At 35.0% G+C, this 72,089-nt stretch overlaps 1 long non-coding RNA gene across 1 annotated transcript; it reads left to right on the top strand.

The window, feature by feature from the left end:
- The first annotated feature begins 26,069 nt into the window (after positions 1-26,069).
- Positions 26,070-29,281, top strand: LOC149535369 (uncharacterized). The gene is made up of 2 exons (XR_016357625.1): positions 26,070-26,658; positions 26,984-29,281. It is a non-coding gene; the product is annotated as an uncharacterized LOC149535369 (long non-coding RNA).
- The last annotated feature ends 42,808 nt before the right edge of the window (positions 29,282-72,089 follow it).

Below are 72,089 nucleotides of genomic sequence, written 5' to 3' on the forward strand. Positions count from 1 at the left end.
ATGTACATTGTGATGTTGCTTTTGTTCTCTGTGATGTTTATACTCAGTGTGTTCTTTGCTGCTGTAGTTTAGATGGTTTGATGTTCTTCTTTCTGTGTTGTTCTTGCACTCGAGTGTTCATTCCTTGATTCGCGTGGATCCAGTACTCCCTGGTGTGGAGGTTCTTTGCTCCTTTTTGGTCCTTTTTGCTTCTAGGAGTATTTTTGTGTTTCTATGGGCGACATTTGTTCAGCATGGTGCGACACTTTAAAAAGTATCGCACGCCCATGCAAACTATGTCGTACGACACTGTAAAGTATCGCAGAGCTTCTTGAGAAATGTCGTACGACACTGGAAGAGTGTTGCACGCCTTCTTGAGAAATGTCGTACGATGCTAAAAAGTGTCACATTCCTTCTTGAGAAATGTCGTACGACACTAGAAGAGTGTTGCACGCCTTAAGGAGAAGTATCGCCCTCCCTTAGTAAAAAGTGTCGCACGATTTTTGTTAAAAACCTACGTGTGCCATCAGCGGGCACTTTTCTTTGTGATCCGATCTTTTCGAGAGTGGTTTTGGATACCCTTTTGGGCGATCTTCGACCCTATGTTGTTGCATTTTGAATTATGTCGGTTTCTCTTGAAATCGAGTTTTCGTGTTTCTGTTTTTGTCTCTTGGGGTTTAAAATATATCGTTAAAGTATAAGTTGATGTATATTTAATTTCTTATACTTAATATATATTTTAATATATGTGACAAATCGTTTGAGATAGGTTTCAGACCTCTCGGAGATAAGTTATGGATTCTAGGAAATTTCAGGGCTTCAGAAATCCAGACTTAGCCAATTTTCAGGGCTTCAGGATTTCAGGCTTAGCCAAATTTTGGGATTCTGCATTTTACCCCAGCTTGGTGTTTTGTTGATGAGTGGTCATTTCGTGTGCCCTCATCTTGTTGTGGTGGTTGTTGGCTTTTGTTTGGGTGTGTCAGTTGGGTAGTGACATTCGGAGATTCGTTGGTTGCTGGGATTGTGTTGAAGTCTTCCGTTGCGATCTTTGTGATCCCTGTATGATGTTGTCTTATGCATTCATACTTGTAAAAAAATATATATATCTTGGCTTGATTTGAATCCTTGTTTCCAAGGATCTCTGGCCGGGGCATTACAACCTAAATGCCCCAATTTCAAATTCTCATATAGAATCGGTAGCTAAAAATATTCTAGATGACTCTCCTATACAGTTGGAACCACAAAATGTGGAAACACATGAAAATGAGCTTGTCAATAAGACACCACAAGAGAATCGGGAAATGTGTAAATAAAACCCCATTTTTGTTCTAGAAAAAGCCCCTAAAAATGATCAACCTACCATGCTACCAGTCCTTGAATATTCTAATGGTTCTCTCATACCTTATAAATCCTCCTAGTACACCCAAGATTTCTAGCAAGTTTCCAAAGAACAAAAGACAAAATCTATGTCTCATGAATTTCCTTCATCTAAAATTCAATCGATATTGTTTGGTTTGTACAATCATTTCAATTTTCAAAAGGCCTTGTGGAGGCAAGAAAGAGACCAAATAAAAAAGACAATATTTGACGGAGATGAGGAAATCGAATCATTAAAAGAGCAACTTGAGAAACAAAAACAATAGATGAATAAAGCTTTAAAGCTAGCTAACTAGGTAATGGCCTATATACCACCACCAAGGGTGTATGCCATTTGTTTGAAGGAGTAGTTTCTATTATTTCAATTGGTATGAAAATTAGAGATATTGATTGTGAATTTGAAAATGCTCAAGATTTTTATAATGTGTATCAGACTTTTTCTTTATGGCAAAAGAATTTTTTGTGTGAACTCTTTTTGCATAATTTCATAATTCCACATGAGACAAAATGGAACCCTCTAATTTACATAGGAGATGTTCATCTTAGAGCTTTAATGTCCTGGATGTACAATGAGAAAAATTATGATAGGTAATTGGATACCTAGAGAGATCTTGAAAAATTGAAACCATTACCACTACGGGCTAAATCAGATAACCCTGGTGATCTTCTAAGAGACTAGTTCAAATTAACCTATGGAAGATTGAAACCAGATATTAGAGAGGTGTTTGCAAATAGGGAAAAGGTTTAAGGAGAATACTAGACACTTCCAAACTTTACACAACAAAGAGCAATTGCAGGGCTTAGAAATCGATGGAATCGACTGCCAGAAGCCTTCAAAAAGGTTGAACCACATAGCCCTCTCAACTATGAGGCAATAGTTAATAGGGTGGCTAAATATATGCAACTAGGAAGATGGATTAGAAAAGAGTTATGGATGTCATTAACTTTTTAGTCTCCTACCCTTCTTTGGCCTCTGTATGAAAATGATGCTACTAGACTAGATCCATTGGTTGAAGAACACTAGGGTGAACATTGGAGATGCACCAAAGGATTTTTCTACACTTTTAGAAGTGGGAAGTAGGGGAAGACTATAGTGGGAGATTTTAGAGCCATGGCAAAGAAGTACAATGCTTGAGGACAAGCATTTTCATAGTGGGGGTAGATGATGAGACATATTAATGTCTCAAATATGGTATAGTTTTTATAGTTTGAACTTACTCTTTGAGCCTCGTGAAAAAAATTTCTAAAACATTTATTTTAAATATCTTGTTAACTTATGTTGGATACAGCTAGAACTTATTAAACCTATGGATAATGGGTATGACATACTTTGCTTAATATTATACATAGAATGTAGTATTTCATATAAATATTTTAAGCTATGTTCTAATATTTGAATAAGAGTAGGAATGTTAGCGTGCATATGTGTTTTGGATGTTTCTAACTTTTAAGAAATGGAGAAGTGATGCAAAGAGTTGTGATTACCATTTTAAAGGAAGAAGATGATGAAGACCAATCATGGCAAAGGAAGCACAGATCAATTCCTATGGATAAGCCACGCTTGCAGAGGAGTTATTGTTCTAGAAAAACTAGGAAGACTCGACTTGCTATATTTCCTATGAGTTGTTATTTTGTTGCTTAATTGATGTTTTATGTCATGGTTGACATTCTGCCTTCTTTTCTGGTGATGTTTGTTCACAACTTTTATGTCATGTTTTTAATAAGTATCCAATCATCTATATAATAGATTTGGGATCATCTTAGTAAAAAGGTAATGAAAGATAGAAAATGCTAGTTTAAGATTCTTAAGCTACTCTTTTCCATTCTTCATGAATTATTCAGTGATGTAATCAAAGAAGGATTTTAATGAGATAGTGATTTAGGAATACCTGTTGTGTTCTTAGTTAGTTGAAGCCAACCAAGGGGACCCACTTGGGAGGTGGAATAAATTTAGGTAGAGTAGATTCATTCCTTGCAATTTCATGTTTTAAGATAGATTTACTGTATTAGTTATGCAACATTGTTATTGTGAAAGTTCCTACAACACTTGTGGAAAATGATCATAGTGGATGTTTGGAGTTGTTAACTAGTTTAGATTCATTTTTCAAAGTTTTCCTCAGTTATTTGTTGTTATTCAAGTGTGTTTACTATTTTGTATCAGTAGTATAGATTCCTTTCATGCATTTTATCTTCCTACAGCATAGGTGTTAAGACTTAAAGGAAACTAGTGCATATACTATGCTAACCCATTTCAAGTCCTACATCCCTAGGTTGAAAATTCAAATGTATTTCATGATGGAATAGGTAGTCATCAAAATAGATATGGTATCCTTGAGAAAGACAATGGTGTGATTATCTTCATTTATTTTGAAACCCATACACCTCATTTAGTGGCTTCAAACTAGCAACTACACCACCAACTCCTTGATCAATATACTACCGAAGATGTGGAGGAGTCTTTGATGTCAATAGCTAAAAATGATACAACATGAAAATCAGATGCAGTTATGAAGAATACATATTTTACTATAGTGCATCATCAACTTATAAAATCTATGAATGTAACATTACATCCTTCATTGTGTGGTGACAATGCCCAAGGTGAAACATCTACTTATTGCACATGTATGTAAATATATTATACATCACATTCATGTGAAAAATTATGTACTATAGACATACCAATTGAAATGCATTAGTACATGTATATACCTCTAGAGAAAATGAAGTCATCTAAAAGCCAAGTGACCCCAAATCAACATCACCATGACCACTCTAACTCTGCATATGATCATGTAATAAGCCAAATCAGTTAATTATTCATTAATTTCTTGAATAAAAATATTCAATTGAATCAAATCAAAATGAAAACAAATATACCTCTACATGAGTGGTATCACATCCATGCTTAGAGTCTAATGTGAAAGTCGATGGTCCACCTTAGAACTGATCAACATGGATAAAAGTTTTGAGTCAACCTTTCATACAATTGCAATATAAATAAATATATTAATTTAAATGAATACATTGATACATACCCGTGGAGTCATCAAAATGGCATAAAATGAGGTTGGGGGATTAGTACTAGTCTCAGCAACACTCTAACCCTAAATTTTGAAGCATGTCAAGACATACTAATTTATTAGTCATTCATGTATCTGAAATGTGATCAAAATAGTTTGAAATATAATTATTAATATTTACCTATGTATCAATGCTAAATGTGGCATTGAGGAAGTCATATATCATCATCATCTTAGTCAGAAATTCAAAATGTGCACACAAATCCAAATGATGTGCATATGTGGCCTCCAATAGACTGATGAGGCTCATCTGCAAGAAAAAGAGTGACATATTGAACCAGGCTATGATTCAAAGCACTGCTAGTGCCTAGTGTGTCGACCTTTACATGTTCCTTCACAATAGAAGGAAAAATGACATGCTCCACTTGTGTCTTACCAATAGGTTCCCTAACTATATTAGGGTCATGAAGTTCCCTCAACTTCTCAAATGATGCCCCCCACCTTTACCCTAAGAATCTAGCATATCAAAATAATTGGGGATCTCTCCAAGGATAAGCTTTGAAATGTCCCTTTTCTGATTTTTTATGATATTTACAACCTCTAATCATATTTTCAAGATCAAACAACTAATATCACAAAGATCCACCAAATTTCTCAAGAAACCCCAAATCGGGTATGCCAAAAATTGTGCCAAAAGCTTCACAGCTTCACCTATTATTAATAAATCTGAAAGTGGACATTTTTACAAAATTTTCAGCAGCATAAAAGCCTACAAAATGAAATTTCTAGATCCGTATAGCCTTTACACAACAGTTCACAAATGTAGGACAAAAACTATGCTCATCGGGCTCCCAAAATTAACACAAAAATGCTCGAAAACACCACAAAAACACTAATAATCTATCTCAAAAGTTTAATCACGTCTCAATACATATATTCAGCTCTATTTTAACACCTTAAAGTCTGAAATACAGAAGCAACCCAAACTGATATGAAATACTCAACTGAAAACACCAAACTCATACCAAAAACACACCCGAAAACCCACAAATTTGCACTGTTCAGCACATAGGCAAACTCTGTATGAGCATGCACATGTAATGGCTTCAAACTCCCATTCTTAGCCTTCCTAGAAACCTGAAAACTCCCATTCTTGGGTCTCCCTAGAAACCTACAAACTCCTGTTCTTGGGTCTCCTTCTCCACAGGTTTGGCAGCCTCTGAAGAATAACAAAGAAATGAGCAAAAATCAAGTTCTGGAATCAGCCCAAAATGCCTCCAAAACCCTTAAAAGAGGGCATAACCATAACTCACATCCAAGAGAGGTTAATGAAACATATTTTAATAATAATTTTCATTTATTAGTCCAACGGTTTCCAAAGATTAACCCCCTTTTTCTGAAACTTCACTTTCTTGGGCCTGCATGCCTTAGCAAAGATTATTATTTTTTAATTATTTGAAAAGGGGACATGACAAGTCCTCCCCTCCCAAAAATTGCTTGTCCTCAAGCAATGGCTGAACAATAAACCAATCAATCCACCTAGATCCCAAATGTAGTCATGAACTATACTACGACCAATTAACACAGGCTCCTGCAATATCCTCTGCACTATGACCAAGAGGAATCCATAATCAAATTGACAATTATAGCTCAACCAAACTCCAAAATCACCACTACCACAGTCAAAAAACCATGAGACACAAACTCTTAGAACATCAGAACCCAAGTAAAGTGGACAAATTAAACTACCAACATAGTAAATACCATCAACGCATCCCATTGGCCTATATGGAATGTACAATCCAACTCTACAACAATGGTGAATGCTCTCGAATGAAACTGTACCAAGTATGGAGAATCCACACACTGTACAACTCTTGCAGTCAACACAACTCTGCAAATCACCGGCCACTATCTCATAACCATAGCTCCCATGCACCCCTGATGGTAAAAAACCATCACAAGATAAACAGCAAGAAATGGAACCCAAACCAAATTTTCCTACCATCAACTCCTCAACACAAGGATCAAATGCTAACTGATGTACATACCCTGCAATATAATGTTGATAAAAAAACCAACCTTAGTCAAAAACTCACCATGAACAAGTGATACAACCCATTGTGATTGATCACCAGCTAAGTCAGGAGATGTCATAGCCAAAGGAATAGAATCAATAACAACACCTATTGAAGCATCACTCCAAAACTCCTTCTCTAAGTCATGTATTATCAAGCTATCAACTGCAGAACCTATTGCCATGTTGTGCCCATCACAACTCTCATCCCGAGGTATCAAACTATCCCATAACTGATGATAAGCACTAGGAACCAAAGTACATCGCTGTATCATCATCTCATCAACATGGTCATCAAAGGTAAATTGATGAGCATACCTCACAATGTAATGTTGATAGAATGCGTCAATCTCAGTTAGTGGCTCAGACTACAATCTAGATGTAACTAACTGCAATCAATCACTAACCAAGTTGGAACTGACTATTAACTCTAAAGACATCACCAAGGGAGTAGTATTACTAGCAGGAACCATGCCAACTATCGGCTCACCAACATCACACATGGTCTTTGATACAACATCGCTAGTCTTCATGCCATTAGTGCTAGAGGTCACCACCATGTCAGGCATACCACAAAAATCTACTACAGAACCCAACTCAACTGAACCTGACTCTAGTGGGAATGAACCTGATATGCCAATGTTAGTATCAAGGATGGATGCATCCCCATCTCCATTGTCTTTGACAATCTCGGCCATGGACATCCTCGGATCACCAAACACCACAGCTTGTGACTGTATAGAATCAGGTAAAGACTGTAGTTGCTCTAACTCCATGGTCACCTTAGCCAAATGAAACTATGACTCCTTGAAAGCCAATTGTGTACTCTCAAGAATCTCAGAAGTCACCTCAAGCTGCTCAGTAAGCTCACTCACCTCATCTTCCTTGGCCAACAATGCATCATATGCTGTACTACCCCACTCCATAAGATAATCTATGTCAACTACCAACTGCATATAATCCTGTCTCAGAATCTGGATAGCCTCCCATAAAGAGTGGAACTCTGTCAAGGAAAGATAACTGCCTCCTTGCTCATCACTAATAGGAGAACCCCATCCATAAACTGCTAACAACTGACGAGCAGCATCAAAATGCTGGCAAGTGATAGCAATGTCTCAGTCACTAACTCTCAACTGATTAGACACATGATGGCACTGGTTTGACTATCTCCTACAAACCTCCTCTGATGCACTGTCTAAAGGAGTATCCTCAAAGTTACTAGTCTCTAGAGTATTACCATCCATATCCTGTGAATCAAATCTAAAGCTCATATCAACATACGGAGTATCAAAAACATTAGCATTGCTGTCCAACTCCTCTATACCCAAGGAAACTAAGTCTTCAAAACTACCCACTGCATCCTCCTAGATGTCATCAATGCCAATATAATCCTGGGACTCATCTATACACACTGCCAAATATGAAATATCATCAACACATTCTAGCAAGTATGGTCAACTGGATATATGAACAAAGCCCAACATCGGTGTATAAAAACTAATACCAACATTAGACAAGATACTGGCACAAGAAAAGACAATACCGTGTAATCTACTAATCAAATCCATGATAGCACCCAAACAAACACTGCTACCAAAAAGTGTTAAAGATCTCCAATCAACTGAATCCCAAACGCCAATATAACAATCTCGAGTCCATATCCGTAAACTAGAATCAACTGGTAACTCAAGCAAACTCCTCACCTGAGTAATATGACAAATACCAACTAACTCCACATACCTGTCATGATGAGATAATGAAGTCACAATACTATCTTTGTTCATCTTCAGCTGGCTGGACAAATCATGTGAAGTACTACCAGCCTCAACCTCATGTGATGAAGCACCTAACTGTGTCTGGTACTCTTTCTCAAAAAAGTCATGAATGCTCAATGTCTACTCATCTCTACCAGGTATCTCACCATCCTGCACAACAACATCCTCATAATCATCATCTGAACCCACTACACTATAGTCACTGCCTGTTGTAACTATACCATCCTGAATACCTGTGGCATCACCCTTTGACGACCTGTAAATAATTGTCTCAATTTGAGTATCAAGTTGACCGTTGCTATCAATTTGCGTAATATCATTTCCCACCACCTCCTGTGGCAGAGTAGAATCTGAGACCTCTACCTAGCTATCAGCTAGTTTCTCAAACTCCTCATGCAAGTTCTTGGGAATTGTGTCATCTGTCCTGTGAGAAAATCTGCCAAATAGAAATCTAGTCAACTTATCCACCTTAGCTGGGTTGGACAACATGTCATTCATTATACAGTGGTGCTCAACCAACTGTTTAGACATGTCATGGCTTATTTTCCTAAGTTTATCTCGAATGTCTAAATAACCATCCTTTCTACTGTTTTGACTCTAGATATCAATTGTCCAAGATCTTGTCCTCTGAGACTTTGTACTATACCTGTCCATTCTGGATAAAGTAGAGTGTAACCCCAATAGGATATAACTTCTTCAAACACCAAGAACTAACATGCAAATGATTAGAAGTAGCATGCAACCATAGATTTTGACATGCAACTGATTAGAAGCAACATGCAACTACCAAATTCACCAAGAACTAACATGCAAATGATTAGAAGTAGCATGCAACCATAAATTTTGACATGTAGCTGATTAGAAGCAACATGCAATCATAAATTATGACATGCAAGATCTGGGTAGTTGTCAAAACTAACATGCAAGATTTGGGTAGTTGTCAAAACTGACATGCAAGATCTGGGTAGTTGTCAAAACTGACATGCAAACTTCTACAACCACCAAATTCACCAAGAACTAACATGAAAATGATTAGAATTAGCATGCAACCATAAATTTTGACATGCAGCTGATTAGAAGCAACATGCAACCATAAATTATGACATGCAAGATTTGGGTAGTTCTCAAAACTGACATGCAAACTTCTACAAACCCTCAGGCTGGCAAGATCATAGCTTTGATACCACTGAAATGTCCCTTTTCTGATTTTGTATGATATTTCCAACCTCTAATTATATTTTCAAGATCAAACAACTAATATCACAAAGATCCACCAAATTTCTCAAGAAACCCCAAATCGGGTATGCCAGAAATTGTGCCAAAAGCTTCACAGCTTCACCTATTATTAATAAATCTGAAAGTGGACATTTTTAAAAAAATTTCAGCAGCATAACAGCCTACAAAATGACATTTCCAGATCCTTATAGCCTTTACACAACAGTTCACAAATGTAGGACAAAAACTATGCTCATCGGGCTCCCGAAATTAACACAAAAATGCCCGGAAACACCACAAAAACACTAATAATCTATCTCAGAAATTTAATCACATCTCAATACATATATTCAGCTCTATTTTAACACCTTAAAGTATAAAATACAGCAGCAACCCAAACTGATATGAAATACTCAACTGAAAACACCAAACTCATACCAAAAACACACCCAAAAACCCACAAATCTGCACTGTTCAACACATAGGCAAACTTTGTATGAGCATGCACATGGAATGGCTTCAAACTCCTATCCTTAGACTTCCTAGAAACCTACAAACTCCCGTTCTTGGGTCTCCCTGGAAACCTGCAAACTCCCGTTCTTGGGTCTCCTTCTCCACAGGTTTGGCAGCCTCTGAAGAATAACAAAGAAATGAGCAAAAATCAAGTTTTGGAATCAGCCCAAAATGCCTCCAAACCCCTTAAAAGAGGGCATAACCATAACTCACGTCCAAGAGAGGTTAATGAAATATATTTTAATAATAATTTTCATTTATTAGTCCAACGGTTTCCAAAGATTAACCCCCTTCTTTCGAAACTTCACTTTCTTGGGCCTGCCTGCCTTAGCAAAGATTATTAATTTTTAATTATTTGAAAAGGGGACATGACAAGCTCACAATATAATTTGTTTGAGAAATACTTTGGAACCTCATGCTATTTACAAGGAGGATCCTCAAACACCATCCACCATCTATCCCAAAAGTTATTTTTAATATCTTCATTAATGCAGTAATGGATCAGAAACTCTTAGTTGTAGTTCTCAAGGTGTGTTGTTCTCCAAGCTTTCTAAATAATGCACATATGTCATATTTTTTAATATTCTTCTTTTTAACATCTTCATATGATAATTTATCAAAAACATCATTTTTGTTCTTCTTCCTTATTATGCCATAGATTTTACTTTTCATTAATAGATACTACCTCACTCACAATGGTCTCAAGGGATTGTACCAATTGTGTACTACTAGGATTATTTTGAAATGAATTCTTAAGTCTACTAATAATTATTTGTAATTTGGTTTCCTCTCTTTCAATTTCATTTAACAAATTTTCTTGGGTCCTTGGAGGAGGTCTTTCAATTGGTGGAGGTTGTGGAAGTGGTTGTTCTTTGTTTTGAGGGTTTTGATGTTGATTCTATGGAGGGCTTGGTGGTGGATTTTTTGGATAGGTGGATTTTGTGGTGGATTGCTACAGGAGGATTAGGTGGTGAATTTTCTACATTACCTGAAAATTAAATAATCCTATTTTTAAAAACAACATAAACCTAAATTAAAATTGATAAAATTTAAAAAAAATTAAAAATGCAAAATTAAGCAAAAGCAAGAGTTAAAAACTCTACTAGTTTGTGATTTCCAACAACGTGGAGCCATTTTTGGTGCAATTTGGTGTTGAAAATCATTTGCAATAGCACGTTCATGCTCATTAGCTAATAAGAAAGATTCCAAATACACAAGAAACAAAGAGAAATGAGGGGAAACCCTCAGGTTTTTTGATTTGTTAGTTTTTTCAATAGCATGATTGCATTATAGCATGGTCGCATTATAGCGCAATTGTACTGTGTTGTGCGATTGTAGTATTGTATGACTAGGCTACTTTTTGAATTTTACAAGCCTAAGACTTTCCCCACACAAACCATAGTGCGATCACACTATATTGTGATCGCGTTGTCTTAGTTAAGAATAAAAATTGTGGCACCTTTTTGGTACCACAACTTTGTGCATACACCCATTTAATTGGTCAATTTAATTGAAAATGTGAGTTGAATGAATGCAGTACTATCCTACCTCTACAAATAAATAATAAAATGTTTCATTGTACAATATTGCCACAAAACTCTTAGAATTCGACAATGTAATAAATCAAAACAAGTGACAAGCATGTTAACTTTTATATGGAAATTTTGAGTTGCAAATATTTTAATCATACTACCTAGATCATTAGTACAAATATTCAAACATTCATATTATCCAAGATTATGAAAGAGCTCATATATTTGACAGTTCACTGGGAATACTTAGAATTCACAGTGCATTCACAATTCACTAGGAATACTTAGAATTCACGATGTATTGAGAGTTCATTGGGAATACTTAGACTACATAAAACTAGATATCATCAAATCTTAACATCCAATCAAGTAATCCAAGAACACAAGCATCAAAACCAATGTGATAACAAAAACTCAAAGCTGTTTCTATAAGGTAAAAGCTTAACATGATTGAGAACAAGGTATTTTTTGGAGGCTAATATTCGTCAATTGGCTAATTTTAGAAATTTTTGGCTAGTAATTTGGCTAACAATTTAAGATTTAATGAAACCTAAATCACCATATTTTTATAAATTTTAGCTTTTAAATATTTAAAATTGCTCAATAATTTATTTTATTAAAAAAATTATGTTGAAAGATTCGCCATAATATTTGATATATGATTATATTTTATTCACCTAAATATTATATATTATAAGAGAAATTAAAATTAATTCACCAATAATTATCATAATTATTAGTTACTTAAGGGATATCTCACCAATTTTATTTTTTCACTATTGATTTAAAATATAATGTAACGATCATCATAATAATTCATAAGTTAAAAAATATTCAATTTTCATTTGTAATATTATATGGTGATTAATGAAATTTCTATTAATATTGAGATTCACCAATATTTTCTATACAAAAATTATGATTCCAAAATAATCACCAATATAAATAATATTTAAAATAAAAAATTTGAAAGATTCGTGAATAGAATTCTTTTTTCAAAATAATGAAAGATTCACCAATATTTTATATCTTTTTTTGGAGGGGAGTTTCTTAAAGATTACCCTAATTGAGAACAACATCCAAGGCACGTGCCAATACATCCAACCATCCATATCTTTAAGGTCAATAATATTAGTAAATGCATACCAAAGATATCCAATAATCTCTAAAATATGATACATCGATAATCTGAAATATCAACTATATGTCTAATATTGTCATACATGAAATATATGTTAAAATATATGTCATACATCAAATATAATATACAAAAAAGAGATCAAATATATATCAAGTTAAATGTATGTCTAATATATGTCAAAAATTACATACATCAAAAACAATATACAAAATATATGTCCAATAATGTTGTATAGGCATAAAATGTGCATCCCTAGATATCTACTCCTTCCCTCTAGGGGAAGAAAACAAATCCCTTGATGTCTTTGATTGTCATGTAGAGGGAGATGTTGTGGATGAGGGGGTCTTCCTAACATGCTCGCTAGTCCATCAGTCTAGACTATTCTATAACTCGACCTATTTCAATCAAAAGTATATGTGAATCAATAACTATTATACATCAAAAATGAAATATATATAAAATAAAACTAAAATATTTCCTTACCACTAGCTAATAATCCCTCTCTACATCCACCTCAAGGGCACATAGATGATCAGGAGTAATAAGACCCTACAAAAATTATGAAAATTATCACTCAATCGTACTTATGAATAGCATATCTAATTTCAATACTAACTAAATTATAAATAACAAATAAAATTATGCAAACTCTTTCATACCTTAGTCAATGGCTTGGAACTAGAAACTATAGCACCAACTCCTTGATCAATAGACTAACAATGTGGAGGAGTCTCTGAAGTCAATATCTCAATATGATATAATACGACAATCAGATGTAATTATAAAGAATGGATATTTTATTATATCACATCATCAATTAAAAAAATTGGGTACCTCTATAAATATAGCGCTATGTCCTTCATTGTGCAGTGTTGATGTTGATGGTACAACATTTACCTATTGTGCATGTATGTAAATCCATTATACATCACATTCATGTGAAAAATAATTTACCATGAATATACCAATTCAAATGCATTAGTACATGTATATGCCTCTGGGGAAAGTGAAGTCGTCTAAAAGCCAAGTGACGTCAAATCAACACCATGACCACTTTGACTCTGCATATGATCATGTAATAAGAAAAATTGGTTAATTATCCATTCATTTCTTAAATAAACATATTAAATTGACTCAAATTAACATGCAAAAAAGAAACCTCTACATGAGTGGTATCACACCCATGCTCAGAGTCTAATGTAAAAGTTTATTTTCCACCTCAGAACTAATGCACATGGATAAAAGTTTTGAGTCAACCACTCATTTTATTGCATAATAAATATATGTATTAATTTAAATAAATACATTGATACATAGTCGTGGCGTCATCAACATGGCATAAAATGAGGTTGGGGGATCAATACTAGTGCCAGCAACACTCTGAACCTGAATTTTGAACAATGTCAAGACATACCAATTTATTAGTCATTCATGTACATATGAAATGTGATAAAGAATAGCTTAAGAATCTAGCATATCAAAATTATTGGTGATCTTCCAAAGGATAAACCCACAATATAATTTGTTTGAGAAATACTTTGGAACCTCATGATTGTTACAAGGAGGGGCATCAAACACCATCCACCATCTGTCCCCAAAGTTATTTTTAATATCTTCATTAATGCACCAATGGATGAGGAACCTCTTAGTTGTATTTATTAGGGTGTGTCGTTCTCTAGGCTTTCTAAACAAAGTACATATGTCATCTTTTGTAATTTTCTTCTTTTTAACATCTTCATAGGGAAATTTATCAGCATAATATTTTTTTTGTTCTTCTTTCTTATTATTCCACAGATTTAATTCCCCACTAACAAATGCTACCTAACTCACAATGGTCTTGAGGGATTGTGTCAATTATCTCCTACTAGCATTATTTGATGTGAATTCTTAAGCCTCCTAATAATTGTTTATGACTCGGTTTTCCCTCTTTAAATTTCATTCAATAAATTTTCCTTCATCCTTGGAGGTCTTTTAATTGATGGATATCATGGAAGTGGTTGTTCTTTGTTTTGAGGTTTTGGTGGTGGATTTTGTGATAGATTTTGTGGTGGATTATTTACAAGAGGATTAGGTGGTGAATTTTTTACATTACTTGATAATTAAAGAATACTATTTAAAAAATAAAGAAACCTAAATCAAAATAGATAAATAACATAGAAAACACAAAATATAGAAAAAACAATAGTTCAATTTTATACCATTTCTATCAATTTTTTATTTCCAAAGATGTAGAGCCATTTTTGGTTTAATTTGATGTTGAAAATCACTTGCAATAGCACATTCACACTCCTTAGCTAAGAATGAAGATGCAGAAAAAAAAAAGAAATAAAGAGAAATGAGGGGAAACCCATGGGTTTTTTTTATTTGTAAGTTTTTTCAACAATGTGATTGTTGTACACTAAGAAAGTGCACTCCTCTAAACCCTTATATCCAAGGTATTCCATCGGCTAGAAAAAAATTGTACACTAAGAAAGTGCACTCTTCTAAATCCTTCCATCCAAGCTATTCCATGGGTTGGAAAGCTTGAATTGTGGTTTAGAGCTCCCCAGTCATGGAGTGAAAAGGCATACAAACAAGCATAAAGATAACTCTTAGTTGAGCCTTATAAATGTAGCCCTTGCTAGTAAACCATGAAATGAGAGATAAATTAGATAAGAGAAATAGTGCTAGTGCCAAAGAATTCTCAAAGAATGCAATGAAAATTCTACTACACTAGAATGAGGTGCAATAATGCAACTAAGTTAAGGATATAAGAGTGTTACAACCATGCTAATTAAGCTAAGTGGACTATGCTATTGCAAGAAGGAAAACTGAGGTAATTTAAATGAACTAAACTAGTATGAGTATGCATAGAATATGAAGATAGAAGATAGAAGTTCTCCACAAAATGCTCCAAGTAAGTCTATGAGAAAACTTGCAACATAACAATAGCTCACAAATTGGATCCTTAAAGAGGGAGAGAGCTCTCCCTTTTAAAGATGTATGCATGGTTGAGATCAAGATAAAGAGATGAATGATAAATGGTTGGGGTTGACTTTTAGCATGATCCATGTATCATTTCCACCAATGAAAAAGAGTTGACTTTCGCATCTCCATGTGAGACAAAAAGACATTTTCTTTTATTTTCAAATCAGGGAAAATTCTTTATGTGTACAACTTAAGATAAGGGGGTGAAAGGGGTCTTTTATTTAATTAAAGGGGGCATGTTCCTTTTAATTAAATAAGAACTTAGGATATAGTGGTCAAACCATAGGTTATTTTTGAATAAATTATTTTTTGATGATTTGATATAGGAAAATGATTAAATAATTTAGCCAAAATGTTGAGAAGGGGGCTAATAGTCGAAGTGACCATTTTTAGGTGATTACAATCACACTATATACTATGAATACACTACTTTTTAAATTTCATAATCCTAAGGCTTGCCTCACCCAAACCATAGTGCAGTCACACTATATTGTGATCACGCTATGTCTTAGATAAGAAAAAAAATTGTGGCAACTTTTTGGTACCACAACTTTGTGCATACACCCATCTAATTGGTCAACTTAATTGAAAACATGAGTTGAATGAATGCAATTGTATCCTACCTCTGTCACAAACTAATAAAAATTTGCAGTGTACAATATTGCCACTAAACTCTTAGAATCTAAAAATGTAATAAATCAAAACAAGTGACAAGCCCATTAACTTTTATATGGAAATTTTGAGTTGCAAAGCTTTTAATCATACTACCTAGATCATTAGTACAAACATTCAAACATTAATATTATCCAAGATTATGAAAGAGCTCATATATTTGACAATTCACTGGGAATACTTAGAACTCATGACGCATTAACAGTTCACTAGGAATACTTAGAATTCATGATGCATTAACAGTTCACTGGGGATACTTAGAGTACTTAGAATTCAAAATCATAAAATCTTAGCATCCAATAAAGTAATCCAAGAACACAAGCATTAAATCCAACATGATAACAAAAACTCAATTTTTTTTCTATTGGCAATATGGATAGGTAGATGTATGAGTGTTGTCATTTATGGCAACATATGTTTTTGATATCTCCTAATGTTATCAGAGTTATAAAATTATCTAAGGGTTAGACAATTTGTAGTAGTACAGAGACAGATACAGTATGTACTGATGACATACTTCAAGTTAGTTCATGCACAATTGAGGATTGATAGTTGATAGGGTCGTGATGACATATGTTAGTGTGCAGACCTATAAAGATAGTACAATGCAAGTTACAATTAAATTACCAATTCAGGTAATCAATAGATCAGAATAGAGCATGATAGTTGATTGAAGTGTATGACTTAAGGAATTATTTTGGTAACAAAATAATTATTTAATCATGTTGTTCTAATATTCTAGATGTTTACCCAAAGTTATTTTATATTTTGTCAAGTGTGTGAAAGCATCAAGGTTGACTAAGAAAAGATTTATTAATTTGTGAGATATGCGTAAAGATCATATCTTGCATAGATAATGTGAAGTATGAATTATATGTGAACCATAGTGAAGAAAGCTCAAGTAATATGCGAGATGTAAAATTTGATGTATGATAAGAGAAAATGCAAGATACAATAGCAAGATAGTATTGTATGTATATCTACTCATGTGAAGAAACTTAATTGTATATTGCATGTTAGGGCAATGGGCTCTTCTTGCATACATTGTATTTGATCTACCAAATCCTAATAGGGTTGAAGCAACTCTTAACATGGTTGAGGATTTTAATAGGGCCTAGTCCTCTAACAAGGAATCAAGACACTATTGTATTTCATAGACTCCTAATAGGGTCAATATCCTTCACATGATTCTTTTGTTTAGTGGATCATCTTGTGGGTATCATCTCCATTGAGGTTTTCCCTAGTTAACAAATAATGGGGTTATGAGGTCTCTTTGTGTATGTTTATATTTACTATTTAGCATTGTTGGTTTATTTTCATATGCAAGTTATAAAGTAATTAACAATATTCAATTGTGCACAAAATTTTGTAGAATTTTGATTCACACCCCCCCCCCCCCCCCCCCCCCTCATTTTAGTATTATCCATTTCTAACAATTGGTATCAAAGCGTAGTTACTCAGAAGAGGCTTAACAAATTGAGTAAGATCCCTATGGATATGGAATAATTGAAGAGAAATATTGGAGAGGATCTTGAGAAAATTGATCTTCTTACTGAAGAAAGAGATAACCTAAAAGATAGGTATAAGGATGCAAAAGTTTACATTGGAAAACTAAAAGACAAGATTGATGATCTGAAATTGAAAAAGGAATAAAATGAGCAAATTAGTGATAATGATGAAGTAGGATCTCTCAAGAAATAAAATGAGATCTTGAAGCATGAGTTGAAAATTGTTGAACTTAAGTCTTAAGAAAGATGATAGCAAAATTGAACCTGGTCTAAAAGCTAAGAATGCAGACCTTGTATCCTAGTTAAGTCAAGTAACACCTAAATTAGACTCTATTAAGATAGAACATGATGAGTTAGAAAAGTACAACACTATTGTGAAAGGAGAATTGACACAAGATAAACAACAGTTAGAGAAGCTTTATACTAATAGTGAGAAAACTGGTGAGCAAATATTTTACCAGACACCCTCTTATGATAAGACACGCCTTGGATATTTTATTAGAGAGAAATCAGCCAAGAAAGTTGAAATTAGAAAAGAACTAGATCCAACTGTTGAGTTTCCTAAAGAATCATATTTGAGTAAGATTGAATCAAGCATAACCACAAAAGTATCTAGAGAAGTGAACTAGTTGATTTGTCTACAAAATGTGATGAACCAAAGAAAATAGAGCAAGTTGATGAACCTAAGAAATATGAATCATCTAAGGAAATTAGAAATGAATTTAGAGGTAGATGTTTCATGTGAAATGAAGTTCATTATATGGAAAGAGATTGTACAGGTAAGTCTTTTAAACCTATTACTAATGTATATTGTTATAATTGTCACGGTTATGGGCATAAAGTAGTAGATTGTAAGAAACCTAAGGTTGATAGTAATAATGGGAATAGTAGAATGTTTATGAATACTAACCCTACAAGTGATGAGAGAGGAAGATCACAAAGTAGATCTAATGATGGAGAGAAATATAATGGTGAAAGGAAACAATTTATATGTTACAAGTGTAACAATCCTGGACATATTGCAAAGAATTACAGAGCTCCTAAAATTTAGAATGGAACCAATTAGAGAAGGAATGCACATGTATCTTAGTTATGCAATAAATTTGGACATATAGCAAGATTTTTCAAAATGGACAGAAGGAACTTCAACAAAAATCCTAATTACAGAAGGAACAATAACATAAATGATAGAAGAAATGATAATGGAAGCAACGACAGTTAGAAGGAAGCAATTAAAGAACAATTTGATGAATTCAAGGAAGCATTTGTGAAAGCTATTAATCCTAAAAGTTCTCATACAGTTTTGGAAGAGCAGTATTTTGATGCATCTTATGGAAGATTGAAATTATCAATTGTTTGTGACTTATCCTATTTAAACTAAGCATTTCCAGTAGAGGTAGAGGGTTAGTTAATCCAAATTGATGGTAGAATGCAAATTAGAAGTTGTGCAATTAGTATAAGTTTGACGACATAGAGAGGAAGTTATGGTCAAGTGTGCAAGAGTTTTAATGATCGTAGTAAGTCGTACAGAAGAAAATGAGTTTACCGGTAATCAATGACAAGTTTTAGAGATGGAGTAGATGAGCATTTAATGCAGAGTTAAATTTGAAGTTATTTAACGATTGCGAGTAAGATATTCAGTACCATTTGATCCTACAAAGAGTTTAGAGAAAATTCATGAGTAGTTTGACATCGAATTCAAGTGTGAAGTGAAGCATTTGAGAGTGAAGTTGCAGAAGGCCTAATACACGATAAGGTATTTTATGAAGATTTAAGTTGGAATTTTTAGTATTAGCAATTAGCAATATGGCAAGCTAGTCAATCAGTGATATAAGTGAGAGACCTAGGTACAAATTCAAGAAGCACCCATTTGTTTCTCTTATTGATGATCCATTAGGAGCATTTTATCAAATCCCACCAAATGTACTTCATGTAGAAGGCATTAGAAGCTACATTCATTGTAAATTTTAGAGTGTTGGAGATGGAGATATTCACAAGGATTTAGGAGGTATATGTAACGAAGACCTAACCCTAAAATATGAGTATGCATACCTAAATGAACTAAACCTGATTTAGTATATTTTCTTCATGAAATTCAATAATCATAAGTGGAGCAAGATTATCCTAAGTCGAGTTCATGAATGGATGTCTTGTGTAGGTGATGTGCCTATCTTAATTGACAATGACCTAATCTACAATGGCATAGTTTTAAGCAATGGAGGGTGTAATCTAGTGAATGATAAGAATGTGAGAAAAAGAGTTGAGACAAACCTAAAAACTAAGTTTGATGGAAGGAATATGAGCGTTGATCTAATCTAGAATAGTGGAGTAAGAGCGTTGAGAAAAATTATAGGTTGTAAGTTGAATCATAGTTCTAGAGTAAACTTAGTGCCAGTAGGATTTTTACATGCGCCTTATCTAATGGTAATTGAGAAAAAGAAATTAAATATGTGTGAGATTGTCAGAGTGCAATTGTTGGACAACATTGTGAAGCTAAAGAAGTCTAATAATGTAGTCTTTAGATTCAAATCTCTACTGACACACTTATTTTTCTTCTATGCAACCAAGCAGTTTCCTAGTATGACAAGCTGGGATAGTAATGAGTGTTTGATGAAGATGGTTACATAGTGTTACAGGGCCAGACTAGAGAATGTCAGAGATGAAAGACATTGACATGATGGTGAAAAGCTTCCAATCTAAAATGAAGCAAAGATATAGAATCCCTCCCTCTATGGTGGAGAAATATAAAGATGAAATATGTTTCATGGTCAAGATTGACACTACTTGTATAGAAGCAGTAGAGCCTAGAGTAAATTTTATTAAAACCATGGGATATGAAATGAGTGAAGAACTAATTGAAAGTTATGCAAAGATTATATTACAAGTTGAAAGAGACACTGAATGTCAAAGATGGGGTACTTATGAAGAGAAGATAAGGGAAGTTTAGTCTGAACTTCATAGTAAAGAGATCAAGAAGAATGTGGAAAAGAAAATTGGATATATTCTTAAGGAGTCAGGCATGATAAGAGAATAATTCAATGAAATCAGAGGTAGAGCAATGGAGATGAAAACCAGTGGGAAACTGGGGCATTGGCAGGCACACCTATTATTGTTGCAGAACCATTTGTGGATGTGACAGTAGCGTGGTCTACTTCACAAATACCTACTGCACCTTATGCAATAGTTGTGCAAGTACAACTAGTTAGAGTACAATCTAGTTAGCAAAAGAGGAAATTTGATGATGTTGAGGTGATAGCAACATTTGTGCAGAGGAAATCCAAGAGATTTGTGAAAGTTAAGCAAGAACCAACACAATATCCCAAGAAAAGGATCAATCCAACCACTAGCGGACCCAAAAAGAGAAGAAAAACATTGCAAATCAATGATTTTAAGGAATTTGATGAAGAGACTAAAGAAAAGCCAGTGGAATAGACAGTTGGAGAAGGAAGGACACCAACCAGTAAGAAATCCTAGAAACCTAAAGTTGAAAATCTGAATATGTAGATTATTAATAATTACAGTTTTGTTCAATTGAATAAGTATTATAGTTTGTACAATAACATGGATAGGAGACAATTAGAGAATGCTATTGTAAGGAACATGATTTTGAGGAATAAGAGATTTGACAATATTAAAAATAAGATTCGATAAGATCTGTACAATAGATTATTAAACAAGAAGAAAAGAGTAGCAAAGGAAGACACCAAGATGAGAGAGAATTTGGTTCAAAAATTGTATGAAGTTAGCACAAGGGAAGACATAGAAAAGATCTTGAAAGGTATTGAACCTTTGCTAAGGAACAAGAGAAGATAAATTCTTCTTATGGGAGGCAACTATGAATAGGTTAAGAAGGAAACTGAAGAAGCCATAGTGAAATATATCACTTCCATTCCTAAGATCATCAAGGAAAGTGCACAATCAAAAATAGAAAGTCTAGTTTATGTGGAGGCCAATACTCCTATTGATGGTGAAGAAGAAGTTGAAGAGGCAAAGAAAAATTATTCACCTCCTCATATAGTTATTGGTATTGAATCCATGCAAGTGGATAGTATGCACATAATTGTAGATGCTAAAGAGAATCCTTTTGCAAGATATGGGTCCAACATTGTTGGCAATATTACTACTTACTCTAGCTCAGATGAAGAGGATGTTAAGGAAGCAAAGAAAAATGAAGAAAAGAATAAGGAGGAAGAAGAAGAGAGAAGGAAAGAAACAAAGAAGGAGAAATAAAGAATAGAAGAAGAAAGTAGAAGAGTCAACATTCTTGCCCAATCTGAAACATGTGGAAACAAAATCTAGGAAGGTAGAGTTTTAGCATGAAGCTGACATACCTTATGTTGCACTAACAGTTGTACCTATTGTAGCATCAACAACTACCCCAACATCAATGGTTAAATTATTTCTAGTATTATCTGATGATGACAATGATCATAAAAGATTAATGAGCTCTTTGAGAAAACTTCTTGAGAAGAACAAGCCTATAAAGACTTTGGAAAGAACAGTAGAAGAAGTTTTGGGAAGGATGCAAAGGACAGTTCACACGACTATCACAAATCCAACCTTACGAGTAAGGGCGAAAGAATTGGTGAATTTTTTTTTTTGAAGAATTCACAACCTTGTCTAAAATTGCTTCAGTTCAAGCATAGATGAAGCATGACGCATCATTGTTTGACACAGTATGCAACGATGTCAAGAATGAATTGTAGGCACTGAATGTGTGTATTAAAGAGATAAGGAAGAGCATAGATGAAGGTAAGAAGTTGTATGGACAACGTGTAATGTTGTACAATTATCTATAACATTTTGATAATATAATCAGAGACCAAACGAGTGAGCTTCAAACACTCACTATTAGATTATAGCAACCAGAGGCAAGCATTGAAGATATTGGAACTGAGATGGAGAAAATTCACAATGCTATTAGAGGCATTGAATCTGATAAGGAGAAGGTAATAAAGAGATTCTCTGTCCTTAGAGAATATTTATCTCCTAAAGTTATCATTTTGTTGAGGCAATTGGAGGAGTGTCTTGTAGCGAAGGCATCTTATGATAAATTTTCCTATAGTTGAAGTGGCATCCTATGCACTTTGCACACTCATCATTATATCTAATACAATCAATGAAAATTGGAAGGACTTTGACAAGCTGAATCATGACTTTATAGATTGCATATCTAGAATGTCAAGTTGATCAAAGGCGAGCAACACAATTTTTGTGAGTATAGATTTTTGACACCTTTTCCATTGTTGTCAAAAGGGGAGTATGTAAGGAAAATTGTATATGTACATGATTGTATATGTAAAGGGAGAAGTATGTAAAATTGTATATGTATATGTAAGGGGGAGCTTAGCCTTGTATCATTGTAAAGGAGTTATGAGGAATATAATGATCCATCAAGACATGAATAAATTTTATATTTTGAAGGCATTTCTTTTTGTATTAATTTTGTTTTGTATAACACCATTTTAGGACTTAGCCAATTTTTCCAAATGTTAAAATAAATGCCAAAGAGGGAGATTGTTGGAAATATGGCTAGATAGATGTATGAGTGTTGTCATTTATGGCAACATATACTTTTGATATTTCTTGATGTTATTAGAGTTAGAAATTTGTCTAAGTATTAGACAGTTTGCAGCAGTATAGATGACATACTTTGAGTAAGTTCATGTGTAGTTAAGGATCAATAGTTGACACTATGTATGTCTGATAACATTGTATAGGTGCAAAATGTGCATCCCTAGATATCTACTCCTTCTTTCTAGGGGAAGAAAACAAATCTCTAATTGTCTTCAATTGTCACATAGAGGGAGATTTTGAGGATGATGGGGTCTTCCTAACATATTTACTTGTCCATCGATCTCGACTCTTTTGTAATTCAACCTATTCCAATCAAAAGTATATTGAATTAATAACTATTATACATCAAAAATTAAATATACATACACAAAATAAAATATTTTCTTACTGCTAGCTAATAATCCCTCTCTACATCCACCTCAAGGGCACATGGATGATCAGGAGTAATAAGACCATACAACAATGATCAAAATTATCACTCAATCATACTTATAGATATCATATCTAATTTTAATATTAACTAAATCATAAATAACAAATATAATTATGCAAACTCTTTCATACCTTAGTTAGTAGCTTGGAACTAGAAACTACAATACCAACTCCTTGATTGATAGACTGACAAAAATATGGAGGAGTCTCTAATGTTAGTAGTTGAAAATGATACAACATGAAAATTAGATGTAGTTACGAAGAATACATATTTTATTATAGCACATCATCAATTAAAAATATTGGGTACCTCTGTGAATGTAGCACTACGTCCTTCATTGTGCAGTGTCAATGTCGAAGGTTCAACATTTACCTATTGCACATGTATGTAAATCTATTATACATCACATTCATGTGAAAAATAATGTATGATAGACATACCAATAAAAATGCATTAGTACATGTATATACCTCTGGGAAAAATGAAGCCATCTAAAAGCTAGGTGAACCCAAATCAACATCACCATGACCACTTTGACTCTGCATATGATCATTTAATAACCCAAATCAGTTAATTATTCGTTCATTTCTCAAATAAACATATTCAGTTGAATCAAATTAACATGCAAAAAAAAAACCTCTACATGAGTGGTATCACACCCACACTCAGATTCTAATGTGAAAGTCGACGGTCCACCCCAAAACTTATGCACATGGATAAAAGTTTTGAGTCAGCCTTTCATATGATTGCACTATAAATAGATGTATTAATTTAAATGAATACATTGATACATACCTGTGGACTTGTCAACATGGCATAAAATGAGGCTGGGGAATTGGTACTAGTGCCAGCAACACTTTGACCCTGAATTTTGAACAACATTGAGACATACTAATTTATTAGTCATTCATGTACATATGAAATGTGATAAAAATAGTTAAAAATATTATAATAATTATTCACTTGTGTATCAATGCCAAATGTGGCATTGAGGAAGTCATCTATCATCATCTCATTATCATCATCCTCTCCGTTGAAAGTTTCAAATGTGCACATAGATCCACATGATGTGCATATGTGACCTCCACTAGACTAATGAAGCTCAACTGCAAGAAAATGAGTGACATATTGAATCAGGTTTGAGTCAAAGCACTAATAGTGCCTAGTGTCAATCTCTACATGTTCCTTCACAAAAAAAGAAAAATGGCTTCCTCCAACTGTGGCTTGCCAATAGGTGCCCTAATTACATTAGGGTCATGAATTGCCCTCAGCATCTTAAATGACGATCCCCCGTCTCTACCCTAAGAATCTAGCATATCAAAATAATTGGAGATTTCCCCAAGGATAAACTCATAATATAGTTTGTTTGAAAAATACTTTGGAAACTTGTGATTGTTACAAGGAGGGGCGTCAAACACCATCAAACATCTGTCCCAAAAATTATTTCCAATATCTTTATTAATGCACCAATTGATGGGGAACTTCTTAGATGTAGTTCTTAGGGTGTGTAGTTCTCCAGGCTTTCTAAACAAAGAACATATGTCATCTTCTATAATTTTCTTCTTTTTAACATCTTCATATGACAATTTATCAACACAATATCTTTTTGGTTCTTCTCTCTTATTATGTCATAGATTTAACTATCCATTAACATATGCTACTTGAATCACAATTGTCTCCAGGGATTTTGCCAATTGTTTCCTACTAAGATTATTATGAAGTGAATTCTTAAGCCTCCTAATAATTGTTTCTAATCTAGTTTTCCCTCTTTCAATTTCATTCAATAACTTTTCTTGGGTCCTTGGAGGAGGTCTTTCAATTGGTGGAGGTCATGGAAGTGGTTGTTCTTCATTTTGAGGGTTTTTAGGTTGATTCTATGGAGGGTTTTGTGGTGGATTCTTTTGGATAGGTGGATTTTGCGATGGATTTTGTCGTGGATTGCTTATAGGAGGATTAGGTGGTGAATTTTCTACATTACCTGACAATTAAACAAAACTCTTTTTAAAAGACTAAAGAAACCTAAATCAATTTTGTGCTCGACTATTTTGCTATGATCTATGTGATATTTTCATCGTGTCGAGGTTACAAAAGAGTCCAGATTAGTATTGACGATAAATAGTAGATAAGTTGGCAATTTTTTCATAGTGAATAGTACACTTCCAGACGGCTTAATCATCACACACTAAGGCTTGATTCCAAACTAAGAATGTTAAAAAGTCAAAATTAAGTTCTTTTTACAAGCTTACTTTCTACCATAGTATATGATGTTTAAGAATGGCACGGTCCATTCAACTCATCCATATACATGATGATTACATCAATGATACATGATAGTGTTGTCTAAGAAAGCCGAAAAGCCCTTCCCATGAATGATGATGGAAGCCTTTGGGTATGTGTGTTGTCACCTTCAAAATGACATTCAGCTTTAGAAATTGTAAGGGTAAACTACCGTGCCAAGAAATTTGTGTATTTTGAACGACCAGGATCATCCAGATGTTTGTCCATGTAGTTTCCAATTGTCTCACGTTTCAACCATTGATTGAAACAAAATAAGCTGGACATTTCAAATTGGAAACGCCTACGGCGTAATTACAATTTTTTTTATGTTTTTATTTATATTAGGCCGCAAGATGGAATTTTAAGAAGCAGAGCTTTTTTAATCAGATTAGACCATTAAATCTTCAACAGAAATTTTAAATTGCAGAGACTATTGCTGTTTTTTATAGCTTTTTTAGAAGACTGAACCGTTAAATCTTGAAAGGGAATTTTTAATTGCAAGACTTTTTATTTTATCAGACAGGACCGCTAAATCTTCAACGGGAGCTTTTTTTCAGCATTCTAAAGCAAACTAGACGGTAAACCTTAAGCGGTAATTTTAAATTGCAGAGATCTATGTTTTTGAAAAGGCTAGACCGTTCAATCTTCAACGGGAGTACTTTATCAGCTTTTTAAAATCAGATTAGACTGTTAAAGTTATAATGGGAGCTTTTTTCAGCTTTTTTTATTAGACTAGACCGTTAACTCTTCACTATATAATATACTGTTGGCTTTAGTTTTTCCATATTCAGCAGCCGTTGCAGTGGCTCATTTGAGGCACGTTCGCATATTTGGCAATTTCTGTAATTGTTATTTTCGGGTTCTAAGTTTAGATTTCTTCTTATCCTCTTGATTTACATGTTAATTTCGATTTACAGGGAGCTCGTAAATCTGCCCCAACAACAATGGTAGTATAAAAGCCACATACATTACCTCCCAGATCTGTATCCTGTGGTGTGTATTATTATTCTTTTCTAATTTGAAAGATTTTTTTGCGAGGTGTTTATCATGTTCTTTTGGGAGGGTTTAGTACGCTAGGGTTTTGTTAGCAAGGGTTTCCTTTTTGATTTGGGGCTTAGAGTCAATGTCAATTTCTCTCCAGTATTTTTTATTGGGCTTTTGTAAAGTAAGCAAGTATCATAAGAGTACTTTTGGTTGGTTAAATGATTTTCACGACTTAAGCGCCTTAATGTTTTTTTGTTCTGCATTTCTTCGTTTGGTTGTGTGGTAACTGATGTTTAGCTACTAAGAATCATTATGTATGTTGTCAGTTTTGTTTTTACTGTATCTAGCTTCCATTGGAGAACTATAAAATGGATAATTGATAGTTCTGTATCTGATAGGAAAATTGTAGGTTGCAGAGTCACCGGGACATATTATATCAGGGTGGAATTGGATAAATCGTTTGTTCAAGTTTAAACAGAGCCAATTGTTGAACAAGTTTTTCTTACAATATGCTCTATATCTAGTGCAGGCTTATTATAATTTCTAAAGTTCATCAAGTCTTATTTTTCCTTTTTCCTTGTTCAACATTTGATTAATGAATTACAGTGGGTTTATTTTTATTATGGGCAAATGGCACCTATAAATCTTATGTAGTTTACTGTAGATCCGCAACATACTGTGCAGATGTACAGGTTAAGCAGGGCCTCAATAGTGCTCATAAAAACTGTATTAAACTTACAGAATGAAGTAATGAGAGATTTTTACATATGCTCCCTGTTTGTCAAGGTTAGTTTTTCTCTTATACCTAAAATTTTGATTGGAAATGAATGTTATTGGCCATCTAGTGCCTGTCCTGCTTGTGCATGTCAGAAAATGGGTGGTCCATAAGCGGGAATGAAGCATTCCAAGTAAAAGATGCATTCAATGGGGTCTAATCTTGTTCTCAACCTGTATTTTTTTGTAAATAGCCTCTTGTGGCAATACATTCAAATATGGTCAGGATCTTTTGGAACTGAAGGTAGTGTTGATGGTCAATGGATAATTAGTTTTCATTAGCATTCTATGCTATTTCATTATTCTTTGGAATGAAGGGCAACAGAATTCTGATTTCATACGTTATTTCATTTAACATTTTAAAATTTATAGGATTTTTTCAATGTCAGTAGTCTCAAAAATTCATTTCTACCATCAAAAGAAATAAAATATTGGGTTTAGGCCTATTATTAGCAACTTTAATTTTTAGACATAAAACTCCCTGAAAGTTGTTTTGAAGAATATAATATATTCTATGTTGCTCTTATTTTACCTGAAATTAGAGTTGTCCATATCGAATTATATTTATGAGTGCGAGCCATCTGTCAATACCATAAACTTGTAACTGTTAATACAAATGCAAATAGTATAAAATTATTGATTCTCTCACTTCATTCAACTCTATACTTTTCTAATCTACTACAAGAATACAACCATTTGCATTTGGCAGGAACTACGATGCTTTGTGTCTCTTATTTTACTAATAAGACAAGATTTATTTATGTCTTAGAAATGTTTTTCTTCTGCTCGTTTGTGTTTTTGTTTTTATAAATGACCAGAAGAAGTTAATAACAATCATAACCCTGAAGTGTATTCTTTGTTGCAGAACAATTGTTTATAATAACTCAAACTCATCAGTTGAAGAGTTACTGCCTTCCAGATTTACTTGGGTTTTTTCTATTTATTATGTTAATTTCATTTTCATCATGTTGTTTCTATATGTCTATCATAGATATTTCACTTTTATTTAAATATTCCTTCATATTCACCGTAGCATTTTAATTTTCAAGTTAATGTTCCTTTGTGTCCATAACAGAAAATTCATTTTCATTTTAAATTTTCATTCATGTCTACCAACAGAGTATCATTTTCACGTTAGTGTTCATATCCACCATAGCAATTCTGTTTTCATGTTATGTTCATGTCAATATTAATTTAACTTCTATATTATGTGATGTTCATGTCAATATCAATTTTACTTCTATATTATGTGATTAAGATATATATGTTGTTTGCTCGGGCTTTCTATCCCCTCTGCATGGCAGGTGAAGCAACATAATCGAGCTACTATTAATTAGGTGTATAAAATGTGTTTTTTCTGTTTTCGCTTGCTGATGTTGGGATGAATATGCCCAGATTTCACTTGCACATGAGCAGTTACAAGATGCAATTATAAGAAATATTCGCTGATTGATGCACTCTGCTGTTAACAAATTTGTTTAATTTGTTTGCATAAAGTGTTAAAAAACCTTTTGGTCACTCATGCTGAAACAACATATATATTGTAATTAGGGGAAGAAGCTTTGACGTCATCATTTTCTGATTTAAATGTATTTATTTCTGAGAGGGTTTAAGTTTTTAATATTCCCTGATTAATCAAAACATTGCCAAAAGTGTGGAGGTTCTGACTAGCGTGTTTGGTTTGCTTGAAGTTTGAGTGCTTACTGCTTGGAGGTGACGGCGATGAGTATCTGCGATAGGAAATAGATGGTGGTATGTACCTGTAGGCAACACTTATATCTGTATCTATTATAAATTATTTAGTCATTCCGTTAGATGTCAGTATATATCTGTTGGCAACACTTGCTGGTATTAAAGTCGATGAAATTTAATTTGCATTGTTTGGCCAAATTTGTGTTCGCTGGATGATAAGCTTTTAGGAAGCTTACCAGCCTACCAGGTTTGCCAAATATGATTGCCTTGGAGGAAAAATCCAAGTAATTTTACTGGTCAAATTATGATTGCCTTGGAGGAGAAATCTAAGTAATTTCGCAGGTCAAAATTATTGTTTTATAGAGAAAACGACCACAGCAGTAGCTGCATAGGCACTTATCCTTTATGGCCACTGTCTGTGCATAGACAGAAGCTTATTACAATGACGGGACACTTTTTTTAAGCAATCTAATCACTTTTTCCTAGATCTACCATTGTCATAGGAAATGAGAATAGGAATGAATATTGAGAGTAGGAATGGCTATTCCATTAACAACTATTTTTTGGAATGGACATAAGTTCATTTCAGGGGCAAAATGAGAATATGTATTCCTATTCCTTATTCTAATTGGCACAGCAAACGGAAAATAGAAAACATATTCCTAATTTCCTTAGAAATACGAAAGAACAAAGGTATTTTTAATGGTGTATTGGAGACCAGCTGTCCAATCTTGTTCAAGTTCTTTTTCAAACGAAGAGGATGTCACACATGAGTGACAAGAGGATGCATGCAAATGACAAACGAACCACTATTTTACTAGAGTCAAGGTATCTCTCTATGGCCACAAGTGGGAGATCTCTCATGTGTCAACATTTATGAATTTGTGAGATGTTAGTTTTTTTAATTGGAAGACTTTGAATGTGTGTGACAAGACAATAGAGAGATGGATTAGTATAATTAGTGCTTGTGTCAGAAATGTGCAATGGGTATAGTCAGGAATATGATAAGGATATATATTTTATCATATGTAACTAGCTTAGATATATTTATTATATGAAATATGTGCAAATGACAAACAAACCATTATTATACTAGAGTTGAGGGATCTCTCTATGGCCACAAGTGGGAGATCTCTCACATGTCAGCATTTATGAATTTGTGAGATGTTATACTAGTTGAGGGATCTCTCTATGGCCACACATGGGAGATCTCTCACATGTCAGCATTTATGAATTTATGAGTTGAGGGATCTCTCTATGGCCACAAGTGGGAGATCTCTCACATGTCAGCATTTTTAATTGGAAGACTTTATGTGTGACAATAGAGAGATGGATTAGTAAAATTAGTGCTTGTGTCTAAAATAGTGCAATGGGTATATATAATAAGAATATATATTCAATCATATGTAACTAGCTTAGATATATTTATTATATGAATTATGTTGAGATATTCTTTTCAAGATATTTATTGTACCTTTCAATTTGATGAAAGTGGAGGACTTGAGAAAGATATCCCTCAATGCATTTTTTATATAATAAGTGAAAGTATATGGGAAGAGACCCGCAGACCCACAAGCAGCTAGGGGTCAATGATCATTAGTTATGGTATATGTTATAGATCATTCTAATTATCGCTTGAAAAAGGCTCAAACAATTATAACATATATACTAATAGTCGATCACACATATACTTATAGTTGATCATTTTTTTAGCTTTCATGGTTGTTTATTGGTCCATTTGTGCTAAAAGTACTATTTTTGATATAAGCTAGTAGCAGTTATAGTGCAACATAGAAGACATTATTTAAATTTTGGTCTATAATTATTTGAGTCAAGACTAGTGTTTAATGTTGGTGTTAGTGTTGCAATTAGTATTATGGTTACCATTAAGATTAGGGCCAATGGTGTAACTAGGGTTATAGTTAAGTTAGTGTTAGGGTCAATGGCATAATTAGGGTTAGTATCATGACTAACCTTGCATTATGATTATGATCAATGGTTTGATTAGGATGAATATACTTCACAATTATGAGTATTATGTTAATGGTAACAAATAGAGCTAGGATTAGGATAATATTATAGTCATGGCTAGGTTTAGCATGCAAGGTTTACAATTAGGATTAATATCATGGTTAGTGTCATTTAGGGTTAATCTTGGGATAAGGGGTTAGGGTTAGAGTAAGATTGGGGACGTGGATAGTGATGGGATGTTCTTTAGTATTGCATTTAGGGTTATAATAATATTAGAGCAGTGGCTAGTGATGGAGTGTAGGATTTAGAGTTAGGATTAGTGTTAGGTTTAGAACAAGGCTTAAGGTTAGTTTGATGAATAGGGTTGATTGTCTAATTAGGTTTGGTGTTAGGGTGTTTGATTTAGAGTTAGGAATAGTATTATGTTAATAGTCAAGAATATAGATAGGGTTACAAATAGGTGTAGGGTAAGATTTAGGTCATGGTTGAGGTTATGATGTAAGGTTTAGATAGGAATAGTATAATAGGTAATCTTACTTTTAAGGTTAGGGTTGGAGTAAGATTAAGGTCATCATTAGTGATTAGATGTAGGGTTTAGAATTAGGAATAAGATTGGGTTTAGAATAAGGCTCAAGGTTAGTGTGATGAATAAGTTCAAGGGTTTAATTAGGGTTGGCATTAGAGTGTACAACTTATAGCTGGGAGTAGTATTATGACTAGGGTTAATGGTCTAATAATTGATGCAGCGAGAATCTGAGGGTACCTCTATTGGAGGTAATCTGGATCCCTGCAAATAACAACACAACATAAACACAACACAAGATACAAAATCTAATACCCATGCAACTCTTTGTTCATAAAATATAATTGTTTACATGTAATGTGCTTGGTTGAAGGCCTTCCAGGTTGCGGCCAAATTCAATAGCAATTAGAACAAAAATAGTTCTGCAAGATCCTTCAAGATCCAACTTAATTCTAGCTAGTCCAACTCCAAAATCTGGTAGAAAACCCCAAGGAAATTTCAACTTGTGCTCACAAGCCCACCAAGCAATCTCTTAGTTTGCCAAACCTCAGCTACTAGCGCTTGTCAAAGTTCACTCCTCTGCCACATACCCTTATCCAAGCTAGATGATTATCATTATTTGACTCACTCGTCCGAAAGACTCCACAAGACCCCTTACTTATACCCAACTAAGCCACAAGTTAGCCTAGCCCAATACAAATTAAAATAAACCCTTACATTAAATATTTGCATAAGCCACAAGTTAGCTGTAACACTTAACTACCTACAACTCAAATTAAATGCCAAAAGTTAGCTCATAGACAACCCCGGGCAACATAGAGACCAAGACCAAATCGAGTGTTGGAAACCACCACCGAGCATCAACATTCCACTAAGCATAAACAAGCTCCATTATTGATCGAGCCAACTCAAGAAATACAACAACCAAACCATGCAGACCAAATTGAGCTCGCAAGTATATGTCGAGTCCCTTCAATAACTGAGAAAATCGGGCAATACTATTGCCAAGTTCCTCCTTTGCAAATTGAGTCCCTTCAATGACTGAGCAACTCAAGCAACATTGCAGCCAAGCTACACCAAGCTCCCACTATGTGTCAAGTTCTTGCAAGCATCGTCGAACTCCTTCAACGACTGAGTGCCCCCAAGCTATGTCGAGCTCCTTCGACAACCAAGCACCTCTAGAACTGCCAAGTCCATCCCATCCACTGAGTTCTCAACCAAGAATTGCCAAGAGATGACCAAGTAACCTCTACCAAGCATCTCTTCTTCAATTGAGTATCAGTCCAAGCACCCTCCAAAGCAACTACCGAGCCTTCTCCCATGAACTCCAAAGTGGCCACAGAGAAAACCCAAGATTCTCTTGCATTAGACTCCCTAGGTAAATAGAAAAGTGCGTCCCACACTTTGATGTCCAAAGAAAGATCAACAACCATTTGCATCTTCACCAAAGGCTTCCACTCCAACAGTGACAAGAAAACCAACATGTAAATTATCCACATTTGCATCAATTTGTCAAACACCAAAATCTCAATCATCCAAATAGCATGCTCACTCCTAGGAACAAATTGAACATAATGCTTCATCAACAAAATCTCATTTATATTAGCAACTAGTGAATCCACACCAGTAGCAACAAACTCCATATCAGCAGCAATATCTAACTCCTCAATAACATACGCCAAACTCTTTAACACCAACAATCTCAATCCTCACAACAAGATGCTTTGCAATACATAAGTCATCACCAATAGCAATCGAATCATCCACGACCAAGTGCTTTGCAATCCCCATGTTAGACCCAACCAACTGATCATGAAAACCAATCTCCATCCCAACATCAACAAGGATAGGAATATCCTCAACAACAACCTCGAGTTGCTCTATAGGTTTTGTATCAGACTCCACAAATTGATCAACTAAACCAACCTCTTCCACCTCGACCTTGCTATGCTATCTTCTCTCATGAAAAAGTCTTCCACCTAGCCAGACAACTCTCTTCTGGATTGGTAGACTCAAGCTCCACAAACATTTATGGAATGCCTTCCCCATCCTGTCTTTAACTCAATCAACTAGACTTGCTTCAAATTGAGCAGACATCTCAACAATCCTCCTCTTTGCCACATCACAAAGATTCACAATCATCCCAGGGTCAAATCTTCTCAGAGCCATCTTCCAAGATCTTCACAAACCCTCTACAAAAAATCAGCAATAGATCAATCTTCACCAACAAAATCAACCTTCTATCTTTGCATTCATCGATCCATTTGCAAGTCCTTTGCAATTGCAAGTTAGAACCATGATCTGCCACCTCACAACTAAGAGATCTAGGACTCCAAAAAGAACAATCCACCACTAGATCAAGATCTTCTCATATTTTAGGGGCAGGAGATTGAGATCACTTCATCCTACACATATTTGGGGGTTATGTTTTTCGATCATGGTTTAGTATGAGAGCAGCTATTCAACCCAGAGTTAATATGGGTTCTCTTGCTTTGCTTGAGAAACAATGCTTCAGACATCACTTCCAAGATACCTTGTCTAAGCTATTTAGACTTGTGGCAATTTTTGACTTGGTTTGGTTCCTTCATCGCCTTCGTGGGTTTGCAAATAATGTTGGGGACCAGGACTGCTACTCCTATTTAGCTTATTGCTCTTATGTTTCCACTGTGGCTGTTGAGTCTGGTTCTTGCACGCGATGTTGGTATGCATAGGTTTCTTCTTTGCTGAGTTTGATTGGGATTAACATTGATCGTCTCCCCCCTTTTTAGTTTTCATTGGATGCCCCGGCTCATCTTCTTCCTTCTCAGTAGGAGTTAAATGATCATGTTCATCTAGATATTTATAGATGTTATATTACTACTACTTGGGTTAACCCTCCTGGCGAGTTACGCCCATGGATGTATTTTTATGTAGCACATCTTTTGGAGATTTCTAATGGGATTATTTCCCGTCCTAGCTATCTCTCCCGACATTGGTCTCATGCCCTACTGATCTCTTTAGGTTCTTTCATAGTTGGTTCTCACCATCTTCGGCTCAAAATGATCATCATATTGACAGTGGGGAGCGGATTTGTACACTCTGTACTTTAGGGGAGGTTGAGAATGAGACTCATTTTCTTTTTTGATGCCCTATTCATTATGAGATCAGAGGGAGATTCTTTTTTCTTTTCCAGTAGTGCTTCTCTCTCTATGACTTCTTCAACTATTATGATCAGAGATGCCTTGCACTATATCTTCATGAGGCCACCATGCTCAGTGATAGCATGATCCAGACACTGCTTCCACACCGACACTTGTCTACTCAGCTCATTACTACCTTTTTACACCATTATCCCCTTTGCGTGGTGTGAAAAGGTCCTCTAGCTCTATTTGACCTAACGGGCTTTCCAAATACGTTAGATCCCATTCTGGTTATTTGCACTAGAGACACTCCTCTGTGACTGATCGGAGAAAGTGTAGTACTTCTACACATTGACATGTGTATCATTTCGTGACTAATTTCTTTTTGCCCAAGAAAGCCTCCTAGTGCTTTCTCTGTCTCTATTCTTTGTTGCTATTTCTTTGGTGTTTTTGCTTATTTTCAAACACCTTTTGTGCTCCTGCTGGTGTCTACCTCACTGTTGTAATCTTTCAGTCCCATAGACCTCTTTTTGGTCTTTTGTTGGACATTAATATCATTATCTTATCTTATCAACTTCTCTCAACCTAGGGTCCTATTGCAAACTGCCCCAGCTCCGATGTTCGGTCTACACACTCAAGAACAACTGAGCTCTGATATCACCTGATGCAGTGAGAATCTAAGGGTACCTCTATTGGAGGTAATCTACATCTCTGCAATTAACCACACAATGGAAACATAACACAAGATACACAATCTAATACCAAATGTAACTCTTTGTTTATAAATTTAACTATTTACATGCAATGTGCCTGATTGTAAGGCCTTCCAAGTTGTGGCCAAATAAAATAGCAATTGCAACAAAAATAGATATGCAAGATCACTCAAGATCCAACTCAATCCTAGCTAGTCTAGATCCACACTTTGGTAGAAAACCCTAAGGAAATCTCAACTTGTGCTCGCAAGCCCACCAAGGAATCTCCTAGTTTGCCAAGCCTTAGCTACTAGCCCTTCTCAAAGTTCGCTCCTCTGCCACATCCCCTTCTCCAAGATGGATGATTATCATCATCCAACTCACTCCTCCAAATGAATGAATGCCTAAAGACTCCACAAGACCCCTTACTTATATCAACTAAGCCACAAGTCAACCTAGCCCGATACAAATTAAAATAAATCCTTACATTAAATATTTGCATAAACCACAAGTCAGCTGAAACACTCATTAACTACTTACAACCCAAATTAAATGCCAAAAGTCGGCTCACAGACAACTCAAACACCATAGAGACCAAGATCAAATCGAGTTTCAAAAACCATCATTGAGCATCAACATTCCACCAAGCATAACCATAACCAAGATCCATCATTGACCGAACCAACTCGGGAAACATTGCAACCAAACCAAGCAGACCAAACTGAGCTCACAAGTATATGTCGAGTCCCTTCAATAACTGAACCACTCCGGCAACACTACTGCTGATTTCCTCCTTCGCAGACTGAGTCCCTTCAATGATCGAGCAACTCGGGCAACACTACTACATCCAAGCTACATTGAGCTCCCAGTGTGTCTCGAGTTCCTACAAGCATCATTGAGCTTCTTCGACAACCGAGTGTGCCCAAGCTATGTTGAGTTCCTTCAACAAGAAAGAACCTCTAGGATCACCAAGTCCATCCATCCACCGAGTTCTCAACCAAGAATTGCCAAGAGATGACCGAGTAACCTCTACCAAGCATCTCTTCTTCAATCGAGTACCAGTCCAAGCACCCTCCAACAATTACCACGCCTTCTCCCATGAACTCCAAAGTAGCCACCAAGAAAATCGGAGATGCTCCGGCATCAATAATGGTTAGTGTGAGGGCTACTATAGGTTTAGGGTTAGTATTAGGGAAACTACTACTACTACTGTTGCTACTACTCTTACTGCTACAACTACTCCTACTGCTACTAGTGCTGCTATTGTTGTTGGTGTTGCTAGTGATGTTGCTACTACTACTACTGCTACTACAACCACTACCACCACTACCACTACCACTACTACTACTACCACTACTATCACTATTACCACCACTACTAGCAATACCACCACCACCACCACTACTACAACTACCACTTTGATGACTATTGCCACCACCACTACCACCACCACTATTACTAGCATGACTACCACTACCAATACCACTACCACTGCCATTGATGCAAGTGCTCTCCTAATCTCTAGTAGAACAACATCCACCATAATGTGTCCCACCATTGTTACTTTTGTGTTATCTTCTTCTCCAACCAAACTTTTTGATCCATTTATCTTTATCTCTATCATCGTTGCAACTACTATCCAATAAATGATTCATCTTTTGTTAATTGACTCCACCATAATACATCTCTAGTAACTTGCTATAATATTTGGTTGTCCTTAGTCTCCAACTTAACTAGTTTATGTTTTCTTACTAAATCCTCCAACAACTTTTCAACCTTCAAATCTTACTAGTCACTTGTTGTGACCGATCACCTTCTAATCCAAAATATCCTGATCACCTAAGTTGTAATTCCTCATCACACTCAAGTTCTTAGCTTCCATTCCTTCATTTTTCAAAGGAAGTAAAGTAAACCTTCTTTTATCTTTGATGATAGAACTAATATTTCGTTATTAATCATGGATAACACCATCATCATATTGTCAAGGTCTACCCAAAAAAACATGGCAAGGGCTTATATTCCCCACACTACAAATTATCTACTGCTAGATATTAAGGTCCAATGTCAAAATAAACCCAACATTGTTCTTTCACTTCTACATTGTAATCATCTTGAAACTGTCTTATCCCACAAGGAAAAAAATTCTTTAGACTATTCAATCTCGAATTCCATACTGTTTCCTTAGATACAAGGTTATATGTACTTCAACCCTCCATTATCTTTTTTTGCAACATTTGCCACTAGACTTGCAAATAGTACGAAAGAACTAAATTCTTTGTATAGGCTTTTATTCCTTCTTACTCAACATAACTCTTCTAAACATCAAAGACTCTCCCATCTTAGGTGCAACTTCTATTTCAATAAGTTCATCTTGCTCTTCCTGTTCCTCATGTGCCACAAGATTCTATTTACCTTTTGCTAGAACCACCCAAAAATTGGAATGCTCTATGACCAACATTCCCACATTTGAAAATTTCCTTTTAATTATCCATTGCTTCTTCTCCTTCCCTAAATCTTCTTATTAGGTTAATCTTTAATCACTACTTTATCTTTCCTTTGTCAACAATTAGTTTATCCATCACCTTAGGGGTAACTTTCTCTCTCTTCAACTTATCTTTTGCCTCTAGGGCATAGTGATAAGCATCTTCAATTGTATTAATCCCCAACATACTTATCTCAACAATGTTAAGTCTTAGACCATTAACATATCTAGTCACTTTCTCCTTGGATGACTCTCGATGCCCAAACCTAAATGTAAGTTTGTAGAACTCCTCATTATACTCTTTCACTATGAGATTTTTGTTCTTTAGATTTTGTAACTTCTTAAATTATTCAACTTCATAATTCTCCATTACGAACTTATATTTTTGTATAAAAAACCTATGACCCTCTGTTAGGTTATCTTAGGTTCACCATTATCTTTTCTATCTTTTTGCAATTCTTTCCACCATAAAGAAGCGTGACCCTTCAACTTGTTCTATTCTAAACCTATCTCTCTATTTATTCATAACATCTTCAAGCTCAAAGAAATCTTGTAGTTAATTAATCCAATTTGTCAATTATTTTAGATGTGAAGCACCATAAAAACATGTAACATCAATGTTATGACTCTTATCCATTTGTGCCATAGATCTCAATAATGATTCTTCCTTGATATGAATGTCAAATTCATTAGTCTCAAGATCTTTAGTTGTTTCCTCAAATTCATCTTCAGTCATAGTATTTCTCCTAGCCCCAACTAAAGCATTATGGATCTCCATCACCTACTCTATAGTCTTCTAGGATTCATTCTTTTAGGTGACATATTTACCAAGATGCCAATCTTGAATTTATAAGGTTTGGTGATATGATCACATGTGTTGACTTCCCTTATCTGATCCAACAATCTACAATCACCATCTTCTTCCTTAGGCAATTAGGTTTGTCTGTTAACCGGAAAAATTATCAACTTCACCAAATAACCAATCCTTCTTGAATAATCTCGACAATTGCAAGTCAAATTTAATCTTCTGCCACACCATAACCAAGTTCACAAGTGTGCTATCCAATATTCCAATTGCAAATCCTTCTTTTCTCACCTTACACCAACCTCCAATTGAAGAAGATCAAAACTTCAACTTCATTCACTCTATGCTATAATAAAAGATGCAAGTCAAACACAAGATTTTGAGTGCTTGGTACCACTAGCACCACCAAGATCAGAGAACACAATATGGAAGAATGCCACTGGATTATCACTAAATTGGCATGCAAATGTAGATCTTACATTTCCATTGTCGCTAACAAGTCAGATACATTCACTCTCCTCATTTATAGGTTCACAGTTGATCATTTCTTCAGATTGTGGTATGATACCACAAATAGACCAAAAGTATCTCGTTATTTCCCAAACTATTCTACCTCCTATTCATGTAGCACGAGTGCTACTTCTTCCACTGTCTTGGATTACTTCAACTAAAACCTCTAAACTACCTATATGCTAGATCATCGACCACATGTCAACATATTTGACCATTAAACACCAAGACAAAGGAAACATATGACAAATAGATAGGTCAGGACCCAAATCATAAGAACATCATCAATTGAATGCATTGTGTCATGTGAACATACAAGAGGATTGATGAAATGTATTGTTAACCATCTTTTATCACCATGCACAAAATGGATAGGTTGACCGATCATATTCTTAGGGTGGTGAGAATGAAATATTTTAAATCATTAAATGCCCATGTAATTAAGAGATATGTAAAATGTTGACCATGCTTTATCATTATATCCCTAGGTTTTAATCTTCTAAATCTATATGTCTTATGGTTACAAAAATTCTATTTATTATAATCTTTAAAGTTCTGTAGATCCCATTTTATGTCATGAAATAAAAAATCACGAGGGCCCTTGATCTTTAGTAGATCAAGGGTTGTCTCTTTAGGGAGTTGTAGGGTCATTATCCATAGCGACAAAGTGACAAGTGGATACATGGCATGGTGGACCCTCTTTTCCTCAGCTCCTAACAAGTTCATCGTGCATCTTCTCAACCATCAGATCTTCCTAGGATTAATGGCCTTCGCTATGTCATTATAAAAGGTTGTAAGAACTTTAATTTATGTGACATAGCGAGCACTTTTTGTGTGGCTATGTAGGGTCAACTTTAGTTGGTGGGCCGCAATATGACAAGCGATGTCAGAACAAGTTGGTACATGGATGCATTCCCATTGGCTGAAGTTTCTGAGGGCACGAAGAAGATTCAACAATTTTTTCCATCATAGATCTTGGACATATCTACGGTTATCGCTTTGTCACTAACAAGAACTGCAAGATCTTTATCCATAGCGACAAAGCGAGGAGGTGACATGTGTCCTAGTAGACCCAGTTAATAGGTCAATAGAAGTAAGCAAAACAATGGCCGACATGTGTTACATTTTCAAAAGGAAACAAGGGGTCAACAAAGGGTGTCTCCTAATTGTAAGATCATAATATTGCAATATCGTGGGTCAACTGAGTTAGCACAATAATATATTGATACAAAGACAAAAGGTGGAGAGCTCGACCTATCATGTTGTGACACATAGGTGTCATTTGGTAGTCAACTATTATTTGACCCCATGGTGGAAAAATATTGATACAAAGATAGAGGGGTGCGCGTTGGAATTGATAGTGGAGATGAGTTAGTGATTCAAATGACCCAGTTTTAATGAATATCATATCTACAATTAAGTATGGAGATGGTGGAGATCAAATCTAATCGATTTCCATGGGATGATCACCAAGAAAATATGATTCATTCCATAAGCAGTTGCAATAGTTAATGACTACGCTAGTGGGGTGGTTGTGGATTTGATCTTTGGTCACTACACAAAGAAAAGAAGCAATTAAGGCCCTCCTATAGCAAGAAATACCTAGCCTTACCCATGATGGGGAGAGCATAGAACATAAATGTGAATGTAAGTTCTTAGAAATATCTATACTCTTCTAATGAATTTATGACCTGTGCACCTCCCATCTAAAGTTTGTTCCAATCCTAGTCTATTTAAGGATTCACAAGATGTGGAGAAAGGGATGACATTTTGAAGTTTTATGAAAGATAGTATTGTTGAGATCTCCCAGGAGTCCTTCATGCTTTTCCTCTGCAAACTTCTTTATTTTACAGTCAATCTAGATAAATGTTGTTCACTGAACTTTGAGATTTGAATAAAGGAATAGTCTTAGAACCCTTATTATGTCTCCTTATTACTTTAGTAATTGATTTGATATAGCTCTTTTGTGATTTAATCCTTGAATCCCTAGGTTGTATCTCAATTTTAGTGCAAGAAAGGTTTGAGGTATTCATATAGGTTACAAGTCGAGATACTCTGCTTTCCTTCAAGTTTGTGACATTGTGAATGTTAGCATTCTCTTTAACACCTTGTTTGAATTGTATCTTTCTTGTTAAATATATATTTATGTGAATGACCCTTTGCAATATTGTGTTCCTGTTAGCTACCCAAAATTGTTCATTGAGTTAGGCCAGCAATATCTTCATCCTACCATCTAGTGTATCACCCCATTTTACATTTTCAGTATCTACCTTCAAGCAATCCTTCTAACCCTTTCCCACTCAAGTTTATTTTCATGTTTGAAGAAGTAAATCAATGAAACATCAAGAGGAGCTGGCCTATAACTTGAAGATTCACTCTTAACTTAGGCATTTCCCATTACTTAGGAGTGTTTTCATGTTACTCAAAGTGATTGAATACTAGAAATTGTAGTTTCAGTCTAGGCGCAACTTTAAGAGATAACAATTTTGGAATGCCCGATGGGACAAATAGAAAAGTGTTTTCTGCCTTTTCTCATTAATTTATTGTTGTTGGTGGTGTGTACAACAATAAATCAACCTGTGTAGAGGCATAGAATATACACATCTGGCAACTCTAATTGTGGAAAGAGACAAATGTACATGATTTATGAGAAAAGTGTAGACAAGAAGCAGCTCTGCAAGTTTTGAATATAGAGAACTATCCCCACCTAGGAGGAAAGGTAGAACAACTAAAAGAATCTAGGATAGCATCATTTATATGAGAAGTGCCTGATCTACCCCTCCACCATCATGTCATGTTGTTGTTGTGAGGCAAGTCACTATCCCATGAAGAAGAATCTTTCAAGCACAAATGACAAGACAATTTGCTTTTGTTCCTTTCAACAAAGGGAGTCCACTACTCTTTGCTCAACATCATGATATTCCCTAGCTGCCCTAAAAAGTTTACCAAACTTTACTGGAGAGGGCCAAACAACAACATTTAAGCATATTAGAGACATTGCTACACTATGTAATGTGCATAATATCACAAAGGAGGACATTGTTGTGAAGTTGCTTGCAAACTCATTCAAAGGGAAAGCCCTGTAATGATTTTAGAGCCTTATTGTGGGCTCAATCACCTCATGGGTTGCATTGGGATATGTCCTAACAAAATAATTTGAAGACAAGTCAGACTTTCTGTCTCTAGTTGAGCAACTCACGACCATCAAATGGGCTCCTCATGAGCAGATGATGGACTTTAACTATAGATTTCAAAGAACATGGAGGAGAATACTAGTTTAGGTTAGGCCTTCAGAAGAGCATGCTCTTCTATACTATTTAAGAAGCTTGAATAGTGATATCTCAGTTATGATACAATCTATGGGTGGTTACTCATTACCAAAAGGTTATGACATAGCCATAAGAGCTGAGAATACTCTTATTCAAGTGGGTGAGATTTCCCCTAGGCCTCCAATGCTCATATTTCTAGATATCCAACCCAATACACCCCTAGTTATACCACCTCTAAATCCAATACTAGCTATTCCAAGCCAAGAAGTAGCAACTTTAGGTCCTTCATTAGAACTGCAGGAGTTAAGAGATAGCTAGAAAAGAATGGAAAGTCTCATGAAAAGCCTTACAAACAAGGTGGTGAGTATTAAGAAAGCAGGCTATCAAGCTAAGAAAACATCTCAATCTTAGAACCAAGTTTTGAATCAACCTGCTAAGCAGTAGTTTTAGAGTCAATACCAACCTAATAAGAAAACCTATAATCAGAGACCTTTTAGGCCTTATAATCCAAGTCCTCTAAATACTGCTCCTCCTTCATATACTACTAGGGATATGGTCCTTTCTCAAAATAACTCAGCAACAGAATATGAATGATGTTACCCTTGTAATCAACAACATAATCGGGCTACATGCTCTAATAGAATGATGAATCAAGTCTTAATGGTTCAATGTGCTTCTAGATCACAACCTATATCCGATGCTGATGTTGAAAGATAAGCAGAGGTTCCTCCTATGGATACTACATTCATGAACTGACAAGTGGAAGAACATTGCGGTGTGAATAGAGATAATATCACAAGTGGTGTCTACACTAGAGAAAAGAAAAGAGCCCTAGACAATGATGTAGGGACAAGTAAAGATGTACCAACTGAAAAGCCATCCTCAATTCAAGAAAAGAAAGAACAACAAAGAAGTATTCTTGTTGCCACTCAAGAACATCCACAACATCCAGTATACCCTATTGCCCCTAAAGTTCAAACAAGGGTGAATGTTATTGTGCCATTTAACATTGTGGAAAATATGAAAAGAATGAGTATCACCATGTCCATGTGGGATTCTCTATCTATTCTAGGACAAGCTGGCTTGTTGAAGGAAGATTTCACAAAAAATGTTCTTAGCCAAGTTGTTGATGAGCCTTTGAAGGCTATATTTACAAATCAAGGAGCTACTACCCAAGATGACAGTAAGAAAAGAAATCAAATCTAAGGTAGGGATGTTAAGCCTCTACCATTCTATGTTTCATTGATTATAGGAAACAATTTGGTGCATAATTATATGGTGGATAGTAGGGCTACAAGCTCTATTATGCCCAAGAAGGTAGTAGGCTAGCTAGGTTTAAAATATAAACCCTTGGAAAAGGGTGTAGTCCAATTAGATGGTTCACGTGTTAACACCTTAGCTATCATAAAGAATGCAAGCTTGATGCTCCATGCATGTCCTACCTTTTCCATTCCCCAAGATATCTTTGTGATAGATTCACCCCCATATTTTGTACTTTTCTTGTTAAGAGAATTCACAACCAAGATAGGAGGTTATTTATTTGCAGATTGGTCACATATGTTGTTTAGAACCAGATGTGTAACCAAAGTGACAATCAGGTCTAAAATATTTGCCAAAGACCATGTTGAACCTTATACACCTAGTGTCATCAATGCCAATTGTATTGCACTTGACCAAGAGAAGGACCTTGCCACCCAAGACACAAGTAGCTAGGTTGATAACACCCCTGATGTCTTGCTAAATGAGTTGTTAATAGAAAGTACCCCTACAAAGGAGGCCAAGGATGCCATTATTGAAGATATCATAGATGTTGGTATAGGAAATTATGTCTTCCAAGAAGCTGGATTAGTAATGCCAAACCTTGTCAAAGATATTATTGATCTTGATGAATAGAAAAATAAAGTTTGGGAGTTATACTTTGATGGTTCTAGAAGCAAGAATGGTTTGGGTGGGGGAGCAATGTTGGCCTCACCTAATAAGGATAAATATTATGCAGCCTTTTGTTTTAGTTTTACATGAACAAGCAATATAGCTGAATATGAAGGGCTATGTCTGGAGATAGTGAGTTAGTTGTCAACCAAGTGAGAGGGTTGCACATGACCAAAAATGATAAGCTAAAAATCTATAAACAAAGAGTTTGGGACCTAATTGGGGACTTTGATGCTTTTAACATAGTTGTTATCCCTAGAATGTTGAATCAACATGTTGATAGGTTAGCTATTGTAGGGGCACAATTTGATATAGTTGATAACATTGGCAAAGAAGACGTACAAAAACATGTCAAAATTATGGTTAGACCCTCCATACCTAACAATGATGTTAATTGGCAAGTCTTTGATAGCGATGAACAAATCTTGAACTTTCTACTGGAGGAAGATTTGGCATTTATCATTTAATCAACAAAAAATGAAGGAACAATATGGTGACCTGATTATACAACTAAGTTCTAATAAACTGCCCCAAGGGGTTGGTCACTCTAGAGTCTACCTTTAACATGGATGACTAATTCAAGAAGAATAAAACCAGCTTGGTAGTTCAATAGGATTATTATGAAGATCTTGAGATTGTAGAGGGAAAGAAAATAAATTTTGGCAAAGCAATTCCTACTAAAGAAAGGCAGTCTTATTTCCAACTCTTCCAAGAATATAATGATGTTTTTGCTTGGGGATATGATGATCTTAAAGTATTTGATCCACATCTTGCCCAATATACAATTGAGTTGAAACTCAATTCCAAACCCATAAGGTAAAAGAAAAGGCCTATTAATCCAAAGCTGGAAGCCTTGATGCAAAATGAGGTTTTCAAGCTTATTGAGAGTGGGATAATATTTTGTAACAAACACACCTGTTGGGTATCAAATCTAGTTCCTGTCAGGAAAAAAAATGGTGAGATAAGGTTGTGTGTTGACTTTAGAGACCTAAATAGGGTGTCATTAAAGGACCGTCATCCTTTTCCATCTATGGAGCAGATGCTCCAATATGTTTCAGATTCAAAAAGGTTTTCACTCCTTGATGGATATTTTGGCTGTAATCAAGTTCTAGTTAAGAAAGAAGACCAGTTCAAAACTACATTTACCACAAAATGGGGTACCATGGCTTATAAGAGGATGCCTTTTGGCTTGTCTAATGCAAGGGAAAATTTTCAAAAGCCATGGAGATGGCTTTCAGAAATCTGATATACAAATTTGTGTTGATTTATCTAGATGACATCACTATTTTCTCCAAGTATGTTGTGGACCACATCGAACATTTAAGAAAAATCTTAGATAGATGTAGAGAATTCAACATATCTCTTAATCAAAAGAAGTGTGTGTTTGTTGTTCATGAGGGGAAGTTATTGGGATATTTTGTATCCAAACAAGGCATCACCGTTGATCCTAAGAGAGTTGTAGCCATCCTAGAATTGCCTTTTCCACATCATAAGAAGAGATTACAAAGTTTCATTAAGAGAATCAACTTTGTCAAATGCTTTATTCTAGATATTGCTAACCTGTTGAAGCCACTAACATCAATGCTTAAGAACATTGTTTTCAACTAGTCAAAGGAAGCCAAACATAGCTTTAGAACAATAAAGGAAGCATTATCCGTTGCTCCTACTTTGGTGAATCCTAATTTTTTAAAAGACTTCACCTTGTATGCCTATGGTAGTATGTATACAATTTCTACAATATTGGTTCAGAAAAATGATCAAAACATAGAATAGTTTGTTTCCTTCTTTAGTAAGGGCTTATAAGGGTATGAACAAAGATATAGCTTCATTAAGAAGCATGTGCTTGCTATAGTGAAAAGCCTAAAGAAATTCAGACACTTGGTGTCTAATAACAAGATTCATCTTATGGTGGCCCATCCTAGTGTGAAGGAGTTCTTGTTGAGCAAGGACCTCAATGAGAAAAGAGCTGGTTAGATAATAAGGGTCATGGAATATGATGTGGATATTATAGTAACCAAACTTTTTAGAGGGAAATGATTATGTGAGCAATTAGCCAATGGAAGAACTCAGAGTAAAAATGATATAGTAGAAGTTGTCCTAACCAATCAAGATGTTCCCAACAAGGCCAACAGGAAAGATGGCTACAAGATATGACATATTTTCTGTAAATTGGAGAATGTACCCCCTCACTTGATAGGGCTGATAGGAGGTATTTCATATTGCATTTTGCACCCTACATATTAGGATGGTCTGTTGTTTAGAAAGGATATGAATGATGTTCTCCTTAGATGTATTGACAATGACAATACTGGCAAGTTTCTGGAGCAGTTTCATGATGTAGGAAGTCACTTTTCTCCAAAAATAAAAGCATATAAAATCATGAGGGTTGGATATTATTGGCCCAACCTATTTAAGGATGCTCATGCTTAGGCAAGAAAGTGAAAACAATGTGCATTGTTTTCTGGGAAGGAAAGGTTGGCTGCCTTACCCCTATGTCCTATTTTGATTGGTCAATCATTCATGAAGTGGGGTATAGATTTTGTGGGCCCCATTAATCCAAATTCCAGTGATGTCCATAAATGGATTTTGACTGCCATAGACTTCCACATGTTGGACAGAGGCAATAGTTCTGAAAGAGGCCAATGAGACTTCTGTTTTGAACTTCTATTATGACCTAATCTGCAAATTTGGAGTTCCTGACTCCATTATATTTGACAATGCCTTGGAATTTATGAGAGTAAGAATAACTAAATGGGCATATAAGAATGGATTATATCTCAACACTTCATAAATTATTATCCTCAGGGTAATGGACTGGCCGAGAGTACAAACAAAAACTTGCTAAGGATATTAAAGAGGACTTTAGCAGACAACAAATGGGACTGGCATTCCAAATTGAGATCAGCCTTATGGCTTGATAGAATCACTCCCAAGCAGATTTTGGGAAACTCACCTTATGTTCTAGTGTATGGGAAATAAACCAAACTACTTATCTCTATAGAGTTTCCATCATTAGAGCTTGCTGATAGTCTAATACTTTTTGAAGAGGATGATCCTTTGAAGCTGAAGTATGCCAAGTTGTTGGTGCTTGAAGAAAAAAGGAGTAAATCATTGCAAACAATGGAACACCGGTAGATGCAAACCAAGAGGGTGTTCAACAAGAGGTCTAAACTCAGGGTATTCAAAGAAGGAGATCTAGTTTTATACTGGGATGTTCCTAAAAGTAGAGAGGGTCATCATAATAAGTTTGATAATATATGGACTGGCCTGTTCATGATCTCAGAATGTAAAGAACACAATGTCTACCAGCTCTCAACTATAAAAGGAGAAATTCTACCAATCCCTATGAATGGGATACATCTCAAGCTCTACTTCGAGGTATGATATGCCTGTATATATTCGATATATATTTCCTATTTTTGTTTTACTTAAGTGCAATCCATCACAAGTTGTTTAGTTATAGTTTTCCCTACTTTTAATAAAGTTCCTAGGGCTCCAGAGGTCGAAATGAGAAAAGTTTTTGCATATCTACTAGTGTAAAGTAACCTTGCTCTCAAATATTCTTTCATTGCTATACTTGACCCAAACTGAATGTATCTAAGCATGCACAACTATTTTTGAAACCTATCATTGTTACTAGTTTGACTCTGTGCCCAATACATTGTTAGGTCTATTGGTTCAATGTCTAGCAGGAAGTCATTAAGTAAAAATCACCAAAAGTGTTACCCATTTTTATCACCATGCACAAAATAGATAGGTTGACCAGTCATATTTCTTAGGGTGGTGAGAATGAAATATTTTAACTCATTGAATGCACATGAAATTAGGGGATATGTAAAATATTGACCATGCTTTATCATTATATCCCTAAGTTTAATCTTCTGAATCCACATGTCTTATGGTTACAAAATTCTATTTATTGTAATCTTTAAAGTTCTATAGATCCCATTTTATGTCACAAAATTAGAAATCATGATGGCCCTTGATCTACAAATTTTCACTTTGTTGCTTTAGGGAGTTGTAGTGTCATTATCCATAGTGACAAAGCAATGAGTGGGCAGGTAGCATGGTGAAGCTTCTTCTCCTTAGCTCCCAACAAGTTCATCGTGCATCTTCTCAACCATCAGATCTTCCTAGGATCAATGGCCCTCACAATGTCATTATAAAAGGTTGCAAGAACTTTAACTTATGTGACATAGAAAGTACTTGTTGCATGGATATGTAGGGTCACTTTAGTTGGTGGGCTGAAATATGACAAAAAGCGATGTCAAAACAAGTTGGCACACAAATGCATTCCCATTGGCTAAATTTTTCGAGGGCACAAAGAAGATTCAATATTTTCTTTTATTTTTTTCTGTAGTAGATCTCTGGAAGATCTACGATTATTGCTTTATCCCTAATGGAATTTGCAAGATCTTTATCCATAGCGACAAAGCGAGGGGGTGACACATATCCAAGTGGCCCCAATTAATAGGTTAGTGGAGGTAAGCAAATCAATGACTGATACGTGGCACATTTTTAAAAGTAAGCAAATCAATGACCGATACGTGGTCAATAGAGGGTATCTCCTAATTGTAAGATCATAATGTCATGATATCATGGGTCAACTGAGTCAACACAATAATACATTGATATAAAGACAAAAGGTGGAGAGCCCGACCTATCATGTTGTGACATGTAGGTGTGATTTGGTAGTCCACTATTATTTGACCCCAAGGTGGTGAAATACCAATATAGAGATAAAGTGGTGCGGGTTGGCATCGATCAAGGAGATGAGTTAGTGATTCATACAACCCAGTTTTAATGAATATTAGATATACAATTGAGCATGGAGATGGTGGAGATCATATCTGATTGATTTTCGTGGGATGATCACCAAGAAAGTATGATTCATTCTATAAGCAGTTGCAATAGTTAATGACTATGCCGATAGGGGGTGGTTGTGGATTTGATCTTTGGACGCTACATGAAGCAAAGAAGTAGTTAATGCCCTCTTGCACCAAGAAACACCTCGCCTTACCCATGATGGGGAGAGTATAGAACACAAATGTGAACGTAAGTTCTTAGAAATATTTGCACTCTTCTAGTGAATTTCTGACATGTGCCCCTCCCAACTAAAGCTTGTTACAATCCTAGTCTGTTTAAGGATTCCCAAGATGTGGAGAAAGGGCTGGCATTTTGAATTTTTATGCAAGATATTATTGTCCTTAATGCTTTTCCTCTGCAGACTACTTTATTTTATAGTGAATTTGGATAAATGTTGTTCAATGACCATTGAGATCTGAATGAAGGAACAATCTTAGAACCCTTATTATGTCTCCTTTTTGCTTTAATAATTGATTTGATATAATTTTTTTGTGATTTAATTCTTGAATCCCTGGGTTGTGTCTCAGTTTCAGTTGCAAGAAAGGTCTGAGGTATTCATATAGGTTACAAGTTGAGATACTTTGCTTTCCTTCAAGTTTGTGACATTGTGAATGTTAGGATTCCCTTTAATACCTTGTCTAAATTGTATCCTCCTTGTGAAATATTTATATGTGAATGACCCTTTGCAATATTGGGTTCTTGTTAGCTGCCCATAAGTGTTTCATCAAGTCAAGCTAGCAATATCTTCATCCTACCATCTGGTGTATCACCCCATTTGACTTTTTCAGTATCTACCTTCAAGTAATCCTTCTAACCCTTTCCCACTCAAGTTTATTTTCATATTTGAAGAAGTAAATCAGTGAAACATCAAGAGGAGTCGGCCTATAACTCAGATATTCACTCCTAACTTAGGTACTTTCCACTACCTAGGAGTGTTTCCATGTTACTTGAAGTGAATGAATACTAGAAATTTTAATTGACAACTTTAAGAGATAACATGTATTACAACAGAGAACATTTCACCATTAAACATCACATACTATGAATCTCCTTAACAAGTTGTAACTCGCCACTTTGACCACTAGAATAGGAAATCCAGTATAGGATTAGACCAATCTTAAGATAGCTTCATCTATAAATATTGAAACTCCATGCAAAGATAGACATAGGATATCCATGATACCTAGACCATTCCATAAAGATTGCATCAAATTTTTTATCCCACTAGATCAATCACAAGTTAAAACAATAGAGAAATTGCTCAAATAAATAATAAACATTTAAATTGAAAGGAAATATTTGCAAGATTGTCAATGACTAAGGATGCTCTTGCATTTGTACCAAAGATGAAATAAGAATTATATGTAAAATAATTAATTTTAATAATGTAATTATAGGCCATATTCTTCAATGATGATATTGGTATTGCGACCTTTATTTGCACTATAATGGAAATATACTTCTTTCATCATCGATGGAAATGCATCTATTGTTAGAGATGGCTCATGCAAGTTACTTTTGCATCATATTCCATTTTTAATATTTCATGTTCTTCAACATGGTTAATCTTGATATAATTACATGCCATATTATTCAATGATGATGTAGGTTCCTATTTTAACAGGGTTTTAATCACCTTTTGAGATGATAGGCAAAACCTAAGAATTAGCTAAAAACTATGACAGACACTCCCACACAAGTCAAAAAGACCAACTAACAAGAATAAAAAGTCTTCTCCCCTTTGAAATTTGCAAAACTTAGGTGGGTGTACCTTGGAAATTATTAGATATTTTATTGTCAACAACGAATATTGTAAGTTCCACGTTAAACAGACATTTGCCTTCAATTCTTCTAATCTAGAGATTGTAGTAGGGATGTAAACCAACAAATTTTCACACCATAGACACCTCCAAATCAAGCATAGCCTAAATTTTCCCAATTTGTAACAAAAATATAAGACATTTGATATGATTATTTTATTTTATTTTTTAAAAATTTTGTGCAAGCTCTAATATTACTCAAATAGTACTCTGACTAGTGATTTATCCATTGGAGAATTTTCCTAATAAATTTGACACCCAAACCTTATGATCTACTTATTTACCTTGTAAATAAGATCAATATCCATCAAAATCCTATACTTATCATAATCCTTTGTTTATATCCAATGACCTTCCTAGATTATATTAAACCTTTACACAATCCATTAGATTACCAATAGCACATAACATGAAAAATAATTGGGCATGTTAGTCTAGATTTCATTGAGTAGACTGAGGAGATGGGAGAGGCACTCCCTATGCAGTTGTGGACAAGATTTTGGAATAGGTTCTACATGTATGCCAATTCTATCTCTTTTTATAATGCTTTTGTTTTTCCTATTATGAAAATTCAAGTACTCAATTTACAAAGGGTCCCTAGGATAATCAGGAAGTTGCTTAGGCCAGCCCTATGTTTTGATGATGTCAAGTTGAGCCACAACTAAGGGGATATTTTCTTGTTGGGAGACTATACTATTATGAGAGTATATGGATTCCTATACAATTATTATAAGAAAAATAATTGTGAAATCTAGACTGACATGCCCAATATTTGTGGACTAACACTTTATTTGTTTGTATTTCTCAATGTTTTAGGTTACTTATCCCTTAAGATATGAGCCATTCTGTTGTCAAAAGCATTAGAATAAGTTGTCAAACATACATTATCATCCAACCTTGTAACTTGGAATAACGTGTACATCCCCTTTTGGAACCTAACATTGAAATCAAATGTAGATTCATTTGAGTTTTTCTTGATGTTATTAAATTCATTCAAGACCAAGCTAGCATTAGTGGTGTCCCCATATTGCTCCTTGAAATACTTTTCAAGATCATACCATGAACCTATATTGTCATCAGGAAGCCTTCTGAACCAATCTCTAGCATCCTCAGTAAAAGAATGCACAAACAACTTCATAATCATTCAACATGTCTGTAAAATTTCTGAGATGTTGTTCACCACTAATTGCATTATTTCAAATGAACTTAGTGCCCTTATCTCTCAACTCATTTGGGACAGGGTTAGGATGACTAGGGATTCCTATGAAGGATATTTTCTTATGCCTCTCCATATAAGCAAGTCTTTTTGGAAAACATAAGGCACTAGTGGAGCTAGGTCCATCATTCATAATAGATGCATTAATATTTCCTTTCTACCCTATGATTTGTTGACCTATTGTAGTAGAAGAGGAATTTGGGCCTAATTGAGATATCTTGCATCACTTACTAGGGCAGCACAAGCAACACTAGAGGGTATCCCTTGTGAAGGTTGAGCTTGTCCTATGGTTATTCCAGAAGAAGATCTTAGGAACTAAATTTTATTTTTCATTTCAACTGCTTAAGCCTCATTTTCAACCTTTTCCAACTCTTTGGCAAGGTTTTCACATTCCCTTCTAGCCTTTTCCAACTCTATATCAATTTGCAACATGACAAGGACATCTTTTGGAGTTATAAGGGGTTCATTTATATGAATTCCAGTTGTCTTATGTTTACCCTTCTCTAGAATCTTAGTTGTGGGTTTAACTATATTCACTATATCCTTAGCCTTCTCAATGGGCTCATATTGATGGATCTTATTTATAATTGGCCCTTCTTTCATGGATTCAAAATTGTTATGTAGGGCTTGTTCTTGTGCCTTACATTTAGACCTCAATTTTCCCAAATCTCCAAATACATATCTACGTAGAGTTGTAGGTTTTTTATGTAATCTCTTTTTTTTGTTCTTTCAATAGAGATATTATCCTAAGAAGGGTATCCCTTTCAATGAGGGTGCTCATGACTTCCATTTCTTTGTCTTTCTCCAAGTGTTTACACCTGGCATCCTCTTCTATAGCTTGTTTTCTAAGGACTTCTAACTCCGCATACAAATCAATGGTATTAATAGTAGTAGCCTCTAATTCTATGGTTTCACTAAGATCTATAAGATTTCTCTGAACGAAATGGATGCATTCTAGGTGAGATTCACCTAGTTGGGGTTTTATTGAAACTTCATGCATATTCATATTTCTTGAACTAGCTATCCTAAATCTGACATATCCCACTGATGAGACTACTTTATCTTCACATATTTCCTATCCTTGAAAATAAATACGATTGAAAAAATTACCCATGATACCCGTAGTTTTATAGTCATAAATTTTAGAGGAAAAACCCTTCTCATCTATAGTTTGAGGATGCAAGTTTGTTTCTATATTATTTCTAGGTTGCCAAGAATGACTACACTCTCCCTTTCTTTTAGTCCATATCTTTCTATTTACCCTAGGAAAATCAATTTGTATGGGAACATCAAGGTGTGCTTTTATGTAGGCTAACATGTTTTTCTCTTGTTGGCCATTAAGATGTTAATGAGATAAAAATATAGAACATTGGTTATGAAACCTTGATCGATTCACCACCGACCTAGGGGAATGAAACTATATTAATGACAAAACCTTGATAATCTATAATAAGATGAACCAATAAAAAAATGGTGTACAACTTGGTCGCATAAAAAGACAAGAACTAGCCCACTTTCTACCTAAAGTAAAGCATACTATTGTGGGAATGTAATTGAATTATTAGCTCAACACAAACTCTTCTAGTGCAAACAGATCCAACTCTATTACATAAGAAAGGACTCTATTCTAAAATGTGCAACACTTTTCACATATAACTCACATGATAGCTCCCCAACGAAGTTTTCATTTTGTTGGTTCCTATTTTGACATAATCACCTTTTGAGATTGTAGAGAAAACCTAGGAATTAGCTAAAACCCATGATAGAAATTGCCACACAAGTCAAAAGGACCAACTAATGAGACTAAAAAGTCTTCTCCCATTTGAATTTTGCAAAATTTAGGCAGAGAATTTATTAGATCTTTTATTAGAATTTTTTAGAGCAAATTTGTTTGTGTTCTCTACAAGGGACCTAGACTCAAACTTTGGATTATGAAGGTCTTCCCTTTCAATGTAGGAAATGTCACATGACTGGCCATGTGGTGGCTCGTTGTTCTTCTGACAAGGCTAGATCAAAGTGTAAGCCTTCCTGGTGGGCGGGTGTCTCTAATAAGCATTACAAGGTTACAAAATCTTCATATGATCAAGAGCAAGTTGATTTGGGGTCTCTTGCTTCTAGTGGTGTAGGGGATACTTTTCCTGATGCTTTGGTTCAACCTTTTATGAGTAGGCTCTTGCTTCCCAATCTATTGAGCTTGATATCCTGATTGTTGAACCTTTGGTTGATGTTTTTAGACCTGATATTATCTATGGACCTGATGCTCAGACTGTTTTGGATCTGGGTTTGCCCATTTTGGCCTCTCCTAGGGAGAGTGTTTTGTTGGATGTTTCTTCTTCTACTGTCTACCATGTGGTTTCCTCTGTTTCATCTGAGGATTGGTAGAATGATGTAGCTAAGCTTGAGGATGGATGGATAGTAGTAAAAGGAAAGAAATCTAGGTTCCTCATCCCTCCCCTAGATAAGAATTTGCAGTCTCACAAGGGAGTTCTATATCTAAACCTAAATCTTAATTTCCCTTCTTGTGGTTGTCTGGTGTGGTGGGAGTTAGTCAGTTGCTCCCTATCTTTGTTTGGTGTTTCACACTGTTGTATTTGGGCTTTATATTTTTATATCTTTAATTTGTTCTACAAGGTTTTAGGACCTTTCAAAACCTATATTTACTTAATAAAAAAAAATACTTTAAATTCCACATTAAGAAGATATTTTCCTTCAATTCTTCTAATCTAGAGATTGTAGTAGGGATGTAAACCAGCTAATTTTCACACCCTAGGCATCTCCAAATCAAGCATAGACTAAATTTTCTAAATTTGCAATAAATAAAAAAAGACCTTTTCTTTAAATTTCTATGCAAGCTCTAAATTTACTCAAATAGTACTTTGACCATGCTTTATCCATTGGGGGATTTTTCTCATAAACATGGCACCCAAACCCTATGATCTATTTATTTACCTTATAAATAAGATCAATATCTATCAAAATCCTATACTTGTCACAATCTTTTTTTTATATTCAATGAACTTCCCATATTATATTAAACCTTTATGTAATCCATTAGGTTACCAATAAAACATAACATGATAAATAATTCAAAAAGAACTATAGCTGAAATTCAACTCACTTTGTTATTGAATTGCATGGAATCAAGGAGAAAACTAAAGAGACAAGATCTAAATAGTATAACTTCTGGGGTTTACATTTTGTATTAATTTCCTTGAAAATAATACATATGAAGTATTAGGAAATGACTCAATGAATCCCATATAGATTCAAAACTTCTACACCTTTAGAGACTCTTCATTATTGAATACATGAAATGAAATACAATTGGACCGACTACAAATCTTCTCTTAGTAGAAAAATATTTTCGAACCTCTTCTTCCAAGCCTTGGAAATCCTTTTATAGAAAACAGATTGCAACAAGATTCAAGCTAGAAGGAAGAAACACATGTCACGTTTTCACTTGACTAATAAACTTGTATCACATAAGACAAAATAACAACATGAAATCATCAGAGATACTTAAAAATTGAATAGGCATCATCACAGATGTTTAGGATCAACTCTTTATTTACAATGTGAGAATACCCATAGTGGGTGAACCCAAAAGTAAGGTATCTCATTATGATGATTGTCCTCCCTCTATTTGTTTTCATAATTTATCCACTTTGTTCAGTCACTATCTATGTCTGATAGTGCCTTGATTTCCTCTATAACCTCCCAAAAAGTAATATTAGCATCAACATCTAGCTAACTAGGTGGCATCTCTAATTTGATTCAATTCACTCAAGTGCTTATTCCATCTTGCATTGGTTATAGCCTTCACATCTGCAACTAATTTATTCATATCCATATTGATTTTATACAAAACATCAACCAAATCATAGCACTTGATACATCATCTTCATCATTCTAGTAGGCCACACATTTTTCTTGATTCGGTATATTTTCAAAAGACATGGTGCACTCTTTCCATTCCTTTAAACCTCCATCATTATCAACAATTTGGGGAATAAGACCAGGTGTCATCTGCAATGATTTTTGTATTATTTTGTATTATCTACATCCTTCTAAAAAAGAAACTATCCAATTTTTTAAACTTGCCAATCATTTTCCTAGTAGGAATAATAATTTCCTTTTGCAATTCTTTCTTTTGAGTCAGAATTAGAATTAGTTGATCAAACAACTCACTATATGGGCCCCACCTTTTGAATAGAGGAGATAATAATGACAATGCCTCAACAAATTGAAGTTTTGCACCTTGCAATGAAATATAAATACTATGAACATTTTGCGACCCTTGCTTCAACACATTAATCGTATGGGAAATGATACCCTTCATTGTATTGACTTCAATCTCCCTATTTGCATATCTTGCATCAGTGTGCATGCCCTTAGGTTGATCACTAATAACAATAGGAGTAGGATTACCACCCTCTGTTTGCACTTCTTTGTCAGTTACCTCAGTGTCTGGCCTAGTAATTGTCCTTATTGCTGAAACTTCTCTTTCCATCTCCTTGATCCTTTGTTCCATCACATAACTCCTTTTTAATTCCTCATATTTTCCTTGAGTAGAAACATAAATTATGAAGGTCTGAGCTAACTGATCCTCAATCTGGTTGATCTTGTCTTTGCTCAAAGCTAGGACTGCACTTATCAATCTAGAGATCTCTCCACTAGATGTGGATTGCACACTCCAAAATATTGCACTAGCTAGGGGTGTATCTTTGACCTCCATCAATTTTGGCTTGTTTGATTTAGGAGCAATCCTTCAATGTTGTAACCATATCCCCTTTGCAATCCTCCTTGGCCAAAAGCCTCAAAATATATAGACCTCTCCTACCTCCTGATCTAGTCCACCATGAATGAGGAGCTCATGTTCCACTCGGGTAGTAGTAACATCCCACTTCTCCTTACTGATTCCTTGGTCTCCTCAATAGTGAGAGTTTCACTTTTAGGATCATAGGCTTGTAACTTTTCAAACATCTATGTAATCTTTTCATCAAAATCTCTTGGTTGCATTGTCAGGGTTAATTGGTTCTACTTTAATTTGAATAAGAAGCTCTTAAACTCCTCACTCTTGAAAAAATCATCATCAGCTAGGAACTCTTGTGCTTCAATAACCCTATCATCAAGCATCCTAGAAGCTATTTCCAATTCCTTGAAGGCCTTTTCATTTTCAATTGTTAGTTTGATCAATAAATTATGTCTAATCTCAAAAAAAAATTGATTTGTCTCAAGCAATATTTATGATGCCTTTTGGCTCACCCTATAAGGTATCTATATTAGCTTCTACATTTTCCTTTTCCCTCTAATCCATGCAAATGTCTTTGATGGACCTTCTTCTTCATCATCCTCCACTTCTTTAAGAAAAGCATTAGGCTCTGGTGATGTAGGATTTACCATTTCTTCTCCCTGCCTTTTTCCACCTTAGGCATTTTTTCCATTATCTCTTCATAATTCTTTATGCAGGCATTAAACATATCTAAATACTTCTCCTCATGGTAGAAACCTAGGAAAGTAGGATAAGCCTTTCTCAACTCATTCTCAACTCTCATAATATCTCTCCGTTTCTCATATCCTCTCAACACAATAGTCATCAAACAAATTATTTATAATCACATCCTCTTCTCATAGAGGATAGTTGGTAGAAAAGTTATATCCCCTTATGTTTATTAGGGCCACCCTTATTACATTCTTTGGATCATATATCCTAGCAACTGCAAATGGACATTTATATTGGCTAAGGATGACATCAATTTCATTAGTGGCTTTCTTACCAATAGTGAATTCTTCAATATTAAAACTTTAGCACAGAAATGTTCCTTTCCTTACACTCTTTCCTAGATGCTCACTATCCACTAGAAGGATCTACTTGAAGAATTCTAGTATTTCTATCCTTGTTGGAACAAACCTAGGAAGGATATGGGGGAGTGGAGGCATCCATATACTCTCATAATAGTATAGTTTCCCAGCAAGAAAATATCCCCCCAATGGTAGCTCAACTTGACATCATCAAAACATAGGGTTGGCCTAAGAAACTTCCTGATCATTCCAGGGATCCTCTTTAAATCAGGTACTAGAATTTTCATAATAGGAAAAAAAAAATCATTATAAAAAGAGATAGAATTGGCATACAGGTAGAACATGTTCCAAACTCTTGTCCACATTTTCACAGGGAGTGCCTCTCCCATCTCCCTAGTCAACTTAATGAAATCTAGATCTCCCTAGTCAGCTTAATGAAATCTAGACTGACATGCCCAATATTTGTGTGCAACAACAAGTGCATCAATAATAAATAATGATGGAACTTAAAATTACTCAAATCTCCTTGTTTTCAACTACTATCTCATTATGTATCACATTGATTATATGCTTTACAAAATCATATCCCACATTGGTGTACTAGTCCTGTATGTTTATAGTCATCACATATGAGGCTCTTGATGCATTCATTGTCCCATCAACACCCAACACTTTGTTCAAACCAAAAATTGTGTTATGAAATACCTACAAAAGTATTCTAGGGGCATGAGTTTATCTATCTTCTTAGGGATTTCTCCCATCTGTTTCTTACTCCTAGGTATGTGAATTATCATTACTTTACCTATAAAGAAACTCTTCTGCGACAAAGTATTTTCTAGTTTTTCTAAGTCAATCTCAAGACCCATTGGTCCTTGTAGTCCAAAAGCTTCAATAAATGTGTTTCTATCTAACATGCACAATATGCTATGTTCTATCTTATGGAATGACTAAGAGGCAGTGTTGGAAGTTTTTGTAAGGGTCTTGACCAAATCTACATCAACAAACACTTCTAGTACTATTAGTTTTCCCAAATTATTCTCTTGGGTTTGAAGCGGGAGGGCCTTTTTGTAGAAAAACTGGAACAATTTATTTCCATTGGTGTTTAGCACTATCACATCTCTGCAAAATGGATATCTGTCACATAATTCATGAGTATTTGAGGACTGAGCATTTGATGATCTTGGAAGAAAAGATAGCCATTCATCAATGAAAGTACTTGGCTTCTTATTTTTGATTGGCTAGTAGAAACTGACACTTCTTTCACCTTATTTTCAACCCTCTGTGATTCTTGCTCTGTTATCTTAAGCACCTTACTCTACAAATTGTGCTAAAAATCAACTATCTGGAACTCCTTCAAGCTATGAAATTTCCATGTAATGGCAACTATTGCAATGCACCTTTAATAATACCTTTAGAGTAAAGTCATCATTTATGACTTAACTTCTGCATGCACAAACTTCCTTCTCAAAATCCTTAAGGAAAATTCAAATCAGAGATTTTGATGGCATTTTAGACAACTGGATATTAGTTTAACATTTTGTCAATTAATGGTGCTTAATGATTGGCTAGACCTACCTCACCTTTTATTTTATTTTTTACTTATGTTGACCTTTGATGTTAATGTTAGATTATGGTGACTGATCAAGAAAGTATTGTACATACTTCATAATTAGCAGGGTAAAAAATTTTTTGGGCCATGGCCGACGTTGTAGCTGACATATTTTGGCCGACATGTTGTAACCCTAAAACAGATAAAATACTTGTATAAAAGGGTTTAGGGTTAGGTATTTTCATTAGGTTGTGATGCAAAATTGCTTCTTGCAGTGGTATTGAGTTGTAAGGTATTATAGATTGTAATCAAGTTGTAATCACTGGATTGTAATAAGATTGAACTTGCTATTTGGTGGACGTAGCCCAGGGATTGGGTGAACCACGTTAAATCTTGGTGCCTTGTGTTCATTTCTGTGTGATCTATTATTTTTTTTTTATTGGTTATATTTGCATGTAGTTTTTATTTATGTTTGTGGTTTATCCTAACAAGTGGTATCAGAGCCTAGTTGTTTTTCAGTTATCCTTTGCAAGAAAGTTTCACAGTTGAGTGAGAGTCTCACGGTTGAGTGAGACCAATGTCAGATGAGGGTAAGCTGAGGGTTGATAGGTTTAATGGGTAGAACTTCCAGTTATGGAAGATGCAAATGGAAGACTATATGTATCAGAAGGATTTATGGAAGACGTTGGAAGCAAAGCCAAGAATCAAGGAACTATGTTAGATGTTGAATGGGATCTTTTAGACAGAAAGGCACTCAGAAGCATTTGGTTATGCTTTGCACCATCAGTGGCATTTAATATTACAAAAGCAAAGACGACAGAAGAGTTGATGAAAATCCTAGTGACACTATATGAAAAGCCCTCCACTTCAAACAAGGTATTTCTCATGAAGCGTTTATTTAATATGAAAATGGCAGAAGGTGGAACTATTGCAGATCATTTAAATGAGTTTAATACAATTACTAGTTAGTTATCTTCTGTGGTTATCAATTTTGATGAAGAAATTAGGGCTCTCTTGATTTTGTGTTCTTTGCCTAAAAGCTGGAATGGCTTGGTAATGGCTGTGAGTAATTATGTTCCTGGATCTAGTACCCTAAAATATGATGATGTGATCGGTGTTGTTTTGAGTGAGGAAACTCGTAGGAAATCCTTAGGTGGATCTACATCAAGAAGTGCTTTGAATGCAAAATGCAGGGGCATAATGACTGAGAGAGGAAGTAACTCTGAAAATGTAGTAAATCAAGAGGAAAGTCAAAAGGGAAGAGGTCTCAATCAAGAGGACCAAACGACTACTGGTACTATGGGAAACCAGGGCACAAAAAGAAAGATTGCTGGAATTGAAAAAAGAATGAAGGAGATAAATTAGATGGAGACAAGGAGGCAAATGTGGTAAGTAACAAATCCGAAGAGGATGCTTTTCTTTTGTCTTTAGAAAGCGTTGATGATTCTTGGGTTTTAGATTCTGGCGCTTCATTTCATGCTACACCTCATAGAGGTTATTTCATTGATTATGTCCAAGGGGATTTTGGGCTTGTTTATTTGGGGGATAATCAACCCTGTAAGATTGTTGGAAAGGGAAAAATTAAGATTAAGTTGCAGAATGGGAATCATTGGCTGCTACATGAGGTAAGACATGTTCCAAGGCTGAGTAGGAATTTAATTTTAGCGGAGCAACTCGGTGATGAGGGTTGTGTAGTTACTCTTAATGATAAAAATTGGAAGGTTTCAAAAGGTTCCCTTGTAGTAGAAAAAGGTGTGAAAGTAGGCACCTTATATCTTTGTACAGGTCATATTGTTCCTTCTACTTTGATTGTTTCAAAGGAAAATGAATGTTCAGGAACAATTGCTGCAGTTGAGCAGGGAGAACAAATAGCTGCTGTAGATTTTGATACAGCGCTGTGGCAGAATAGACTTGGGAACATGAGTGAGAAAGGTATGAAAGTACTTCATTCAAAGAAAGTTTTACCAGGTCTGAAATGTGTTAATATGGATTTCTGTGAAAGTTGTGTGTATGGAAAACAAAAGAGAGTGAGTTTTGTAAAGACTGGGAAGGAAAATTAAAAGAAGAAATTAGAGCTTGTGCATACAGATGTATGGGGACCATCTCAGGTATCTTCGCTTGGTGGCTCTCATTATTATGTTACATTTATTGATGACGCAACTAGAAAAGTATGGGTTTATTTCCTTAGACATAAATTTGAGGTATTTCAAACTTTTAAGAAATGGAAATGCTTGGTTGAAAATAAGATTGGTAAGAAATTAAAATATCTCAGATCTGATAATGGTCGTGAGTATTGTAGTCATGAATTTGAAGATTATTGCTCCATTAATGGTATTCATAGATAGAAAACTGTTACAAGGACTCTGCAGGAAAATGGAGTGGCTGAACGCATGAACATGACTATAATGGAGCGCACAAGGAGCATGAGGTTGCATGTTGGGTCGCCCTTACACATGTGGGCGGAAGCAATCAATACCATAGTATATTTGATTAAAAGAGGTCCCTCTACTCCTTTGGATTGTGGTATTCCAGAGGAAGCATGAATTGGTAAGAAGGTGAGTTGTTCTTTTCTCAAGACCTTCAGTTGTGAAGCTTTTGCTCATATAGACTCTGAAAATAGAACCGAGCTAGAAGCTAAATCAAAGAAATGTGTCTTTTTTGGATATGGCATTAATGAATTTGGTTATAGGTTTTGAGATTTTGAAAATCATAAAATTGTAAGAAGTCAGAATGTTATATTCAAGAGAAAGTGTTGTACAAAGATCTATTGCAGCAACATGAGAAGAAAGAAGATGATTATTTAGTGCTAGATGATACAACAAAAGTTGATATTCTATCCATTCCTCATGATGTGCAACAACTGCAACAACAAATACCACACACACCAGTGAATGTTAGACAGTCAACAGAGAAAATTAGAACTCCACAAATATTTTCTCCCTCTTTGTATTCTATTTTACTTACTGATGCTGGTGAACCTGAAAGTTATGATGAAGCCTTGTAGGCGGATACTAAGATTCAGTGGGAGTCTGCAATGAAAGATGAAATGGACTCTTTGCTAAAGAATAAGACATGGGATATATGCAAGTTGCCTGCAGGTAAAAAGGCTTTATAGAATAAGTGGGTTTACAGGTTGAAAGAAGAGGAAGGAGGTCAAAAAATATTTAAGGCCAGGTTAGTTGTAAAAGGATTTGCACAGAAAAAGGGAATTAATTTTGATGAGATATTTTCTCCTGTTGTTAAAATGACTTCTATTCATACTGTTTTAAGTCTTGTGGCTACTGAAGATTTTCATTTAGAGCAGTTGGATGTTTAAAAAAACTTTCTTCATGGTGATTTGGATGAAGAAATATATATGGCTCAGCCATAGGGTTTTGAGGTCAAAGGTAAGGAGAACTTCGTGTGCAAATTGAAGAAAATTTTATATGGCTTGAAGCAAGCACCTCGGCAATGGTATCTAAAATTTGATAGTTTTATACATGAGCATGGATATAATAGGTGTCATTCATATTACTGTGTTTATTTTAAGAGGTTGGATGATGATAGCTACATTATTTTATGTTTATCTGTTGATGATATGCTTGTAGCTGGGTCTAACATGGATCATATTAAGGGGCTAAAATGCCAATTAGCACATGCATTTGCTATGAAGGATTTGTGGGCAGAAAAAAAAATCCCTGGTATGAAGATTTGTTGAGATAGGAAGAACAAAACATTGATGCTATCTTAGGTTGATTATGTTGAGAAGGTGTTGCAACATTTCTCTATGGAGAATGCTAAAGCTGTCAGCACACCTTTACCTGGTCATTTGAAGTTGACTAAGGATATGTGTCCTAAGACACAAGAAGAGGAGGATAAGATGTCCAAGGTACCCTATGCTTCAGCTGTAGGAAGCTTAATGTATACTATGGTATGTACTAGGCTGGATATTGCACATGCAGTGGGAGTCATTAGCAGGTATATGAGTCATCCAGGATTTGAGAATTGGAATGCTATCAAGTGGATTCTCAGATATTTGAGAGGAACATCCAATAAGTGTTTACACTTTGGGGGCTCTACTACTAATTTACAGGGCTATGTTGACTCAAATTTGGCAGGGGATGTCGATACCAGGTAGAGTACTATAGGTTATGTTTTTACTGTTGGTGGGGCAACTGTGAGCTGGGTTTCTAGGTTACAAAAGATTAATGCTCTATCCACTATAGAGGCAGAGAATGTTGCTGCTACAGAGGCAGCCAAGGAGATGATATGGCTTCAGTTCTTCTTGGAAGAATTGGGACATCCTCAAAAGGATAATTATTTGTTCACAGATAGTCAGAGTGTCATTCATCTTGCAAAGAATTCAGCTCTGCATTCTAAGACCAAACACATACAATTGTGGTACCATTTCATTCGATCAGTTTTGGAGGATGGACAATTAAAGCTAGGGAAGATCCATACAAATGACAATCCAATAGATATGTTGACAAAGGTTGTAACAAGGGAGAAGCTGAACTCGTCTTTAGCTTCGGTTGGTCTTCTAGACTGAACATGAATAAAAGAATAGTAGAGTCCAGGGTGGTTTGATCCAGTGGGAGCCCCATGTGGTAGTGGTATTGCTATAGGATTAGTCTCCAAGTGGGAGATTGTTGTTTAGTGTGGAGCCTGATTACTCCCCAAGTGGGAGATTGTTAGATTATGGTCACTGATTAGGAAAGTACTATAAATACTATAAAAAATTTGGGTTGTGGCCAATGTTGTAGTCGACATATGGCCGACATGTTGTAACCAGGTAAAATGGATAAAATACTTGTATAAAAGGGTTTAGGGTTAGATGTTTTCATTAGGTAGTGATGCGAAATTGCTTCTTGTGGTGGTATTGAGCTGTAAGAGATTACGAACTATAATCAGGTTGTAATCACTGGATTGTAATAAGATCAAACTTGCTATTTGGTGGACGTAGCCCAAGGATTGGGTGAACCACATTAAATCTTGGTTCCTTATATTCATTTTAGTGTGATCTATTATTTTTCTGTTATTCGTTATATTTGCATGTAGTTTTTATTTCTGTTCGTGGTTTATCCTAACAGTTAATCATTGTGGTGTCACACTTGCCTTACCATCTTAATCTTCCTTGTGCCTTCACAACAATCTATTCTTCTATGCCTTCAAGCCTTGCAAAATTATGGTGAACAAATTTTAAGTTGTATCGCAACCCCACAACCTTTTACCTCAACATCTTGCTAACCGCTATGAAGTTACACTTAACTAGCTTCTTACCTCATCTACACTTCGTGGCCGGTTAACCATTTCATATTTTGATTACCATGATGACGCGATAAAATATCACACTTTTTTTTAAATCATTATAAGCATCTTCACAACCTTGCCATCATTTCTGCTAACTGTGTAAATCATACTATGATGTTGCAAACATTGTGTATCTCCAGTTAGCAACTTAACATTATCGCTTAAGTTTTAACCCAGAGAAGCAACAATCATCACATGATAACCTTAGTTGCAACATCATGACCCATATTCCTACCCATGAACTCTGATCTACGAGGATGCAAACAAATTTTCCCTTTCCCCTTAATCTTTACTTTGCAACATTAAATCTTACTTGGGTTATAATACTGCAAATACATATGGTTATTAAGATGACCGACCCACATGATTTGATGAGAACCATATCTATCATTGATGTTCAAGTTTTACCCCATCTGATATTTTCATGTGGCACCATTCTTATGCCTCCATAGCCCTTGCGATCACACAATGAAAATTTTATCGCAATCTCGCTACCTCAAGCACCCAATTTATGCTAGCCATGGAGATGTTGCAAAAATCCTCACATGTTGCACCGCACAGTTGCAAGCCTTACCTTCACCATCTTACTAACTGTAGAGATGTTGCAATGTAATAACAAAGATCATTTGCTACATCACAACATGAACTTGCATTAACCCTAGACCACTTACAAAGTTACAAACATGCATGGTTATTAAGGAGCCTTAAAACAATGGTCAAGAGAATAAGACACTTGAGGAAAAAGAAAAACATGGTCAAAACTTGGGGTTTTTGAATTAGGGAAAAAAGGATTTAAAACAAAAAAACCCTCCCTAAAGAAATGGTAGACATGACTTAAAAGTATCAAAAATTACTTACCCTATCAAGATAGGGCCAACAGATGAGATTGGTATTGCAACCTTTTTATGCATAATGATTGCCATATACTTCTTTCATCAGTGATGGAAATGCATCTACTTTTGGAGATATCTTACATACTACTTTTGTAACATCTTTCATTATCAATATTTAAAACTCTTTAAAGCTACACACTCAACAACTTTGATGATATTTGTGCAGGACTTTAAAATTAATCTTGCACATTTATCCACGTTAGTTTCAAAGACACCAATTGAGTGTACAAAAGAAATTTGATTTGTAACAATGATTTGTGACTCATCGTCAAAGACATCCATAGATTAATTTATTTTTTATAAATTTGAAAAGAAAAAAATATTTAGAAATTATGAAATAAAACTATAGAAAGTTTGTGATAAAAAAAATAAAAAATTAGTAAAGTTTACTAATACATAGCATGATAATTATAATGGAGACACTTATAATAAGATATTAGTTGAGTTAATATGATGAAATCTCACTAAAATCATTTAAAAAACCAACAAAAAATAAACATGAGGAAATCTTATTACAAAGATAAATCAAAACTTTACTTTTTAGTTTTAAAAAAATAATTATAATGGTAAAAACATGTTTTGAAGGGACCCCAAAAACTTTTATATTAGATTATAATGGTGTTAATACCTAATTCATTTTGTCTATTAGTGTCAAACACTTAGTCATTCACAAGGCATGATTATTTGGTCATCACTGCAACTGAGCTCATCCTATATAGGCTAAGCTAACTGTTGAAGACTTGTAAATATTCTAAGTCATGGGTTGAGCAGTAATTACTATTGAGCGAGCTAATGGTCACTGAGTACTCCAGTGATTGTTGAGTTTGTCAAGGATAGTAGTTGATCCTGAGTGATACAGAGGTTGATTTATTCATTTCATGTCGAGCATAGTTCAGGATGAGGGACATCAAGAAGCAACAATTTATGTCAAGCATTAGTTTGATGTAAGTGATGATCAACATAGTTTAACATATTTGTTTGGAATGACACAAAATCTTATGTTAACCATTTTTATCAAGATGGAAGCATTTTTTGAAGATTGAGGAGGTGATTATGCATTCAAAGGATTATCATCAATTCCTAGGTAAGGAAATCCACCAATTAAAAAAATGCAAGGACTAAACAACAAAAGGATCAATTTTAGATCGTTGATTTGGATCTAGAAGGTTCACCTAACCATCTATTTAAGGAGGGCCTATAACCTAGTTTGCTGTAATGAGTGTATGGGTGTGTGCATGTGAAGATTTTGATTGCATGCAAAGTTTTGGAGCTAAATTAGAGTATAGAGACTAAGCAGTGTAGTTAAGAGTTTTGAGAAGAGACATAGAAGATCTATCATAGTAAGGTGATATTATACTACATAGAGGAGATTTGTTATCGAGCATTGAAGTGATAATTGAAGGATCAAACACTAAACATTCTAAGAGTTGTTTTAGGGTTTAAATCTCTTAATAGAGTATCTTTAATAGACTTATGTAAATATCCTAGTAGAGTACTCACTTCATTGTTATGTAAAATCCTTTAACCAAGGTAGAATCTAGCAGTATTTTTTAGCCTTTAATAGGGAAGATCCCTCATAGGGTATATCATTAGAAGTGATCAAATTGCTATAGCCTTAATAGGCACAACTTTACTGCTATAGTAGTGAAGATTTTGTGGGTATCATCCCCACTGCACTTTTACCTTCACCTTGGAGGGTTTTTGGGTTACCAAATCTATGTGTTAATGTGTTATTTATTTATAAGTTTATATTCATCAAGTTAGAATGTAGATCAGATATTATGTTGATGTGAATGGTTACATTGATATGAGATAATATTTAATTGAGAGTTTATGTGGTGATATCAAATATGTTTAATGGTTGAAATCAAAGAAGTATTATAGATCTTGATTCACCCCTCCCCCCCCCCTCTTAGCATCAAACTTTCCCTATTAGATTTTCAATAATTAGTATCAGAGCATATGTACTCTTGGCATAAGTCTAACCACTTGGGAGTTAAAGATCTTAAAGATGGAAGCTTAGAAACTGGGAAAGATCATTAAGAACTAGAAGATTGCTGTTCAACTTGCATATGAACAAGTCAAGGCTGCAAATGAAACATTAAGGAAATCCTTGAAGAGAAGGAAAGAGATGTAAATTCAGCAAAATGACATCCAATACAAAGAAGAGATTGTTGAGAACCTATTTGATGAACTAAGATTCATTGAATTTGATGCAACAATAGCAGATATATTGGAGAGCAACAATACCTTGAATGAGGAAGTCAGAGCATTGAAAAGAGAACATGAAGTTCAAGCAGTAAGGCTATGTGAAGTGACCGAACAAAATAAAAATGCAAAGGAAGACAAAAGAAATGTAGAAGATGGAAAGGCAATAAATGATGAAGACAAGAGAGTGTTGGTTACAAGACTTGATGAAAGGATCAAAGGAGTATAAAAGATGACCCATAATCAGTTTGATATTATTAATCAACTACTAAGTGCAAATCATGAGATTGCAAGAAATGAGTTGGAGATTACAAATTTGAAATCTAAGAATGATAGATTGGTGAATGAGTTGAAAGCTTAAAATGAAATTGTTGATAGGTTAACTAAACCTAAAGAGGCTATGGGATTTTTGATTTAATAGATGAATGCACCAAGGAGACCTCATGACGCTTCTGGACTAGGCTATGTCAAGTTCCTATCAGGTGTCAAGCAAGGAGAATCATCAAAGTAAGGAGAATAAAGGAATTTGAATACAAAGACAAAAAACAAGAATCCTACATGCTATCACTATGGAAAATCAGGTCATACAACAAACATTTGCAAGATAAATATTAGTTTCAACCTCAAACCTAAATTCAATGGTTATTGCTTCACTTACAAAAAACAAGGTCATCAAACACATGAGTGTAGATCAAAAGTCAATAAGGAAACCAATTACTTCTAGATTTGAAGGTTACTACTATACATGTCAGAAATATAGTCATAAGTCACAAGATTGAAGATCCAAAGTAAGGAATAATTGGACACCTAAAGGTCAAGGCAAATAACCTAAACATGATAATACCATAAATTGGGATTACAATACTTGGCTAAATTGTCAATATTGTGCAAAGTATGAACACGTTGCAATAAATTATGCTAAGATGCATCTTAGAGGAAGATCTAGCAATTGGAGGAATTTTGGACCAATATGTTTCAATTGTTAGAAGGTCGGCCATCTAAGCAAGGATTGTATGAATCGAGCACCAGCACCAAATATTGAGGTAAAAAATGGAAAGGAAAAGGCCAATGTTGAAGAAGTAAGGAGTGAAATGAATCAAATATGGAGAAAGAAATTAGATGAAGGTAATAGTGCAAATAGAGAAGTTATGATCACCAAATCCAATGGATTAGGTGATTTCCCAACCTCATACTAAATAATAAGATATGTATAGAACTATATTTTAATTGCTATATCATACATTAGCTTGTAATAGTACATGATGTAAGTTCAAGTTAGCATGATTGAAGATGCATAAGGACATATGTTAATTTTTGAGCTAATATATATTTTTGTACTGAGTTGAAAATTTGGTAGAGATTGAGTGCCAGTTGTTGGCTCTTGATTTAATAGTGATTTTAACTACCAAGTAGCTGAAAACACAATGCATCTAAGGGAAGATAAATCCTATGATGGATGCAATATGAAATAGAATCCAAGGAAAGTATAAGAATATACTCCATCTACACTTCAAGCTTTGCAAAACCTAGGTGGGTAGAGCTTAGATTTGTCTATATGACCAGTGTAAAACATAGGTCTAAATCGAGACAAAGTATATTAACCCTTGAATCTTCTTCACTTATGCAATAAAACGGGTATGAAATAGATAATAACATGACCTATGCATTCACAAGATAAGTGGGGCTCATCCTTTCATCTCTATAGCATAAAAGGGAAATGGATTTTGATATTTGAATGATTTCAACATAACCCTAATATGAAACAAAAAAGTATGCAATCTTTAAGTGAGATTAGTGCCTAATCTATTGGGTATCATACAAACTACAACATATATCAAGATACTATGATCTATCTATTCATTTTGTGAATTAGACATCATTCTTTATAATGAATCTCATGCTTATCAGAATCCTTCCATGAAATATGCAACGTTGTTAAAATACATAATGCATTTACTTGATTCTTTGAATCAATAGAAAAATATACTAATACATACAACCCTAAACATGTTGCAACTGGGATCTATGATCTTTTCCTAAAAATCACAAAAATTACAAACATCAAAGATAGGAGACAAGAATCAGAATGCAACTACTTGTATTCGTTGCTTTCTATTCATTTCCTTGAGACAAATACATTCAAGATGCATGAACTAACCTATGAAACACACAAAATAGATTAGAACTATCACTATGACATTATTATTGTTGTTGAAATAGAGAAAAAATGTTGAGAAAGGGTGGAATTATAGCTAGAGCCTTGCTCAATAGGCTAGAACCAACCCTAGAGAATGAGAAGGTGTAGAAGAAAGAAGTTGGGTCAAATGAGATCGTTGGTTGCCACTTGTCATCTTCATTCTTCATCCTCTACTGAAGGAAAACCTCTCTCCTCTTTCTTCAATTGAAACCCAAATCTTATCTTCATCATTGTTGTAACCAACTAGTAAAATATCTTCTCAAAATGATAGAAAACCCCTATGGAGAAAAGATCAGATATGCTGCTAAAACCTTGCTAAAAACTCTATTAAATGCAAGAGATGACAAAATAATGATGTTTGGAGGAACTTCTCCAAATTTGGCCCTTACCCAAATGATAGATTTACATGAAAGGGTCTTTATCTGCCATCATTAAGTAACAAATGGCTAGAAGGAAAAATTAGTTGGAGAAGACCTACTCAGACAAAACCTTGAATAAATTTTTACCATGGAAACCTACACATGTTTGGATTGCAAAATAAAAAATTTCATTTCGAGAGCTTTCCAATGATATATTATAGTCATAGTTTTGATGAAGATTAAGGCCAAAAACCCATCTCTAAAAGTCAGGCAAACCATAGATCTGAATGTGCAGATCCTTTTTTCAAAAATTTGAAACAAATATAAAGTCAAAACTTAATAATAGAAACAATCTCAATTTTAAAAGGTGGGCTCATTTTATATTTTAAAATGTGGAGACCTTTTCTCAAAAATTTGAAACTATTATAAAGTCAAAACTTTATAATAGAAACAATCTCAATTTAAAAAGGTGGGCCCATTTTATACTTTGAAAACCTTTAAAATCTAGGTTATGCATTCAAATTTTGGTCTTTAATCTTCAAACTAAAATTTTAATGAAAATCTTTTCCTCTATTTTTTTGCTCCATGTCAAGTTGTTGACACATGGCACCATCCTATTGGCCCATCAAATCCTCGTTGGTGCCCTGCCACTTCCCCATCAACACTTCCTAGTTGACCTTCTATGTAAGCATCACATGGCACCCTTTGATTAGTGCTCGGATCCTCATCAATTTGCCATGTCATCATCCTGCTACATCATCAACTAGGTCCACCATCGCCAGGGGTCACAATCTTGCTTCATCTCATCTCTGAAATCATCGACTTGTAGGTTAGCAAGATTCCACCACGTGGTACTTGCTGACATCACCATCAACTGCACTCGACTTCCACATATCAGCTTTTGATTTGCTGACACTTCCATGCCATCACCAACTCAGTGCCATATTATCAACATGTCTACTGGGCGATTGGACCCAGTTCACCATGCTTCCTCGCATGTCTGACACCCTTCTTTGGTGAGAACACGAAATCACGCCATATAATTACAAGTCTCTTGATCATGAACCTTGCATC

This window comes from Cupressus sempervirens, chromosome 10 (genome assembly GCF_028749045.1).
Source record: "Cupressus sempervirens isolate cs-2001-9-10 chromosome 10, ASM2874904v1, whole genome shotgun sequence".
Taxonomy (NCBI): domain Eukaryota; kingdom Viridiplantae; phylum Streptophyta; class Pinopsida; order Cupressales; family Cupressaceae; genus Cupressus; species Cupressus sempervirens.